The sequence below is a fragment of the Notolepis coatsorum genome (assembly GCF_963971535.1).
Source record: "Notolepis coatsorum genome assembly, chromosome: 1".
Taxonomy (NCBI): Eukaryota; Metazoa; Chordata; class Actinopteri; order Aulopiformes; family Paralepididae; genus Notolepis; species Notolepis coatsorum.
This window is the reverse complement of record NC_140165.1, coordinates 76,330,407-76,402,495: the sequence shown is the minus strand read 5'-3', so window position 1 is coordinate 76,402,495 and position 72,089 is coordinate 76,330,407.

Genomic DNA, 72,089 nt, shown 5'->3' with positions numbered 1-72,089 from the left:
ATTGTTAAGGGGATGCAGACCAGAGAGAGACTTTAGTCTTGTTTACATCAGGGTCCCCCATTTTCAATACCAGATTTGTTTACATCAGGGTCCCCCATTTTCAATTATCAGGACATATTATGACATACATGACATACAGATAGTCAGTACTGCTACATCTGTACATTTATGACATACCAGATTTGCAAATTCAGTACTGTTTGTGATACAAAAGGAGTCAAGAAAAGGGAGTCATTTGACGTAGAAACTGTACATATACACAACTATCATCTCAGTTACAGCAAATTACAACTATCTCAGATCACTTGAGTGTTTATGTTGCTTTAATTTACACATTATAAGTCACATAAAGCTAATTACAATGTCTGTTTCAGAATTATAATACATCTGTGGGCGTACCTTGTAGTCCACATAAACAGCGTTAGATTAGGCTTTATAAGCTTTTAATGTTAAAAAAACTTGGGCACAAACAACATAGATCATGTTTAAAAGTAAGATGTTAGGTTATATTCACTTGAGTTAATGTGTTTATCTAAAGAACCAATGAAAGATAACTAGCCCTTTCCATTGTAAGAAATTTTTAAACATGATTCAAAATGTGTGGTTCCACATTCATATGATGCTTGTGTACATATGCGATATGATTGATAAATGATAACACTATCATTACATCCTAGAACGGGATGGATGAGAAATAGCTGATGTTTTGTTAAGCTCACAGACAATCAAGGAGAACCCACTCAGATGGTCTTAGAAAAGAGTGGAAAATTAACATGTGTTTGTATTTACAGACAACCAAGAGATCTGGCTCTGGGTCAAGATGCAGAATGGGTGTAAACACATTGTATCACAAAAGCTGAAACTCCAGTGATTTGCATCTGAACACAGACAAAGCACAAAGTGAGACCAGCTACAATCATTTAAATTGAGACCCCAAAATAATCTACATTTGAACACGAAAATCAGCTGAGGACGATGTGGAGCTGAAAGACAATGCAAATGCCTAGAGAGGACTCTGACCACACCTAGAGACTCAACTTAGTATAGTATAAACACAGGTGATGATGTTGCAGTCATGAAAATCTACCTAATTCCCATACTAACAATAACTAACCAGTCGTTTTCATCATCACATGAATTAGAGAAGTGCCCGAGATGAAAGATTAATGATGAAAACAACTTTACTTACAATCTCCTCCTTCTATTCTCTGTTTATAACCAATAACATGCATGACTATTCTTTTAACAACTAATACATTTCCATGACTGCAAAATATCAACCACAAATTGAAGCACAATTATCTAAATGTACAAGGTATACACATACATTGATCATTTAGCTGACACTTTTATCCAAAAGCGACTCACAGGTTCTGTATGACAGGACATCAAAAAGAGCACAACTCTATCAGCTGAGTAACAATGGTCATCAAAGTGTTGAGTGCTACAGTGTAGGTTAGTTTATTAGGACAAATGCATGACAGTAAGGTTAGTTAGGGTTAGACGACAAAAAGAATGATTGTTTTTCATGCAAAATTAACTGGCTACCTAGATTTTATGTTTTTTCCCCATGCTAAATTATGACGAGCCACACTGAGACGTGAATAACGCCAGAGAAGTCGTGGCGAGGTAAGTATCCTGAGGCACACCCAACGCATCCTGAGGTAAGATCAACTTCAATTTAACACCACAGACTATTTTATCTGATTCAAGACTTTGGCCATTCATTTACTAATTTTATTTAAATGCCTAATGCTGTAAGATCTAGTTAGATACAAGATATGATAAGATTGTAGTGAATGTGACCTTCTTGACACAAGGAATCACTGCTAATGCAATTGGCTTGCATTTCCTATTTTCAATTAAGTGATTTTATTTACAATAAATTGAATTAACCCTAAATGATTTTCCTCTGTAGCAGAAAGGCGTTGAATCATTTATGTGAGGAATTTTCTAAGGCAGTTTTTATCATCCTCAGATCATGAATTGGTGAGAGGACAGGACGAGGAACACAACCCAGCGACCTGAGCGACCCACGACAGCATACTACCACCAGGGACGCCGCCAAGGAGCTGCGGACACAACCAGAACGACGACAACAACCGTGGGAGAACCGCCATCCAACCCAGCCCACAGACATCCCCAAGAAAGTGGAGCAGGGGACCACGAAGGAGACTGACCAAGGAGAGCAGAGACAGAAAGGACAACATGTAGCCTCACCCCGGCGACCCGCGGCAGACCCGATGACAAGATTGCCATCCGTGTGAGAGAGAGCGTCCTACTGACTAGCCACTACACCGGCGGGCCCTCGCCCTCCATCAAGTGGTACCGCAATGACGAGGAGAGGACAGCGAAACCAGCACAACACATTCAAAAACGCCCGCCCCCTCGCCCCTCTAGTACCGCGATGACGAGGAACGGGGGGGACCAACCACCACACAGCACGTTCAAGAACGCCCTGACCACCATGTCTCTAGGCCTGATAGGGGCCAAGCGTGAGCACAGTGGCAGACATGTGATGGTGGTGGAGAACAACATAGGCTGCAGGAAAAGAGTCTGCAAGTATAGTTAGTTGTATAGTATAGTATAGTTGACCGCCACACTGCTACAGGTGACCCTTGACAGGGAATGAACGGCGACCAGTGAATGTTCCCGACTGCATCGTCAAGAAGAGACATCATCAGAGACCTGTGAACCAAGAGACTTCTGAACACAGTGTCCACATTGTTATGTATTTATTAAATTTTTATGTGTTACTGTTTGGCCCTGCCACACGACCGACAGAGAACACCTTGTCAACAACGACGCAACATCAGTCAGATTAATACCTTCACAAGAAGGAAACTTTTCACACAATTGTATGTATCTGGAAAACGATGAACTAGGGATGTGATGAAAAGAAATCAATGAGAAAGCATTAACAATGGTTAGTAATAATGAGCTAAAATGTATTGCTGAAGGAAGAAGTGACCACATGATCACATTACATCACATTTGAATTACTTAGGTTACAAAATTGTATTGTCAGACAAGAAAGAATCAGTTGTTTTATTCTCTCATAGAAGAGGACATGTAACGTTGTTTTGCACCTGTATGGTGAACCATTGATAGTATATGCACTAGAATTACATACAGAAGCGATGCATAAGACGTTTTATCTCCTCATTTATAGAGAAGAAATGGAGAAAATTGCCTGATTCTAAGTAAAGACCAACAAAACTGAGGCAATCACAGATGAAAGTGACACTCAAACTCAGGTTAAATACAACTGGATCCTAAGTAATTTCATCAAGAATCATCATAAAAGGTGCAAACATATATATATATATATATATAATTGTGAACAGTTTCCCATAATCAATCATGTTAGTTTTATTAACCACCAGGTTAACGGTTGTTAAAATGTTTTTGTACACTTTAGCCACTAAGTTAATGCTTATGTGTAAATCCTATTCCTAATAATTATGCACACGATTTTGTGTTTTCACCCTGTGCACTCTGTCCACAACAGAGACAGTGCATGTATTTTATTGGTTTATTAAGATGCCTGTATGCACAACGATCACATTAGCTCCCCTGAGTCACGACATGAACGACTGAAGGTATGCCAAGATATTTGCACAGCTATAGCTTCTAATGATTATGTTAATTGTTGTTTGATATCAGAGTTGAGGACCACTCATTGATATAGGTATTTTGAGCGATTAATAAAAGAAAAGGGTGATATCTATTCCCACATCTCTGATATCAAAATAACACAGACCGCAGTCCAGTCGATCATGTCATGAATCATGTATATAAATAATACTAGTTTAAATTATTAGGCCAACCAACAGAACACATTGGCAAACATTTTCATTATTTTAATTATTTTCTATTTTTTTCATTATCTGATAACCGATGGATTACATCGGTCCCCACTTTTACCTGTTCCAAACAATCCTGGTATATTATACATTAATCTCACCCACATTATAAGAAAGAAAAGTGAGTATTGTGGTATAATATGTCCTCATGTAAATATGTTCCCCTTACCTGTGCCCCCCCCCCTCTCTGTGGAATCACCCCCCTCCCCTGTGTCCCCAAACCTGTACCCCCTCCCCCCCATCTGACCTATCAAATGGGACCACACCCCCTCCTGTTAACTATATAGATCTCCTCTTGAGATCTATCCAGGGTCTTTTACCTGGGTCATTTCAGCTGATCACCTGGGGCGAGAGCCTCAGCCATTCTCTCTATGTACTCTATCTGTTTGGTTAATAAACCCTTGTTATTATCCAAGCCTCGGTTGACTGAGCACATTCTTCATCAGGATATCTACAAATATCCCACACAGCCTTTGTACCTGACCAGAGAGACGGTTAAATGCTTGCACCTTGACCATAACCCTTTTTCCTTTTTCTTTTTATTGTTGCTGTTTAAATGACATCTGTTTGCACAATTTACCTGTGATCGGGTCCTGCCTTAGACTATCTTCTGGTATGCTTTAATTTTTAAAATGTTCCTTTATCCATTTGTGCTATAGCATTGCGACATTGATATGCAGATTCGGAAGTAGTTGGTTACAGGGATGATGTTGAGTTATTATATAATAATAGCTATTTGTTCCCTTATAGTTGTCTCATGTTAGGGCCAAGGCTCACGGTGGTTTTCGACCGATAACTTTATTGAATTTAAAATGTTTATTTTTATTTGTGTTTATTGGACTAGTGGGGGGTTTAATCAGGGGTTTATCTAGAGAGGGGGTCGGAGTGGAGAGCGTCTTATTGGATCCATGATTCCAGTGAGAAACGATAGGAAGATGACCATCCTTAGTGGATGGAGCATAGGGAGGGGATTGGAGAATGGGTATAGGAGGGTTAATATTAGGACGGGTGGGTTAGGGTATAGAGTAGAAGTAGGGGGGGTTGTAACTGGGGTGGTATTTTTCTGTGTTTTCTGTACTGTTGTCCTGTATGTGTGTAATTGTTCCTCCTCTGAACTCTTGGGATTGACCGTCTGGGCCCGCCTGGATCAGCGCCTCTGTCCTCAGCCTGGCTGCACTGGTATGTTCTCCACGCATTTAGACAAGTTCGACCATGGCTAAATTGAATATTTTAATTTGGAACGCAGGGGGTCTTAACGCCCCACACAAGCGTGCCAGTGTCCTTTGGTCCTATTGAAGAGAAGAAATATTGACATTGCTCTCCTTAGTGAGACGCATTTATTGGTGGGTGATGTGTCAAGGCTAGCAAACCGACAATATCACATTATTTCCTCATCCTCAGCCGACGATAAGACAAAAGGAGTCGTCATAGGTACAAGACATAACCTTGATATCAAAGTCCTGGATGTGTGGTCGGACACGGAGGGAAGGATTACTATAGCAAAAGTTGAGTTCTCTCATAGGAAGATGGCATTAATAGCATTGTATGCCCCTAACACATTTGATTCAGCGTTCTATAATACAATCACGAAGAATATGTTGGAACTTACTGGATACGCTCTCATTGTGGGTGGCGATTTTAATGCGTGCTGGGATGCGGAGATGGATAGGTCCGGGTCCTCTGAAACAAGCGACCAAAAACGGTCCTCTAAGGCCCTCAGGATGTGGGCCCAGGACACGGGGCTCGCAGACCTATGGCGCATATCCAATCCCACCCTCAAGGATTACTCTCACCTGTCAGCCAGACACAAAACCTTCTCTCGAATAGACTATGCATTCGCGTCCCCTAATATGTTTGATAGTTTCGCCGTCTCATTGGTTCCCCTGGCTCTCTCGGACCACAAGGGGATTTTCCTTGTGGCAACCTTTGGCAGGCTCTCCACGAGAGCTCCCAGGTGGCGTTTTAACTCAACCTTATTAAAGAACGATGATTTCTGCACTGAGTTCAGGAGTAAACTAACTGAATTCTTGCAGATCAATGTCGGCACGGTCGAAGACCCTAGGGTCCTGTGGAACGCATTGAAAGGATTTATCAGGGGTCATGTCACACTTTTTGCCTCCAATTTGCGTAAATCCCGGTCAAAAAAACTAGAAGGACTGGAAACATTATATGCGGACCTATACGCATCTTTGCAAACTAACTATAGTGAACGACTAAACACACAACGTAAGATAGTCAAGAAAGAAATAAACTCCATACTTAAACAACAGTCTGAGTTCTTTATACATAGGACAAGGCAAAATTACTACTTTCACGGTTCCAGGCCTAGCCATCTGTTGGCAATGAAGATACGCTTGAATGATCATTTCTCGGATATCCCTTCGATCAAGACGCGACAGGGAACAGTCACTACTGATTCAAAAAAGATCAACAACACTTTTAAAAAATTTTACTCACAGTTATATAGCTCAGAGGTTAATTTCGATAACTCTAAATTTGAATCGTTCATTGGCGGGCTTGAGATACCCCACATTTCTGAGGAAGAGGCTAAGGAACTGGGGAAACCAATCACTCTTATGGAACTTAGGGAGACGATTGCTGAAATGCAGAGGGGTAAGGCACCAGGCTGGGATGGGATTCCACCCAAGGTATATTTAGCTTTCTGGGACCAACTGGGTCCATTGATGCTCGATATGATCAATTACGCTATCGAACAAGGGGAGTTCTCAAGGGATGTCAACATGGCATTAATTTCTTTACTTCTCAAGAAGGATAAAGATCCCAATGATTGTGGTAGCTATAGGCCCTTGAGTCTTCTCGGGGCCGATCTAAAAGTGTTTGCCAAGGTGCTGGCCCGCCGTCTGCAGAGATTTATGACGGTATTGGTACACTGCGATCAGACTGGTTTTATCCCGGGGCGCCTGGCTGCAGATAATCTTAGGAGGCTGTTGCATGTAGTCGATAACAGTAAAGACAATACAGCTCCGTCCACAGTTCTGTCTTTGGATGCCATGAAGGCGTTTGATAGACTAGAATGGTCATACCTATGGAAGGTACTTGAGGTTATGGGTCTTGGAAAGAATTTTATTCATATGATTAAAGTCCTGTATGCCTCGCCGTCGGCAATGATACTGACAGGCAAAAACTGTTCCACACTTTTTTCAGTCTCCAGATCTTCTAGACAGGGTTGTCCTCTGAGCCCAGGACTATTCGCGCTTTCCCTCGAACCATTGGCCCAATTTATTAGGCAATCGGAGGACATCGTCCCCATAATGGTCAATAATACACCACACAAAATTGCTCTCTATGCGGATGACCTACTGATTTTTATGGATGACCCCTCCCGGTCAGCCACAAAATTACTGGGAATAATCGAGGACTTTGGTAAATTGTCAGGCTTTAAGATTAACTGGAACAAATCAACAAGCCTACCTCTTAATGAGCTGGCCAAGGCGGTGCGACTACCAGCTGATATCCCCATAGTGGAACATTTTAAATACTTAGGCATAGAGATATTCCCCACGCTGAGTCAAACTACTAAGTACAACTTCACGGGTACTTATGATAAAATACGCCAGGATCTAGACAGATGGTCGTCCCTTCCTAACTCCTTACAAGCCCGGGCTTCCATAATCAAAATGAACGTCCTGCCTAGGATACATTTTGTTAGCTCAATGCTCCCCCTGCCCCCTCCAATACACCACTGGCGCAAGGTACAATCGATGGTATCTAAGTTTATCTGGAATAACAAACGCCCGAGAATCAAAAGAGCTACTACTCAACGTAGGAAACAAGATGGGGGCCTCGCAATCCCTGATTTTAAGCTTTATTTCTGGTCCTTTTCACTGAGACCTCTGATGTGCTGGCTAGACCCTGTAGAGGGTGTATATTGGCGCTCCTTAGAAGCGGCGGCGGTCTCACCGCTAAGATTGCAGGATGTAGTGTACTCCACTGTCCCTATTTCGAAATGCTGACTGAGATATGGACCGATCATAACTCACGTGATCCAAACATGGCGTAATGTACAGAAGTCATGTGGGGTTAAATGCCCATGGCACCTGGACTCTCCAATTTTTAATAACCAGCAACTACTTGTTGGGCACAAGCCGGTTAGTATTCCTCAATGGCAAAGGAGGGGAGTTCATACTCTGGAGGATATTTATGATAAGAACGGCCTTCGTGCGTTTCAGGACTTAAAAGAATTTTATGATCTTCCCGGCGAGTCCTTCTTTCTTTACCTTCAACTAAGGTCAGCGCTGAGGGCGCATGGCGTGCCGTGGGCTCAAGCTTTGCAACCACACCCCTTCATCAGGCTCATAGTGGACAGGACGACCTCCAGAGGGTTTGTCTCAGACTTTTATACGCTCTTAATTCAATCCACGTATAAAAATGTATCATTGGATACAATCTGGCGTGTGGATATCCCGGAGTTGGACCCCGAGTTTGACTGGGATGATGTTTGGGCAAATGTGGCATTGTCTTCCCGCAACCCCAATCACCAGCAAATTAATTTTAATTATATTCATAGGACCTATCTTACACCTAGGAAGCTATTTGCTATGGGACTGATAACCGACTCTCGGTGCACTTTGTGCTCTCAAAAGGCCACTGGCACTTATATGCATATGTATTGGGATTGCCCACCAGTGGCCCGCTTCTGGAGGTCAATAACAGACAAACTTTCAGATCTGTGTGGCTTAACTATCCCATTCACAGCTGTTACGCTACTCCTGAACGATATAACAACACTACCCGCGTCCGTACAACTAAAAAGGGTTGTCCTAGCGGGCGTCACAGCAGCGAAGAAGCTAATAGCATTGAGATGGAAGGAGCCTGAGAAGCTCACAGTGATTAACTGGTCCCTAACACTGTTGGATGTGATTTATCTTGAGATATCCACGGCGCGGGTGATTGGGGTGGGGCAGGCTGGGATTGACCTGTGGTTCGCAGCAGCTGAGAAGGTCAGGACCACCGTGTGCGGCTGAGCGGGGTTGGGGTGCTTGTTCGGGGGAGTCCGGCGGTCTCGTGGGAGGGGGAGGAGGTCTGTCTTGTCTTTTGTGTTGTCCTCTTGAATTTAACTGGGGATTTTATTGGGGGGCAGCTATTTAGCTATTTCTTCACTATTTGGTCACTTTTACACGGTTCCTGTGAGTGTATGGAACACCTCTGTAGGTTTTTGTTTTTCATGAAGGTTCATTGCTCTGTTTTCGAGTCGTGTTCTCAAAAGTGGCGTTTTTCTACCTCAGGACCTTAGGCCGTTTTGAGGCGGGGCTCCAACCACTGTGTGACCCGGTGGCATCTGCCACATTGTTGTGCAGCTGGGAGATCTCTGACATCACTGATATGCACATTTTGTGATAACTCAGCTCGTGAGGGTGAATGCTGTGAGGTGAATTGGAAGAGTGGGCCTTGTTGTGAATTAGAGATGTACGTTTTATTAATATAGGGCCACACGGCCGGGAATCGGGGCTGGATACTGGGAAAGGCCATTTATTAGATAGTACCCCTTGAATTTAAAATTTTAAAAGGTTGAACTCTGTTTTCTTTTCTTTTTGTCTTTATAATTTATAAATTGTTATTTCTGTATTATTATTGTTTTTGTTATTTTCCTGTGAAATTCTGTGTACATTTACATTTACATTTAGTCATTTAGCTGACGCTTTCATCCAAAGCGACTTACAAGTTCTGTACGACAAGACAGCAAGAAGGGTACAACTCTATCGGCTGAGTAACAATGTTCATCAAGTGTTGCGTGTTACAGTGTAGGTTAGTTTATTAGGACAAGTGCATGACAGTAAGGTTAGTCAGGGTTAGATTTTTTTTCTTCTTTTTTTTTTATCATTTCAGATAATCATTTCGGGTACTCCCGGGTTTCTTCCCACACCGTGAAGAGACCGACTAGGCGATGCTAGGCATATCCTGCCTTTGCCCCTGACCAAGATACTGCCGTTACAACTGGAGTTGGTCCCCGGGCGCTGCACTGTGTGGCTGCCCACTGCTCCTAAAATAGTTAGGATGTGTCAAACGCAGAGGATGAATTTCCCCCAAGGGGATTACCGTAAATCCTCTAATAGTGGAGGGTACTCGAATAGAGGACGGGCCTCTTATATGAGCCGGGGGTTTGATACATGCAGACAAATACAGGCCGGCTTCCAATACAAGGTCACAAAAAAAGATATATATTTTTTTTTGTGCCGTGATATAGAATGAGATAAACTCTTGCCAATGCAAATTTCCCTCGCGTTAGCATTAGCGTTAGCATTGGCGTTAGCTAACATTGTCATAGCATAGCATCTGTGGTGTCGGCTGGATGACCTTGGCTAAGTTTGCAAACGTCGGTGTACGTTCGCTATCTATATGGTGTTGGCAGGGCGGGCTGGCGTTGTCCGGTTGACATTACAGATCATGATGGCTATGATAGCGTTAGCTAAAGATACTGCATGTTATCAATGCAACTCAATTCGACTGAGGTAGAGTCGAATAGGTACTACACGCTAAATCGTCCCCGGACCCTGCAACCTATAGACAGTTCCAACTTCAGTGTGTGAGTTACGTTAATCCACCACAGTTTCACCCTGACAAAGCAAATACTCATGTGATCTGTATACGTTTCTGTCTAAATAAAATCAATCAATCACAATTACAATTGGCCAGTTTGTGAAATTAAGGCCTGCCTCTTATATAAGCCTCTCTCTAATAAAGGCCTAGGTGCTCTTTGCAGCTGAGGTAAATACAAGACCCGTCCAATATTAGAGGATTTACGGTAATAAAGAAAAGGCAGTTTAGTTGCGCCTGCTGCTCTGGCACCTCTGTGGAGGTGCATGTACTGTGCTGTTCTGCACCTGAGAGGGTATCGCGTACTCCACCCGTAGACCGTCCAGGGGGTCCACGTAGACCACCATGGTGGTGACGGAGGCGTCTTCTATGAATCTGTCCAACGCCCGCTTGTTCTCCACAGACCAAGACTGCTCCGTCACGCCGGACAGGGCCACGCGGTTGATGAACAGCTTCCGCTGGAGGGAGGGAGGGAGGGAGGGAGGGAGGGAGGGAGGGAGGGAGGGAGGGAGGGAGGGAGGGAGGGAGGGTCAGTGAAACTGAAAATGACACTTAAAAACTAGAGCAATTACATCCCAATCACCCATATCCCCCGATTGACCTATCCCAAGCTCCGCCCTCGTTTCTTGATCCTCCAATCAAAGCCGTTGCTTAAAGGAACACACCAACATTTGTGGAAATTAGCTTACCGTCTTCTCCAGAGAGAGACAAGAAGATAGATACCAGTTTCCTCTCTGTGCGTTCAGTAGAAAGCTATCTGGCTGCATGTTAGCCTAGCTTAGCACAATGAATGGAAGCGGACAGTGCCGGTTAGCCTAGGCATTGTCCAAATAACACCTCTCCCAAAGGCCAACCGGCACTGTCCGCTTCCATTCATTGTGCTAAGCTAGGCTAACATGCAGCCAGATAGCTTTCTACTGGACGCACAGAGAGGAAACTGGTATCTATCTTCTTGTCTCTCTCTGGAGAAGACGGTAAGATAATTTCCCCAAATGTCGGCGCGTTCCTTTAAGTGTGTCAGAGGAAAGCAACAGCTGTGATCGTAGGATCGAGAAAAGAGGGCGGGGTTTGAGATAGGACCATTATACATTCATAACCACGTATGTATCATAATTGTGTGTCAGCGGCTGCCCCCCGGGGCTCTCTGGCCCCCCTCCCTGCAAGACCCAGTGACTTCACCCTCCCAGCAACATTACCCAAATGATATCACTATGCAGATTATACAGGATGCTGTCCTTTCACCTAATGCTAACAGGCAGGTAGGGAGCGATGTTGCGTGAGGGTGTATGTGTGTGTGTGTGTGTGTATGTGTGTGTGTCCCGAAATGCCTCCCCATGGAAAACAAATAACAGCTGCTGAGTGTGGGCGGTGGGCAGACACACACACACACACACACACACACACACACACACACACACACACACACACACACACACACACACACACACACATGCACGTGCAGCCGCGCACGCTGCCCAGGAGGGGGTATGGGTCACTGCATGTAAATGCCAGTGCTGTTCTCCCTGGCAGCAAGTGGTAATTAATTCTATTAATTCAATTGATGAGAGGACAGTAGCTGTGCAGGTTCGCTGACCACGCGCCAGCGATCACAACCTGATCTCCATATTCCCTGAATCAGCTCGGGCTAAACAGGCTTTACTCTCTCTCTACATAGATTTAGAAGGGGAAAAAGTCATCTCCATTCATGAATAGGAAATTACTCTTTTTTTAGGTGGTGGACGAGTTGGTCAAGAGGGCTTCCCTTCTCTAGTGAGATGAGATGAGACACGTGAACATTATTGAACATATTTACACGCCGGCTATTTTTGTTTTTAACGTCACGCTCAGGTTGGGATTCCTTTTCCACCCTCAGGGCACTAACCAGACTCTCTCACGGGAAAAGGTGTCAAGGGAGTTTCTCTGACGTATAGCTAATAGAAGGGGTCTGGTGAGTTACATTCATGCAACAGATGGTTCCCGCTTTTGCAAAAAGGTTTTTTCCTGCCCCCTTCCTGTCAAGTCATCCTGAAAAGTCCAAATTATGTATGGTACATCTTTAGTATTGAATACATAAAGTGTTACAAGAGAGAAACTGAATCCCTGGAGCACTGTGTGAAACTAGAAATGATGTGATTGGCTGTGGTGCCCCTACCCTCCCACCACCTTTGCCATACAAATGATGTGATTGGCTGTGGTGGTGCACCGACCCTCCCACCACCTTTACCATACAAATTATGTGATTGGCTGAGGTGGTCCACCGACCTTCCCACCACCTTTACCATACAAATGATGTGATTGGATGAGGTGGTCCACCGACCCTCCCACCACCTTTACCATACAAATGATGTGATTGGCTGAGGTGGTCCACCGACCCTCCCACCACCTTTACCATACAAATGATGTGATTGGATGAGGTGGTGCACCGACCCTCCCACCGCCTTTAACATACAAATGATGTGATTGGCTGAGGTGGTCCACCGACCCTCCCACCACCTTTACCATACAAAGAAGCATTCTCTAAGAAGCCCAATGTTGGTTCACTTTGTTTAAAAGGGTGATGTTTTAGATTTCTGTAGAGATTATGAACAATATTCAAGCATTTGCAACTAGTTCTTGTAGAGGTAATTATTTCTGCTCTAAACCACCCGTGGCGCTTTAAGCAATACCCGAGAGGAGGTCCTACATCGTGACTATTGGTGCCAGAGTGTGTTGTAGTTGTAGACACAAGGCCGTAGTAGAGTATACAGCACTGTTAGCGTGTTAGTGCTTTTATATAAAAGAAAATGTAATATATAATCATTTCGAATGGTTAACAAAGACAGAAGCTCTGGGTTTTGAACATTTCAGCTTTGGTCCGCCACAAAGAAAAACAGTCCACTGAATCTAGCTGGCAGGACATGTGCAGCGGTAACAATGCAACAGGTGACTGTGATAGAGTGATTAACCCTTTCACTGCCACACGACAGCCGGTTAACCCTTTCACTGTGACAATACAGAAGGGATGCGGAGCTAATGACGCTAACGATGGAGCATCGCCGTCGGTTGTGTGTGATACTAAAGGGTTAACCTTCTGTCGTGTGACAGGGTTAAATGGAAACAAGGCAGAGTGCTACAAGTGCCCCGTTCCAATATTGCAGCTGTAAGCACTCGTGAAAATGCCTTTGTTTAGTCGAATCCCAATGTGCAGTCAGAAATAAATGCTGTGCAACGCTCCATAGAGTCGATTAGACATTTATTTATAAAGACTAAGAAAGAAGAGGTATTTTGGAGAACTTCCAGGTTCAGAACTGACACCACAACTATAGAATAAAGCTTGTTTGGTCGTAAAAAAAAAAAAAGCTTAAACAAACTTTCTGCGGCTCCTCAAAATCAGTCTCCTGTTCAGTGTTTACGGAAGGGCTCCAGGCCGTACATCTTCATGACATAACGGCTCTTTAAGTCTGGCCTCTCTGGTTTCTGGCTCTGGGAGCCACTTGTATACGTTGGCTAATTTTTTGACTGGCCTGTTCCAGACCTATGGAAATAACATGTGTTGAATTCTTTTGAGTTCAACAGTGTTCCGCTTTTCTGCAATGTAGATTTAATGGAACTCGACCCCCTAATTTGTAAACTTGACGATCAATTCTTCAGTGTTGACAAGGGCTCCATTAGCTGCAGCAGGTACAGTAGATGGTTTTACCAGGCTGGCGGCGTACAGGCTCTCCTCTCCTCCCTCCACTGCGGTCCCTGCTACTCCAGCCTCCTCTGTACACACACACACACACACACACACACACACACACACACACACACACACACACACACACACACACACACACACACGCACACACACACACAAGCACGCACGCACGCACGCACGCACGCACGCACACACGCACACACGCACGCACACACGCACACACACACACACACACACACGCACACACCCACACACGCGCGCGCGCACACACGCACAAAAGAGACAAGACATTTCAATAAAGCCTGTGAAAATGCAGCAACACAGAGTTAGAGAGACTCTAATTTTTTTAAATTACATCTGGTTCATATTGTCAGAATCATCTAGCCAGGCAATTTTTCTTCTTTCTTTCTTTCTTTCTTTCTTTCATTTTTTCCCCTTTTCTTTTGTTGTTTCTTCGGGGCGCCGTCATTACAGTTGACAGTAGTCAGGAGTTCAGGGTTGATATAATTGTGCTCCACTATTGTATGAATGGAAATGGGAAAGCTAGACTAGACTCCTGAAGGGAAAAACGACACAATTATTTGTCAAACTTCCACTAGTAATTACGTAATTACGTAATTAGGCGTTTCGGGAGAGCATTGTGCGGGATAATTATGTTATGCCTAGTCATGTGAATGACCTTCTGGGGACCGTATCAAAGAAAGGCAGTTCTCGTATCAAGCCGCTTCTTGGCAAGACAAGGCCATGGTAATGCTCAAGGCTGGCATGGAAGCCAAAATCCATATATGGCACTTATCCCAGATAGTGTAAAATATCACAAATGCCGTATAAAAATTTAAAAAAAACATTTGGATGTAGAATGCTCATCTATGGTAAATGAACATTCAATAGATCTTTTCTGACTTGGGTATTTGGTCTCCACATGTAGCCTACCCTTCAGGATGTTAATAACAGGGGTAGAGTTCATTTGGAGGGCTTGAAATTCAATATGGCACTTGCATGATTCACTGCAGAAAATTTGCAATATTCAGAATATGTGAACACACTCAATGTGCGCACACTAAGCAAACGTGTGTGTGTGTGTGTGTGTGTGTCTGTGTGTGTGTGTGTGTGTGTGTGTGTGCGTGCGTGCGTGCGTGCGTGCGTGCGTGCGTGCGTGCGTGCGTGCGTGCGTGCGTGCGTGCGTGCGTGCGTGCATGCGTGCGTGCGTGCGTGCGTGCGTGCGTGCGTGCATGTGTGTGTGTGTGTAGCCGTCATGGTCTACCTCCAGGCTGCATCTGCATCAGTGCCTCGTCCTGAGAGGCACCAGGTTCCGGGGTGGGGCTGGTGTTCTTGGCACCAGGTTCCGGGGTGGTGCTGGTGTTCTTGGCACCAGGTTCCGGGGTGGTGCTGGTGTCCTTGGCACCAGGTTCCGGGGTGGCGCTGGTGTTCTTGGCACCAGGTGCCGGGGTAGCGCTGACTTTGCGGCTCTTGCCGATCCTGGACCTGACTCCGCTAGGTGAGCCGTGCGGCTCCCGTGGGGGACGAGGCAACATGGCTATAGCAGGCGCTCCTAGTCTGCTTCTGAAGAGAAGGGCAAAGACACGCGTCTGCTAGAGGGAACACTTAAGAGAGGAGTGGAAAGCACACCGATTGGAGTTCACACATTAAAGGGAAACGCCAACATTTTGGGAAATTTGCTTACCGTCGTCTCCAGAGAGAGACAAGAGGATAGATACCAGTTTCCTCTTTGTGCGTTCAGTAGAAAGCTATCTGGCTGCACGTCACTGTCCGCTTCCATTCATTGTGCTAAGCTACAGTAGGCTAACGTGCAGCCAGATAGCTTTCTACTGAACGCACAGAGAGGAGACTGGTATCCATAGCTGTCAACATAGGCAGGAGACAAAACGTGTACATTTTAGCCCCGCCCCTTCCGCCGGCCCCGCCCCCTCGGCCCCGCCCCCTCCCAATGGAGCTGCCTCGTCGCTTGCCATCTGCTGGTCAAAACCTGTATGTACCCAGCCATTCGTTTAAGGGTAAACTGTAAATGTTTTTTCACAGGAAATGCACTGTATTATTTTACAGATTACTTTTGTGTTCCTACTTTAAGTGTAAATGCTATAAAAATACAGTATATTACCTTTTATCAAAATATTAACCATTAAATAAAGGTTGTAATCTGTAAATGTATTTAATTTTACTGTAAATGTTATGATGAATTGAAAATGGGGGAAGAAGTCCTTCTCTGCTAAAAACAAGCCATTGTAATTGATTTGCTCCCACCTTGTGGTGAAAACGGAATTCCCTCATTTATACATCTATTGCACTCTTCCACAGCCAGACACTCTCACATCACATCTTAACTGTAAACAATCATTCTTCACATACCACGAGAGATAAACACATTTCATCATTCATATCAACATTCAACAGTCACAAAACATTCATCCAAACTTTATCTGACTTGCTTTCACGCAAACCAGTGCAGCACGTCACTATTCTGCTGACATCATTCATTCATCTAAGCCAATGGGAGGTCACATTGTTCAGTCATACCACACAGACCAATGAGAGACGTCGATATTCAACCAAACTCCCCAGTGATCCAAAACAGGAAGTAAAAAACGCTCATTCTTATCGGCAACCTTCCTCATTATATGCCAAACCAGCTTGATTCTTTTTAAATCTGCTTTCACAGTTACATTCACACCTCTCACCCAACCTTAGTTCATGTCATTAATCCTTACGAAAACCACTTACCCGCACGTAAATTGAATCTAACGTCACACGTTAAGCCAAAACCAAAGATTTTGGTCCGCCATCCCGTTTTAAACAGCGTAAATATGACATTTCTCTTCGTTTTTAAAGCAATCAATTCATATTCGCCAACTCCTACACATCATAGCTAGTATCCCTCCGTTTTTAATAACAATCCAACCGTCGCAACATATTCTAAACACATAATATTCGCTGACGTCGTGTTTTCTACCGTGTGAGACATTGAAATCAGCTCGGCATACTTTACACTGCTGCCACCTGTCGTCACAGAGGGGAATTGCAGCCATTTTGTAAAAATTAATAAGTACAAAATACGTGCCAATTCCGTGAACCGTGAACAGGGCATGAAGAAGGTTGAAAAAACAGTCCCGGGAAAAACGGTAGGGTTGACAGCTATGCATCTATCTTCTTGTCTCTCTCTGGACGGTAAGCTGATTTCCCAAAATGTTGGTGTGTTCCTTTAAATATAGATAAATGGTAAATTTATATAGTGCTTTTGTCCAAAGAGCTTTACAAATTGTTCCTTACATTTTACTCATACACTCACACATTCACACACCGACGGCAGAGGCAACCATGCAAGGTGCCAACCTGCTCATTGCAGTTAGGATTTTAACTGTTTTGCTCAAGGACACTTCGACACGTTGCCCGGGAGGAACGGGAATCAAACCGGGAACCTTCCGATTACCAGACAACTGCTCTACCTCCTAAGCCACTGTCGCCCCTATATATAATATAGCAAGGCTTCATAGCGTACTACTACCACTGTCATTAAAATAAGGACAAAGAATAGGTGTCGCATATCTGGCTGATGCCAGGCTAAAACAAGGCATTGATAACAGAGGATTTCCTTAAAACTACAATATGATGCAGAGAGCCATGTTCCCTGAAGCAACAGTTGTGATTGGAGGATCAAGAAAAGAGAGCAGGGTTTGAGATCAGGGTCAATTAGCCTATTACATTATGTATGCTTACGCAGGCCATTAAGGTATGCATAATATGGCTTAAAGGTAGAATCTATACTGCAGTCAAACCGTCAAGGCAATAGAGCCCCGCTTGGTATTGCACTTTGTTTACAAACTTTACATCTTTTATTTTGGTCTGAGGTGTGGATTGAAGTTGAGTGGGGATGTGGGGAGGAGTTGAGTGGGGATGTGGGGAGGAGTTGAGTGAGGATGTGGGGAGGAGTTGAGTGAGGATGTGGGGAGGAGTTGAGTGAGGATGTGGGGAGGAGTTGAGTGGGGATGTGGGGAGGAGTTGAGTGGGGATGTGGGGAGGAGTTGAGTGAGGATGTGGGGAGGAGTTGAGTGGGGATGTGGGGAGGAGTTGAGTGGGGATGTGGGGAGGAGTTGAGTGGGGATGTGGGGAGGAGTTGAGTGGGGATGTGGGGAGGAGTTGAGTGAGGATGTGGGGAGGAGTTGAGTGGGGATGTGGGGAGGAGTTGAGTGGGGATGTGGGGAGGAGTTGAGTGAGGATGTGGGGAGGAGTTGAGTGAGGATGTGGGGAGGAGTTGAGTGAGGATGTGGGGAGGAGTTGAGTGGGGATGTGGGGAGGAGTTGAGTGAGGATGTGGGGAGGAGTTGAGTGGGGATGTGGGGAGGAGTTGAGTGAGGATGTGGGGAGGAGTTGAGTGAGGATGTGGGGAGGAGTTGAGTGGGGATGTGGGGAGGAGTTGGCTCCCCAGCCCACACACATCACACAAAGTGCAATACCAGGCAGGGCTCTTTTGCCTAGAGGTCGCTGTTGTTCTACCTTCAACTTTAAGACCGACTCCTGATACTGAGATTGACAGGTTGCCTGCAGGGGGGAGAGTACAGAACAATCTGTGAGCAAACAAGCCTGGAGGCGGGCAGAAAATGCTGAGACAAAAGTAATAAAATGGTAAAGTCAATAGCTTCATGAACTATTTATCTTTGTGGAACTGATGTGTCCTCGCCCTCTACCCCCCCCCCCCCCCCCCCCTCTCTCTCTCTCTGGCCTGCACAGTTCCACTCCAGCCACATCGCACATCAAAGCCCACAGCGGCCCAGGTTGTTTTTATTGAAACTTTGATTCAGTTTTCCCAAGTTGTCACTTTCTAAGGACTGTGTGCAATAAAGGAGACAGGTTATTGGGGGGAGGGGGAGGGGGGAGAGAGATAAAGGGAGTAATGAAAAAAGAAAAGAAAAGCGCTCAGAGACTTCATACTGCCCTCGGATCAGAAGATGGAGGCGACAGGTAAGTTGACAATGATCAATATCATTAATATGTGCAGCTGGAGAGATTGTTCTGCTTCGGGCAAATAAATAAATGTTGCTGGGGAGAGAAACTGGACTGTAGACGGTTTGAAAGTGACAGTTAGCGTTCTAAAAAGGACCCAAGTTTATTTCCTGTTGCGATGTTATAGCTAATGCAATAGTTGACAGGAAATAAATGTGTCTCCCAACTGTTCCCTAGCAACAGAGTTCCAGTGAAACCGTCTATATTGACAGTGGAGAAATAAAAGCGTTTATTGTTTCACTGGTAAGGTAACACTTTTTTAACACCAAATATTATTTTTCATATATTGATTTATTTGTGGTGTTCCGCTCGTGGTCCTGGTGGATCTAAGATATGAGGACACACACACACACGCACGCACGCGCACGCCCGCGCGCGCACGCACGCACACACACACACAGCAAAGAAAGTCATATTATAACACACAGAAACATATAGCAGAGTTCTATTATAACACACAAACAGCTAAGAAAGTCATATTATAACACACACACACGAACATATATCAGTTATATTAACACAGTGACACACATCAGAGTTATATTAGAACACACACATATCAAAGGGTTAACTTATATGACAACACACACACACACACACACACAGCATGGGTGATGATTGGACATGGGAAGACTTGTGAAAGACCGAAAATTGTCCGGTGCTTACTCTGTCTGACGTTGACTGAAAACACGTTCAAGTAAAATATCACGTCAATGTCGTTGGAGTTCGTACTTACTAGTTAGTAGTAAAGTTAGTTACTTCGTAGTTACTGTTCACTTCACTGTATTCTCTGACCACAGCGTCTCGTCTCGTGCCTACAAGTGCTTGTGTAGACCCGTCGCTATGGAAACGCGGCTCAGGGGGGGGACGGCGTGTGTGTGTCTTGTGTGCGCGCGCATATAAGAGAGAGAGAGAGGAGAGGCTGCAGGCAGGGCGCGCGGCCGCGGAGTGCTTGTGTTGATGTGCTTCCAGAGTAGAGCGCGCTCTCTTCAAATAAAAAGTCAATTGAATGCATTTTCGTTTGAAAGGTTAATTGTAGTGTAGTGCTACAAGTGTAGTGCTAGAAGAACAGGATGGTGGGGGAAATGGGGGACCCTGATGTAAACAAGACAAACGTCTTTCTCTGGTCTGCATGACTGCATCCCCGTAACAATTGTGTGTATTGAGCTGTACTGTATACTCACTGGCGGACTCAGGGGGGGGGGCAGGTGCCCCCAAGGTCGGCAAACGCGCGCTTAAGTGCCCTTTTGAGTTTTGAGTGAAAGAAATTAGAGGATGTGCCCTATTGGTGCCCCCACGGTTGAAAAACGCGCGCTAAAGTGCCCTTTTGAGTGAAAGAAATTAGAGGATGTGCCCTATTGGTGCCCCCACGGTTGAAAAACGCATGCTTAAGTGCCCTTTTGAGTGAAAGAAATTAGAGGATGTGCCCTATTGGTGCCCCCACGGTTGAAAAACGCGTGCTTAAGTGCCCTTTTGAGTGAAAGAAATTAGAGGACCTGCCCTATTTGTGCCCCACGGTTGAAAAACGCGCGCTAAAGTGCCCTTTTGAGTGGCGAAGAATTAGAATATGGTGCTAACATGGTCAATAATGCTTATTTTGGACAGAAAAATGTGTCTTAAACATTTAAATTGACCAACCATAGACCGTTTTTATTCCAATCAAGGCAAGAAGGCTAGTGGTATGTGCTATATGACATATTATTTTATAATACAATTATAACATTGTAGGCTACAGTACAAATATTATACAGTACAATTATATTACTATTATAAAACTAATATTATTTGCTCCACCTTAGATAAAGACAGTACAGACAATGAAGATGGAGATATTCACAAGGGAAATGGTGAGTGGAGGAAGGAGAAAATGCAGATGATTGTATGGAGAGAAACGATGAAGAAGTGGAGGAAAGAGAGAATGCAGATAATGCTATGGAGAGAGATGGTGAAGAAGTGGAGGAAGGAGAAAATGCAGATGATTGTATGGAGAGAAACGATGAAGAAGTGGAGGAAAGAGAGAATGCAGATAATGCTACACTGTAAAAATGTTCACCCTAAAGTTACAATAAATTACTGGCAATATTTTGCATGACTTTTACAGTAAGATTCACAATAATTTACTGTGAATGGCTTCACAGCAATGTGTTGTAATTTCACAGTAATGGTAGTACAATACATTGTTGTAATTTCACAACTTCATACTGTAAGAAATTACTGTGATATTACAATAAATTACTGGCAATATTTTGCATGACTTTTACAGTAAGATTCACAATAATTTACTGTGAATGGCGTCACAGCAATGTGTTGTAATTTCACAGTAATGGTAGTACAATACATTGTTGTAATTTCACAACTTCTAACAGTAAGAAATTACTGTGATATCACATTATTCTGTTGTATATATATTACAACAATGTATTGTGACTTCACAACATCAAATTGTAAGAAATTACTGTAATATCACATTATTTTGTTGTATATATATTACAACAATGTATTGTGACTTCACAACATCAAATTGTAAGAAATTACTGTAATATCACATTATTTTGTTGTATATATATTACAACAATGTATTGTGACTTCACAACATCAAATTGTAAGAAATTACTGTAATATCACATTATTTTGTTGTATATATATTACAACAATGTATTGTGACTTCACAACATCAAATTGTAAGAAATTACTGTAATATCACATTGTTTTGTTGTATATATATTACAACAATGTATTGTGTATTTACAATAGCCTACATGTATTTTTGTAGTCCAGCTCCAGTACACTTCCTGAAGGTCACACTTTGGTTTCCTGTTGTGTTTAATCACGTCATCCTATTGTATCTTGACATGAAACTATTGTATGAGCTTCCTCCAGAAGTATACTGGAGCTGGGGACTATAGAGTTATGCATGTCTATCATTGTAAATTGACTGTTATTTTGCCAAATTATATAATATAATAATTATTATTTTTCAATTATTTTGTTGGCAAGTCTTTTGCATTACTTTTCAGACTTGCCAACAAAATAATTGAATAATAATAATTATTATATTATATAATTTGGCAAAATAACAGTCAATTTACAATGGTATGCATAACTGTATAGTCCCCAGCTCCAGTATACTTCTGGAGGAAGCTCATACAATAGTTTCCTGTCAAATACTATTGGATGACGTGATTAATCATGACAGAAAACCAAAGTGTGAGCTTCTGCCAGGAAGTATACTGCGCTGGACTTCAAAAATGCACGTAGGCTATTGTACATTAAAAACAACAGTCCAAACGCACAAATGAGGTAAGCCAGCATTTATTGTCAAAAGACATAGAATTATTACAAATAATTACACGAGGTAAGCCGGCATTTATTGTCAAAAGACAGAATTATTACAAATAATTACATGAGGTAAGCCAGCATTTATTGTCAAAAGACAGAATTATTACAAATAATTACACGAGGTAAGCCGGCATTTATTGTCAAAAGACAGAATTATTACAAGTAATTATATACAAAGAATTATATTCTTATTCTTGAAATGGTAAATGGCTGTTTTCTTTTTGACAATTTGTGCACATTTTACCCATAGGAAAATCCTGCTCGTTGTACAAGTATCGCAGAGAAAATTCAAAGGTACTCAGTTGCACAAGAGTTTCGGACAGAGAAACGCAATGGTTTGAAAGCTCGGCGTTGCTAATAAACATTTTAAATATTATTTTATAAACTGTTGGTCAACACTGCTCAAAACGGCTTTAGCTGACTGATGCGCCTTGCACATCGAGCGTTTCGCCAGTTCTTCAGAGTTAATTATGGGATTTTATTGTCAAAAGACAGAATTATATTACAAAGAATTATATTCTTATTCTTGAAATGTTAAATGGCTGTTTTCTTTCTTCTTTTATATACAATTTGTGCACATTTTACCCATAGGTAAATCCCATATTAACTCTGAAGAACTGGTCCTCTGCGAAACGCTCGTTGTACAAGTATTGCAGAGAAAATTCAAAGGTACTCACAGTTGCACGAGAGTTTCGAACAGAGAAATGCAATGGTTTGAAAGCTCGGCGTTGCTAATAAACATTTTAAATATTATTTTATAAACTGCTGGTCAACACTGCTCAAAACGGCAAAACTAAGACAAAGTAATCATATTCGTAAGTAAAATGGTAAATGGCTGCTTTTTTTTCTTCTTTTTTTACATATTTGTGCACATTTTACCCATAGGAAAATCCCATATTAACTGTGAAGAACTGGTCCTCTGCGAAACGCTTGTTGTACAAGTATTGCAGAGAAAATTCAAAGGTACTCACAGTTGCATGAGGGTTTTGGACAGAGAAACGCAATGGTTTGAAAGCTCGGCATTGCTAATAAACATTTTAAATATTATTTTATAAACTTCTGGTCAACACTGCTCAAAACGGCTTTAGCTGACTGATGCACCTTGTACGACGAGCATTTCGCCAGTTCTTCAGAGTTAATTATGGGATTTTATTGTCAAAAGACAGAATTATTACAAAGAATTATATTCTTATTCTTGAAATGGTAAATGGCTGTTTTCTTTTTTACAATTTGTGCACATTTTACCCATAGGAAAATCCCGCTCGTTGTACAAGTATCGCAGAGAAAATTCAAAGGTACTCACAGTTGCATGAGGGTTTCAGACAGAGAAACGCAATGGTTTGAAAGCTCGGCATTGCTAATAAACATTTTAAATATTATTTTATAAACTTCTGGTCAACACTGCTCAAAACGGCTTTAGCTGACTGATGCACCTTGTACGACGAGCGTTTCGCCAGTTCTTCAGAGTTAATTATGGGATTTTATTGTCAAAAGACAGAATTATTACAAAGAATTATATTCTTATTCTTGAAATGGTAAATGGCTGTTTTCTTTTTTACAATTTGTGCACATTTTACCCATAGGAAAATCCCGCTCGTTGTACAAGTATCGCAGAGAAAATTCAAAGGTACTCACAGTTGCATGAGGGTTTCAGACAGAGAAACGCAATGGTTTGAAAGCTCGGCATTGCTAATAAACATTTTAAATATTATTTTATAAACTTCTGGTCAACACTGCTCAAAACGGCTTTAGCTGACTGATGCACCTTGTACGACGAGCGTTTCGCCAGTTCTTCAGAGTTAATTATGGGATTTTATTGTCAAAAGACAGAATTATTACAAAGAATTATATTACAAAGAATTATATTCTTATTCTTGAAATGGTAAATGCTGTTTTTTTTTTTACAATTTGTGCACATTTGACCCATAGGAAAATCCCATATTAACTCTGAAGAACTGGTCCTCTGCGAAACGCTCGTTGTACAAGTATCACAGAGAAAATTCAAAGGTACACAGTTGCACGAGAGTTTCGTACAGAGAAACGCAATGGTTTGAAAGCTCGGCGTTGCTAATAAACATTTTAAATATTATTTTATAAACTGCTGGTCAACACTGCTCAAAACGGCAAAACTAAGACAAAGTAATAATATTCGTAAGTAAAATGGTAAATGGCTGTTTTTTTTCTTTTTTTTACAATTTGTGCACATTTTACCCATTCACACACCGACGGGAGCATGTAGGGGTTAAGTGTCTTGCTCAAGGACACATCGACACGCTGCCCGGGGAGGAGCGGGAATCTCCGGATTGCCAGACGACTGCTCTACCTCCCGAGCCACTGTCGCCATGAAACTAGTACTTCCAGGTCTTACCCGAAAATGGAACTAATGAATACACTTTATGCACTCACTCAAAAGAACAAAAGAGGCACTCAAAATAACAAAAGAGGCGCAGGGACGACAGGAGCATGACAATTGTCTTTGCAAACCATTCAAAGTCTATGAGCTTCCGAAGAAGGGTGTTCACGTCAGGGGACGACAGGAGAAGGACGATTGTCTATACAGATGCAGACCATTCAAAGTCTATGAGCTTCCGAAGAAGGGTGTTCACGTCAGGGGACGACAGGAGAAGGACAATTGTCTTTGCAAACCATTCAAAGTCTATGAGCTTCCGAAGAAGGGTGTTCACGTCAGGGGACGACAGGAGAAGGACAATTGTCTTTGCAGACCAAAGTTTATGAGCTTACTTACGAAGAAGGGTGTTCACGTCAGGGGACGACAGGAGAAGGACGATTGTCTATGCAGATGCAGACCATTCAAAGTCTATGAGCTTACGAAAAAGGGTGGTCACTTGAGGGTTGATGGCGCTTCGCTTCTTTGCCCTGGAGCCTTTCTCCGGGTTGATGCCCAAGAAGAACCTGTTAATAAGCAAAGATACGTTTCAGTTTTAAATAGACTCAGCATTTATCAAGGTGCTCACCTGTGTTTTTTCATGGTACCTCTAACATAATGTTTACTCATCCGAATTTTGAAGCCATACTATAATGTGAATTAAACCATTATGTCAATTTCTTAACAAGATAGCAGCAACATCAAGTGATGGTGTGGTCCCAATTCACATAGTTGGTTCCAGGCTTCATACTCAAAGCATTTAATCTACTTTATGGCCTCTGTAGAAAGGCATGGACTTAATAGCCAGATAGTCTTTGCATGATAAGTCTTACTGATGACATTGATCATGTGTTCAGAGTGTTAAAATACCTTTGGATGAACTCAAGTGTGGATGATCCAACGGAAGGATACTCCAGGTTGAAGACATAGTAGCTGGTGAATAAAGCAGCTACCCCATGCAAAAATAATGGGTGTGGGCCCATCACAACTTCTCCCTCGATGGATAGCATCCATCCAGAAGGCTGCATTGCGTCACCTGAAATGAACAGATACCCCGTCATGCGTTGTTGTGGATAGGTATACATTCCTGCAAGGACATGACACAGAACTAAGGCTGTCTTAAATACTTCAAAGCTTCGTTCGATGGGCATGGGATTTGAATATGAAAATAAAATTCGATTATTAAAAAGAAAAAGAAAAATGCATATATATATATATATTTTTGCCAAATCAACTCTGCCTCTCTTACAACAAGCAATGCTGTCTCTTATTTAAGATGAGGTCGCACTGACAGATTTGTGTTCATTGTGCTGCTTTTATAAAGCCTCAAATGACGGCTTACAATATTTCATGAAAGCAAAGTGTTTTGTTTGTCTAAGATTTAAAAAAGTTTCAACTTTACAGCACTGACAAAGTTGAACATGAGACATGCCAGCTCAGGATATTATTTATAAGCGTCATATGTGTGCCGTATCACAAACTGCCTTCGGTCAGATTTTCCCCCTCGATGCAAAGGAACACAAGCTCATCCCTGAACATTATTACCTTGAATTATCAAACAGGGGGTGCTTGGGAGTGCTGCAGTATTCACATCAGCAACAGTGGCACAGGTCTGCAACAAAGTAACACACAATAGCAGATTTAACATTATGAAAGGATGAAGATAAGCTAATCCACGCACTACAGCTCACCACACATCAGCTCGGCCCATTTGGAGCAACTTGGGGGTTAAGTGTCTTGCTCAAGGACACTTCCGACATGCGGACAGTCAGAGCCAGGATTCGAACCACCAACCCTACGGTCGATGAACGACCATCTCTACCAACTGAGCTTCAGTCGCCCCTAATGTAATCACTCGCATTTCAAATATTTTAATATTTAAATAAACGTACATCAACTTCGAGCAGTAGTTTCTCTGTAGGCTCCTTGAAGTACACCATAAGGAGCAGGACGATGCAGGCACTGATCTCCGAAACCTCTGGATGATATCTGGCCAGAACATCCCTGATCTTCGGGTTGTCCAATTTCTGGCAGAACTGCAGGATGGTCCGTCCTCGATGACACAGGGCATCTTTGATCTTTTGAAGGACATCGGTGTCTGTCAGGAGGCCAAAGTGGGAGAAAAGCCCCGTCTGAGAGAAGAGAAAAGGCCATTCTTCTTTGACCGCCACCATCGTTGGTGGAGGCATTTTATTCAAGTAACGCCGGAGGATGACGTAGGTCCTCTCCATCAGAAGTTCTGCTCTCGCTGTCCCACCCATCCCTTCCTCTGTGTACAGACATACAAACCAAGTAACAACAATTAGATTTGATGTTGCCACATCTGGGAAATTGAGTGGCAAACCTTTAATTGTATTACTCATTCTGAATATTAAAGTGGCCTTTTTGCTTAATGTGGGATATTTATTCATGGTGTCAATTCACCAAAAGTAAAGTAGATTGCATGCCTGAGTAGATGTTCCGCAGATCCCTTTTCAAAGCCGCCATGGTTTCCTCTGTCTCCCCGTCCGGTAAGCTTGCTGGGCCCCACCTCACACACCTAGGGATAGGAAGGAATCATAGGCAACCTCTTAGTGGAATACATAAAAAAAGAAAAATTATAATATATATATTTTTTTATCATTCTTTCCAAAAGAAAAAAGGCCTCTAACGCTAATGGCACGCATACCAGAGGCTAACTGCCTACGAAAACAGGCACAGAAGCACTGAAAGAGGATTTCACCCATCTAATGAACACACTAGACTAGACAAATATCAAGATGTATCCATCAGTGGACCAATTGCATGCTTTTGCAGAGGACAAGAAGCCTTCAGACATTAAGCACCCCCCACAGCCCAAATGGAATGATAAAAAAAAATATATATAAATATATATATATATTCTACTTTTTATTTTATTTTTGTCGACTAACTGCACATTTTGGCCAATCATAGTCGACTATCCAAATCCTTAGTCAGGGACAGCCCTAGAAATTATATTAAAAAAAAATCTACACATAATTTAAACATTCAATCCAAATAACCTAAGTTAGTCGAGCATTGGCAGTGCCACTTTAACCCCTAATTGCTGCGAGCGTGAATGGAGAGGACACTGGCGCCGTTTGTTTTGCCACCCCTACCCGTATTGGTCAACAGGACCTCTCGTCAGCCTGGACTCTCCTGCCACGCCAGTGGGCCGTCTTTCCTCTCTGCCTCTGCGGCGTCTAGCCAGAGTGTTGTTCCTGCTTTTATACTCCACTCTTGTTTTTACTTGTTGGAGAAGAGAGTGGCATCCGTCTCCAACCATTTCACCTCGCCTGCTAATGTCAGCAAAGGTGTCAGGATGGCTCCTGACAATTGTTCGGACGATACTGAGGCACGTGGTTCTGGTTGGGTTGTGCTCGTGCTCCATCATCTGATCCACCAAAGCGTTCACAAAGGCCCTTCTCTCATCTGGCTTTGGTCTCTGTTCTTTTTCCACTGCACGTTGAATGGCTGTTGACATCCGGTTCCAGTTGACACAAAAGTCTACATGCCATGCGCTGCCAGGCTGTGAAGAGTTTGGAGTGCTTGGGGGGCTGCACAACAGAGATTGCATAGAGGTGTTCGGAGAGGACAGAGTGTTCACAGAGCTCGTTGTTGGGGAACTTGAAGCAATTGGATGTGTTGGGGAACTTGAAGCAATTGGATGGGGAGGGAGCACCTCCATATTAAGGGTTACTAACCCTAGAAGGGACAAAAACAGTTATGCCAATGTTCCAAGGGCATAGTTCCAAGTGTCACGCAAGTCTAAATATGAATTTACCTTTCTTAAGACCATCCATCAGCTTCCGACACTGGATTGGTTTGAGGTGTCGGACCAGATCCACCCTCTCCATTAAGGCCAGATCTTCGACACTCTCCACTCCAAGATCCTCAAGTAGGGTGGTCAGTAAGTCATCAGGGAGGCCCGGTAAATATGACCAAACTGCTTCCTTTATATCTTCCATTACCTAGTCTCATTGATTAGGGTCAATCATGAATCAGTTTGTGCATATTCCCTACTTGTCTGTTTGCAGTGCACTATATGCGGTTAACTGCCAACATGTGCTCGCTATACAATCAACAATACAAAATCAACTATCTTAAGGTTACTTGATATCCTGCTCCACTTACGTCTGTCCTCACGTCTGTCATATCCTCCCTTTCCTGTTTAAACTGCTCCTGGAAAAGAATGGTGGAGCGCAATAAGCATCTGATCGTGCACGTTGTATGCTGGAAGAGGATAGTAGTCCAGTAAATCTTTGTGCTTAATGCACACGTAATCCTCTTGGGCCACTCCTAAGTCACAGTACACACCCATGTCAATCAACTTCACACAAATGTGTTTCTCTGAGACAAAGTGGACAGAGTTTTGGGCAACAATGACCAGCATAATCTTCCCCATGTGAAGTCCTTCATCACTGTTCCCAAACAAGATGAACATCCCCTTTCTGTAGTCTGTGCCTTTGACTGTAACATTGTTACAAGCCACTGCAGACTGAGACTCAAATTGACAACTGGCTACAGATGCCCTGATCTTGTTGTTGTAATCATCCAAATAAAAGGCAGTCCCCTTCTCTACCTGTATAACAGGAGGAAACAAGTTTCCCGCACTCAGGTAGGCCTGGAGGAGTTGGTGTCTCTCTGCTAGTGTTTTGCACAGATTTTTGAAATTGTGCAATTTTCTGGCACACTGTTTGAAAAAAGTGTGTTTGCTTTCAAACCGCAGAGTCCACAGGCGAATAAGTGGGCCAAAGTGGATGATTAGATCTGGATAATGGCCAATATAGTGATGCTTTGGCCTCAGGGGGGCATTGGGGAAGAGCCTTTTCCTGTTGCATATGTACTCCTCTGTGATGACTTTCAGATATGCTACCTGGCCTTCTGTAATGACTGGTGCACAGATAAGCTCAACCATCTCTCTCAGCTGCAAAATGAGCTGCCACACCTCATTGTCACAGGGATCTTTAATCCTGCCACCCACCAAGAGAGGGAGTAATCTAAGGAAACACCAGTTTTGAACTGCATGCCCACTTAGTTTGTCACTGCTGGGAGAGAGGTCTGCTGGTTTGTCCCTACCATCGTTCCCTTCATATCGGAACTTGTTTTTGCACCGATTTAACTGCAGGTAAGTAAAATGATTCTCCTGGACTAAATGGCGAATATATAAAGGAAGGTCATAAGCCATGACTCCCTCAAATAAATCATGGCCTAGACATGGTGGGAGGCCAGGCTGGCAAACATGGAAATGAGAAAGCTGGTTGAAAGGAGAGTCAAACTTGATACCGCATACAGAGTCTGTGGTACTAGTTTCCAGGTCTTGCAAATTACTTGTGTATGATTGGACCGTTCTTGTGGCACCACACAACACTGGATTCTTCACAAAATCCTCTCTCTGTACCTGACAGTAGCGACAAAAATATTTAGATCGACTGAAGTTTTCTAAAAATCCCCCAATAGAATGGGATCCTAAGTTGTCTCCTGCAATGGCAACCAAAGAGCCCTTTAGTACAGTGCCATCAGATATGACTACACCTCTCTCCTCCAGGATTTTGAGGTCCTCAATCAGATGTGCAAAAACCTTTTTTAGCCCAAAATACTTAAAGTCCTGCTCCCTACATAAGAGAACAAGTTGCATTTGATCTATAGAAGATCTATTGTGAGGCAAGATGTCAGTCAGGGTTAGGTAAACAGCTAAGACCTTGTGCTTTTTCTTCCCTGAGCCCAGTGGATTAACAACCTCGAAGGCATCTTGGTACAGTATCAAACCAAGTGAGGAAGGGTCAGCTTTCAACATTGGATTACTTTGAAATCCTTCTCCATCCTTGACATCCTGATAGACAGCATCAGTAGATTGCTGCAAACGTGTCATGTTATACTGTTCTCGTAGAGACTCGTTTTTGAACAGTGTCACCAATGTCTCATGTATAGGTACATACTGAGCAAAGCATTCTTTGTCATTTTCATCATTGCCCAAGAGCAAAGGCACGGGATGAACATGGTTGAAACACTCTTTAAAAGCAGACTTCCTCTTTGTATCTGTACTGAGTCTTCCCTTGTTAAAAATTGTGAGTAGATCATCTCTGTTCACTTCATCAACCATGCTGCTTATAGTGGCCTGAGGGATTCCAAGTTTCTTCAATTTCTCACTCAGAACGTTAAGTGTATGAGACAGGCCAAGTTCATGAGCAATTTGAAAGTCCTCAATAATGGTTTGTATGGTGCTTGCCGGTAAGAGTAGCTTAGATTGCAATTTCAAATAGAAAAGTGTAAGGTTATGTAAAAAAAGGGTTTCGTCCACAGCTAATGGCACTTCTGGTTCATCATGTTCACCAGCAGCTTCTGAATACGTCTGACTGGGTTCTGGCAATGACTCTGTAGACTTGTCTAGTACCAAGTCATCTAAAACTGAATCCTTGTGTTTCCTGGAAATATGTGAAGCAAAAGTCATTACGTTTGTGAACCTGCAATCACAACCTCTAAATGGACATGGCGATTCCATTCCTCCCTTTATGTGTGTCTTCAAATGCTTGATAAGAGAGGCTAAAGTGTCACACTTAAATGCACAAGCCTCAAGCACACATTTCAAGGATGTGTCAGGTGGTAGAGCTGATCTAGGAGGTCTAGGCGGCTGACCAGCTTGCAGGTAGCACCTATGCAGCCTATATATATGAGATCTCAGTGCTGCGTGTTTTCTGAACCTCTGTGAGCAGTCAGGTATCCCGCACTGATAAAGATAATTGGGGGCGTTACTGTGGAGCTGCGCGTGCTGGACAAAGGTATGCACACTCTCAGACACATGCTGACATCGAATATATTTACAGTGGAACATTGTTGTGCGTGCTATAGTTACCTACCCAATCATTACATCTGCCTCACACTGAACACTGGTTAGCCTGGCTGCCTCACTGAACAAGATGCCACTGAACAGGATACTGTATGTTAAAGACCTCTCTGATGACCTAGAAAAAAGGAAACCAGAGAAAGGAGAGATTACAGTTTGCATGCAGATTATGAACGTATACTATAGGCTAATCTCAGGTGTACTGCACAGGAAACAAATAGTCTATAAACTACGATCTGTGTTGCATATAGGCCTACCTATACAACCAAGAAACAATCCGTGCATGGATCTGGGGAGACGTCAGTGCAGATTACTGTCCTGTACGCCTTGTCGGCCGGAACGATTCAGGCAGGCAATCAGTTGGCAGGCCCTAGGACAAGGGAGGGAGGCAAGAGGAAAGAAAAAAAACACAGGGAACGACGCATAAATTCATGTCAAACAGTACTGCATGAGGTGATTAATCTCAGGTGTACTGCACAGGAAACAAATATAGTCTATAAACTACGATCTGTGTTGCATATAGGCCTACCTATACAACCAAGAAGCAATCCGTGCATGGATCTGGGGAGACGTCAGTGCAGATTACTGTCCTGTACGCCTTGTCGGCCGGAAAGATTCAGGCATAGGCAATCAGTAGGCAGGCCCTAGGACAGAAAAAAAACACAGGGAACGACGCATAAATTCATGTCAAACAGTACTGCATGAGGTGATTAATCTCAGGTGTACTGCACAGGAAACAAATATAGTCTATAAACTACGATCTGTGTTGCATATAGGCCTACCTATACAACCAAGAAGCAATCCGTGCATGGATCTGGGGAGACGTCAGTGCAGATTACTGTCCTGTACGCCTTGTCGGCCGGAAAGATTCAGGCATAGGCAATCAGTAGGCAGGCCCTAGGACAGAAAAAAAACACAGGGAACGACGCATAAATTCATGTCAAACAGTACTGCATGAGGTGATTAATCTCAGGTGTACTGCACAGGAAACAAATATAGTCTATAAACTACGATCTGTGTTGCATATAGGCCTACCTATACAACCAAGAAGCAATCCGTGCATGGATCTGGGGAGACGTCAGTGCAGATTACTGTCCTGTACGCCTTGTCGGCCGGAAAGATTCAGGCATAGGCAATCAGTAGGCAGGCCCTAGGACAAGGGAGGGAGGCAAGAGGAAAGAAAAAAAACACAGGGAACGACGCATAAATTCATGTCAAACAGTACTGCATGAGGTGATTAATCTCAGGTGTACTGCACAGGAAACAAATAGTCTATAAATTAGTATTGTTTGTCTAGCAGTGTCGAGCTTGAGTGTTATACTCCGAGTACATACTGTAGTATAGACAGCATAGTTGGTGGTAGTATAGACATGGTAGCATAATAGTAAAATTCAGTAAGACAGTTATTATTAGTTAAAATTCTGATATTGAAGAAGTTTTGGTTGATAAAGTGGGCAGTTTATCCTGTGCTGAAAAGTCTCCATTCCAATAGAGAGAGTATATATTTTAGTGTTTATTTGATTGATTTGGCCTTTTATTTATTACGTTTCCACAGTTATTTCCTCATACTTTATTAACATTTTGTACATAATACAAGTTCATGTTAAAATGATGACACAAAAAGCCAGACCGAGGGCTTGTTTCATAAACAAACTGAACTTTCTTTTGCCTGCCTACTGTATTTGTTTGGTGGAAACCTGATCATAAAGTAAAGTAAAAAAAAAAAAAAAAAAGTAGTGTGCTATTTTTGTAGTGTAGCTTGCTACATTTATCTGGGGATAGCTTCCATTGTAGTTGAGCTATATTTAATCGAGAGTAACTAGTTTAGCTTACTACATTTTCCAAGTAGCTTGCCCATCACTGGCTAAATGCTGCATGTAGCTAGTTAGCTGAACTGAAGCTATATAGGTAGCCAGGTAGCTAAATGGCTGGCTATACTATAGCTCCAGTTCAGAACAACACTTTTTCACTGGTAGTTTGTGGAAATGAACCAACTTTCCCCTCTTTCACACGGTAAAATTAGTTTGAACAGCCAGGAGCAATATAAAAAAAAAACACAGTGGTCCCGTTGTTTGGTAGGCAACGTTGCATTACCCAACAGAGGTCAGACATAGCTAACAGCTAACATTAGCAGCAGGCACACATAACGTGTAAAAACGCATAACCATGTAAAAAACGAACACAGCACTACTCCGCTGGCGTTTGCAATCGAAATCATAGATACAGAATAATATCCACCATCGACTTTATCATGCACTATATACTCACGTTTTATTGTCGATTAACGATGCAGAGATACAGCACACGCTGATACAACAATGGAGGAAGGTGCAGGTATTCTGGGAGGCAAGGTACAGGTGTAGTGCATTCTGGGAGGCGCCCGCCCAGGAAGCTGGTGTGTGTGCAGGCAGCCTAGACAAGTCTCAACATGTCTCCTAATCATGCATTATATAGTGGCCCCCAATACGCAGGTGCAGAACGGGTACTGATTGATTGATTGATTGATTGATTGATTGATTGATTGATTGATTGATTGATTGAAAACTTTATTAACAGATTGCAGAATGGGTACAATACAGTACAGCTCAATACACACAATTGTTAAGGGGATGCAGACCAGAGAAAGACTTTCGTCTTGTTTACATCAGGGTCCCCCATAACCTTTCAATTCATCAGGACATACATCGTCATCATCATTTATTTATTCGTACATGGAATTACCACAGTCCAACAGTACATATAATTCACCAAATACCATGGCCGAAAGGAACAGGAAGAAGAAAAAATCTTCTACACCTGCCCTTACACACACACAACACACCAATAGACTTATTGTGTAAAACAAACAGAATATGCATTTTGCAAAAATGGAAACATCAACACAACCAAATTAAATCAACATAAATAAACCCATTTTGTGTATCTATCAGCAAACTACATATTTCGGTTCATTCATTTACACACACACACACACACACACATACATGACATACAGACAGTACTGCTACATCTATACATTTATGAAACCGTACATTAGGTGGGGTGGGGTGGGGGGGGGCTGTACATTGGAGATGGTTGGGTGGGTGGGGTGGGGGGGTTGGGTAGGTTGGGTATAGGAGGGGTGGGTGGACACTGTACAACTGTATACAAGCACATTGGAATATTGACAAAACCATGTTTGGTAATTTACTGTACATTGGAGGGGGTTGGGTTAGGACATTTACAGGGGCCAGTTTCGAATTGCAGTCTCCCGTATAGGTGTTCTTTGAGAGTGGTTTTGAAAGTGGGTAGTGATTCACATTCCTTTACAGCTTTGGGTAGGGCGTTCCACATTGATCTGGCATAATTGCGAAACATGTTTAGTCCCTGATTGAGCCGAATCTGGGTACCAGTTCTACACTGCCATCATCCAGTCCATCCTCACCCTCTCCATCATCACCTGGTTCCCTGCAGCCACGGTCAGGGACAAGGCTGCAGCGGGTGATACGATCAGCGGAGAGTGTGATCGGCTGCCCCCTTCCCTCCCTCAAGTCCCTACATTCCTCCAGGGCCTTGAGGAGGGCGAGGAAGATCATGGCAGACCCCGCCCACCCGGGTCACGACCTCTTCACCATGCTTTTCACCCTAGCAACCACCTAGAAACACCCTAGCAACCACATATAACACCCTAGCAACCACCTAGAAACACCCTAGCAACCACTTATAACACCCTAGCAACCACCTAGAAACACCCTAGCAACCACATATAACACCCTAGCAACCACCTAGAAACACCCTAGCACCCCCCACAGCCCAAATGGAATGATAAAAAAAATATATATATAAATATATATATATATTCTACTTTTTATTTTATTTTTGTCGACTAACTGCACATTTTGGCCAATCATAGTCGACTATCCAAATCCTTAGTCAGGGACAGCCCTAGAAATTATATTAAAAAAAAATCTACACATAATTTAAACATTCAATCCAAATAACCTAAGTTAGTCGAGCATTGGCAGTGCCACTTTAACCCCTAATTGCTGCGAGCGTGAATGGAGAGGACACTGGCGCCGTTTGTTTTGCCACCCCTACCCGTATTGGTCAACAGGACCTCTCGTCAGCCTGGACTCTCCTGCCACGCCAGTGGGCCGTCTTTCCTCTCTGCCTCTGCGGCGTCTAGCCAGAGTGTTGTTCCTGCTTTTATACTCCACTCTTGTTTTTACTTGTTGGAGAAGAGAGTGGCATCCGTCTCCAACCATTTCACCTCGCCTGCTAATGTCAGCAAAGGTGTCAGGATGGCTCCTGACAATTGTTCGGACGATACTGAGGCACGTGGTTCTGGTTGGGTTGTGCTCGTGCTCCATCATCTGATCCACCAAAGCGTTCACAAAGGCCCTTCTCTCATCTGGCTTTGGTCTCTGTTCTTTTTCCACTGCACGTTGAATGGCTGTTGACATCCGGTTCCAGTTGACACAAAAGTCTACATGCCATGCGCTGCCAGGCTGTGAAGAGTTTGGAGTGCTTGGGGGGCTGCACAACAGAGATTGCATAGAGGTGTTCGGAGAGGACAGAGTGTTCACAGAGCTCGTTGTTGGGGAACTTGAAGCAATTGGATGTGTTGGGGAACTTGAAGCAATTGGATGGGGAGGGAGCACCTCCATATTAAGGGTTACTAACCCTAGAAGGGACAAAAACAGTTATGCCAATGTTCCAAGGGCATAGTTCCAAGTGTCACGCAAGTCTAAATATGAATTTACCTTTCTTAAGACCATCCATCAGCTTCCGACACTGGATTGGTTTGAGGTGTCGGACCAGATCCACCCTCTCCATTAAGGCCAGATCTTCGACACTCTCCACTCCAAGATCCTCAAGTAGGGTGGTCAGTAAGTCATCAGGGAGGCCCGGTAAATATGACCAAACTGCTTCCTTTATATCTTCCATTACCTAGTCTCATTGATTAGGGTCAATCATGAATCAGTTTGTGCATATTCCCTACTTGTCTGTTTGCAGTGCACTATATGCGGTTAACTGCCAACATGTGCTCGCTATACAATCAACAATACAAAATCAACTATCTTAAGGTTACTTGATATCCTGCTCCACTTACGTCTGTCCTCACGTCTGTCATATCCTCCCTTTCCTGTTTAAACTGCTCCTGGAAAAGAATGGTGGAGCGCAATAAGCATCTGATCGTGCACGTTGTATGCTGGAAGAGGATAGTAGTCCAGTAAATCTTTGTGCTTAATGCACACGTAATCCTCTTGGGCCACTCCTAAGTCACAGTACACACCCATGTCAATCAACTTCACACAAATGTGTTTCTCTGAGACAAAGTGGACAGAGTTTTGGGCAACAATGACCAGCATAATCTTCCCCATGTGAAGTCCTTCATCACTGTTCCCAAACAAGATGAACATCCCCTTTCTGTAGTCTGTGCCTTTGACTGTAACATTGTTACAAGCCACTGCAGACTGAGACTCAAATTGACAACTGGCTACAGATGCCCTGATCTTGTTGTTGTAATCATCCAAATAAAAGGCAGTCCCCTTCTCTACCTGTATAACAGGAGGAAACAAGTTTCCCGCACTCAGGTAGGCCTGGAGGAGTTGGTGTCTCTCTGCTAGTGTTTTGCACAGATTTTTGAAATTGTGCAATTTTCTGGCACACTGTTTGAAAAAAGTGTGTTTGCTTTCAAACCGCAGAGTCCACAGGCGAATAAGTGGGCCAAAGTGGATGATTAGATCTGGATAATGGCCAATATAGTGATGCTTTGGCCTCAGGGGGGCATTGGGGAAGAGCCTTTTCCTGTTGCATATGTACTCCTCTGTGATGACTTTCAGATATGCTACCTGGCCTTCTGTAATGACTGGTGCACAGATAAGCTCAACCATCTCTCTCAGCTGCAAAATGAGCTGCCACACCTCATTGTCACAGGGATCTTTAATCCTGCCACCCACCAAGAGAGGGAGTAATCTAAGGAAACACCAGTTTTGAACTGCATGCCCACTTAGTTTGTCACTGCTGGGAGACAGGTCTGCTGGTTTGTCCCTACCATCGTTCCCTTCATATCGGAACTTGTTTTTGCACCTATTTAACTGCAGGTAAGTAAAATGATTCTCCTGGACTAAATGGCGAATATATAAAGGAAGGTCATAAGCCATGACTCCCTCAAATAAATCATGGCCTAGACATGGTGGGAGGCCAGGCTGGCAAACATGGAAATGAGAAAGCTGGTTGAAAGGAGAGTCAAACTTGATACCGCATACAGAGTCTGTGGTACTAGTTTCCAGGTCTTGCAAATTACTTGTGTATGATTGGACCGTTCTTGTGGCACCACACAACACTGGATTCTTCACAAAATCCTCTCTCTGTACCTGACAGTAGCGACAAAAATATTTAGATCGACTGAAGTTTTCTAAAAATCCCCCAATAGAATGGGATCCTAAGTTGTCTCCTGCAATGGCAACCAAAGAGCCCTTTAGTACAGTGCCATCAGATATGACTACACCTCTCTCCTCCAGGATTTTGAGGTCCTCAATCAGATGTGCAAAAACCTTTTTTAGCCCAAAATACTTAAAGTCCTGCTCCCTACATAAGAGAACAAGTTGCATTTGATCTATAGAAGATCTATTGTGAGGCAATATGTCAGTCAGGGTTAGGTAAACAGCTAAGACCTTGTGCTTTTTCTTCCCTGAGCCCAGTGGATTAACAACCTCGAAGGCATCTTGGTACAGTATCAAACCAAGTGAGGAAGGGTCAGCTTTCAACATTGGATTACTTTGAAATCCTTCTCCATCCTTGACATCCTGATAGACAGCATCAGTAGATTGCTGCAAACGTGTCATGTTATACTGTTCTCGTAGAGACTCGTTTTTGAACAGTGTCACCAATGTCTCATGTATAGGTACATACTGAGCAAAGCATTCTTTGTCATTTTCATCATTGCCCAAGAGCAAAGGCACGGGATGAACATGGTTGAAACACTCTTTAAAAGCAGACTTCCTCTTTGTTTCTGTACTGAGTCTTCCCTTGTTAAAAAGTGTGAGTAGATCATCTCTGTTCACTTCATCAACCATGCTGCTTATAGTGGCCTGAGGGATTCCAAGTTTCTTCAATTTCTCACTCAGAACGTTAAGTGTATGAGACAGGCCAAGTTCATGAGCAATTTGAAAGTCCTCAATAATGGTTTGTATGGTGCTTGCCGGTAAGAGTAGCTTAGATTGCAATTTCAAATAGAAAAGTGTAAGGTTATGTAAAAAAAGGGTTTCGTCCACAGCTAATGGCACTTCTGGTTCATCATGTTCACCAGCAGCTTCTGAATACGTCTGACTGGGTTCTGGCAATGACTCTGTAGACTTGTCTAGTACCAAGTCATCTAAAACTGAATCCTTGTGTTTCCTGGAAATATGTGAAGCAAAAGTCATTACGTTTGTGAACCTGCAATCACAACCTCTAAATGGACATGGCGATTCCATTCCTCCCTTTATGTGTGTCTTCAAATGCTTGATAAGAGAGGCTAAAGTGTCACACTTAAATGCACAAGCCTCAAGCACACATTTCAAGGATGTGTCAGGTGGTAGAGCTGATCTAGGAGGTCTAGGCGGCTGACCAGCTTGCAGGTAGCACCTATGCAGCCTATATATATGAGATCTCAGTGCTGCGTGTTTTCTGAACCTCTGTGAGCAGTCAGGTATCCCGCACTGATAAAGATAATTGGGGGCGTTACTGTGGAGCTGCGCGTGCTGGACAAAGGTATGCACACTCTCAGACACATGCTGACATCGAATATATTTACAGTGGAACATTGTTGTGCGTGCTATAGTTACCTACCCAATCATTACATCTGCCTCACACTGAACACTGGTTAGCCTGGCTGCCTCACTGAACAAGATGCCACTGAACAGGATACTGTATGTTAAAGACCTCTCTGATGACCTAGAAAAAAGGAAACCAGAGAAAGGAGAGATTACAGTTTGCATGCAGATTATGAACGTATACTATAGGCTAATCTCAGGTGTACTGCACAGGAAACAAATAGTCTATAAACTACGATCTGTGTTGCATATAGGCCTACCTATACAACCAAGAAACAATCCGTGCATGGATCTGGGGAGACGTCAGTGCAGATTACTGTCCTGTACGCCTTGTCGGCCGGAACGATTCAGGCAGGCAATCAGTTGGCAGGCCCTAGGACAAGGGAGGGAGGCAAGAGGAAAGAAAAAAAACACAGGGAACGACGCATAAATTCATGTCAAACAGTACTGCATGAGGTGATTAATCTCAGGTGTACTGCACAGGAAACAAATATAGTCTATAAACTACGATCTGTGTTGCATATAGGCCTACCTATACAACCAAGAAGCAATCCGTGCATGGATCTGGGGAGACGTCAGTGCAGATTACTGTCCTGTACGCCTTGTCGGCCGGAAAGATTCAGGCATAGGCAATCAGTAGGCAGGCCCTAGGACAGAAAAAAAACACAGGGAACGACGCATAAATTCATGTCAAACAGTACTGCATGAGGTGATTAATCTCAGGTGTACTGCACAGGAAACAAATATAGTCTATAAACTACGATCTGTGTTGCATATAGGCCTACCTATACAACCAAGAAGCAATCCGTGCATGGATCTGGGGAGACGTCAGTGCAGATTACTGTCCTGTACGCCTTGTCGGCCAGAAAGATTCAGGCATAGGCAATCAGTAGGCAGGCCCTAGGACAGAAAAAAAACACAGGGAACGACGCATAAATTCATGTCAAACAGTACTGCATGAGGTGATTAATCTCAGGTGTACTGCACAGGAAACAAATATAGTCTATAAACTACGATCTGTGTTGCATATAGGCCTACCTATACAACCAAGAAGCAATCCGTGCATGGATCTGGGGAGACGTCAGTGCAGATTACTGTCCTGTACGCCTTGTCGGCCGGAAAGATTCAGGCATAGGCAATCAGTAGGCAGGCCCTAGGACAAGGGAGGGAGGCAAGAGGAAAGAAAAAAAACACAGGGAACGACGCATAAATTCATGTCAAACAGTACTGCATGAGGTGATTAATCTCAGGTGTACTGCACAGGAAACAAATAGTCTATAAATTAGTATTGTTTGTCTAGCAGTGTCGAGCTTGAGTGTTATACTCCGAGTACATACTGTAGTATAGACAGCATAGTTGGTGGTAGTATAGACATGGTAGCATAATAGTAAAATTCAGTAAGACAGTTATTATTAGTTAAAATTCTGATATTGAAGAAGTTTTGGTTGATAAAGTGGGCAGTTTATCCTGTGCTGAAAAGTCTCCATTCCAATAGAGAGAGTATATATTTTAGTGTTTATTTGATTGATTTGGCCTTTTATTTATTACGTTTCCACAGTTATTTCCTCATACTTTATTAACATTTTGTACATAATACAAGTTCATGTTAAAATGATGACACAAAAAGCCAGACCGAGGGCTTGTTTCATAAACAAACTGAACTTTCTTTTGCCTGCCTACTGTATTTGTTTGGTGGAAACCTGATCATAAAGTAAAGTAAAAAAAAAAAAAAAAAAGTAGTGTGCTATTTTTGTAGTGTAGCTTGCTACATTTATCTGGGGATAGCTTCCATTGTAGTTGAGCTATATTTAATCGAGAGTAACTAGTGTAGCTTACTACATTTTCCAAGTAGCTTGCCCATCACTGGCTAAATGCTGCATGTAGCTAGTTAGCTGAACTGAAGCTATATAGGTAGCCAGGTAGCTAAATGGCTGGCTATACTATAGCTCCAGTTCAGAACAACACTTTTTCACTGGTAGTTTGTGGAAATGAACCAACTTTCCCCTCTTTCACACGGTAAAATTAGTTTGAACAGCCAGGAGCAATATAAAAAAAAAACACAGTGGTCCCGTTGTTTGGTAGGCAACGTTGCATTACCCAACAGAGGTCAGACATAGCTAACAGCTAACATTAGCAGCAGGCACACATAACGTGTAAAAACGCATAACCATGTAAAAAACGAACACAGCACTACTCCGCTGGCGTTTGCAATCGAAATCATAGATACAGAATAATATCCACCATCGACTTTATCATGCACTATATACTCACGTTTTATTGTCGATTAACGATGCAGAGATACAGCACACGCTGATACAACAATGGAGGAAGGTGCAGGTATTCTGGGAGGCAAGGTACAGGTGTAGTGCATTCTGGGAGGCGCCCGCCCAGGAAGCTGGTGTGTGTGCAGGCAGCCTAGACAAGTCTCAACATGTCTCCTAATCATGCATTATATAGTGGCCCCCAATACGCAGGTGCAGAACGGGTACTGATTGATTGATTGATTGATTGATTGATTGATTGATTGATTGAAAACTTTATTAACAGATTGCAGAATGGGTACAATACAGTACAGCTCAATACACACAATTGTTAAGGGGATGCAGACCAGAGAAAGACTTTCGTCTTGTTTACATCAGGGTCCCCCATAACCTTTCAATTCATCAGGACATACATCGTCATCATCATTTATTTATTCGTACATGGAATTACCACAGTCCAACAGTACATATAATTCACCAAATACCATGGCCGAAAGGAACAGGAAGAAGAAAAAATCTTCTACACCTGCCCTTACACACACACAACACACCAATAGACTTATTGTGTAAAACAAACAGAATATGCATTTTGCAAAAATGGAAACATCAACACAACCAAATTAAATCAACATAAATAAACCCATTTTGTGTATCTATCAGCAAACTACATATTTCGGTTCATTCATTTACACACACACACACACACACATACATGACATACAGACAGTACTGCTACATCTATACATTTATGAAACCGTACATTAGGTGGGGTGGGGTGGGGGGGGGCTGTACATTGGAGATGGTTGGGTGGGTGGGGTGGGGGGGTTGGGTAGGTTGGGTATAGGAGGGGTGGGTGGACACTGTACAACTGTATACAAGCACATTGGAATATTGACAAAACCATGTTTGGTAATTTACTGTACATTGGAGGGGGTTGGGTTAGGACATTTACAGGGGCCAGTTTCGAATTGCAGTCTCCCGTATAGGTGTTCTTTGAGAGTGGTTTTGAAAGTGGGTAGTGATTCACATTCCTTTACAGCTTTGGGTAGGGCGTTCCACATTGATCTGGCATAATTGCGAAACATGTTTAGTCCCTGATTGAGCCGAATCTGGGTACCAGTTCTACACTGCCATCATCCAGTCCATCCTCACCCTCTCCATCATCACCTGGTTCCCTGCAGCCACGGTCAGGGACAAGGCTGCAGCGGGTGATACGATCAGCGGAGAGTGTGATCGGCTGCCCCCTTCCCTCCCTCAAGTCCCTACATTCCTCCAGGGCCTTGAGGAGGGCGAGGAAGATCATGGCAGACCCCGCCCACCCGGGTCACGACCTCTTCACCATGCTTTTCACCCTAGCAACCACCTAGAAACACCCTAGCAACCACATATAACACCCTAGCAACCACCTAGAAACACCCTAGCAACCACTTATAACACCCTAGCAACCACCTAGAAACACCCTAGCAACCACATATAACACCCTAGCAACCACCTAGAAACACCCTAGCACCCCCCACAGCCCAAATGGAATGATAAAAAAAATATATATATAAATATATATATATATTCTACTTTTTATTTTATTTTTGTCGACTAACTGCACATTTTGGCCAATCATAGTCGACTATCCAAATCCTTAGTCAGGGACAGCCCTAGAAATTATATTAAAAAAAAATCTACACATAATTTAAACATTCAATCCAAATAACCTAAGTTAGTCGAGCATTGGCAGTGCCACTTTAACCCCTAATTGCTGCGAGCGTGAATGGAGAGGACACTGGCGCCGTTTGTTTTGCCACCCCTACCCGTATTGGTCAACAGGACCTCTCGTCAGCCTGGACTCTCCTGCCACGCCAGTGGGCCGTCTTTCCTCTCTGCCTCTGCGGCGTCTAGCCAGAGTGTTGTTCCTGCTTTTATACTCCACTCTTGTTTTTACTTGTTGGAGAAGAGAGTGGCATCCGTCTCCAACCATTTCACCTCGCCTGCTAATGTCAGCAAAGGTGTCAGGATGGCTCCTGACAATTGTTCGGACGATACTGAGGCACGTGGTTCTGGTTGGGTTGTGCTCGTGCTCCATCATCTGATCCACCAAAGCGTTCACAAAGGCCCTTCTCTCATCTGGCTTTGGTCTCTGTTCTTTTTCCACTGCACGTTGAATGGCTGTTGACATCCGGTTCCAGTTGACACAAAAGTCTACATGCCATGCGCTGCCAGGCTGTGAAGAGTTTGGAGTGCTTGGGGGGCTGCACAACAGAGATTGCATAGAGGTGTTCGGAGAGGACAGAGTGTTCACAGAGCTCGTTGTTGGGGAACTTGAAGCAATTGGATGTGTTGGGGAACTTGAAGCAATTGGATGGGGAGGGAGCACCTCCATATTAAGGGTTACTAACCCTAGAAGGGACAAAAACAGTTATGCCAATGTTCCAAGGGCATAGTTCCAAGTGTCACGCAAGTCTAAATATGAATTTACCTTTCTTAAGACCATCCATCAGCTTCCGACACTGGATTGGTTTGAGGTGTCGGACCAGATCCACCCTCTCCATTAAGGCCAGATCTTCGACACTCTCCACTCCAAGATCCTCAAGTAGGGTGGTCAGTAAGTCATCAGGGAGGCCCGGTAAATATGACCAAACTGCTTCCTTTATATCTTCCATTACCTAGTCTCATTGATTAGGGTCAATCATGAATCAGTTTGTGCATATTCCCTACTTGTCTGTTTGCAGTGCACTATATGCGGTTAACTGCCAACATGTGCTCGCTATACAATCAACAATACAAAATCAACTATCTTAAGGTTACTTGATATCCTGCTCCACTTACGTCTGTCCTCACGTCTGTCATATCCTCCCTTTCCTGTTTAAACTGCTCCTGGAAAAGAATGGTGGAGCGCAATAAGCATATGCTGGAAGAGGATAGTAGTCCAGTAAATCTTTGTGCTTAATGCACACGTAATCCTCTTGGGCCACTCCTAAGTCACAGTACACACCCATGTCAATCAACTTCACACAAATGTGTTTCTCTGAGACAAAGTGGACAGAGTTTTGGGCAACAATGACCAGCATAATCTTCCCCATGTGAAGTCCTTCATCACTGTTCCCAAACAAGATGAACATCCCCTTTCTGTAGTCTGTGCCTTTGACTGTAACATTGTTACAAGCCACTGCAGACTGAGACTCAAATTGACAACTGGCTACAGATGCCCTGATCTTGTTGTTGTAATCATCCAAATAAAAGGCAGTCCCCTTCTCTACCTGTATAACAGGAGGAAACAAGTTTCCCGCACTCAGGTAGGCCTGGAGGAGTTGGTGTCTCTCTGCTAGTGTTTTGCACAGATTTTTGAAATTGTGCAATTTTCTGGCACACTGTTTGAAAAAAGTGTGTTTGCTTTCAAACCGCAGAGTCCACAGGCGAATAAGTGGGCCAAAGTGGATGATTAGATCTGGATAATGGCCAATATAGTGATGCTTTGGCCTCAGGGGGGCATTGGGGAAGAGCCTTTTCCTGTTGCATATGTACTCCTCTGTGATGACTTTCAGATATGCTACCTGGCCTTCTGTAATGACTGGTGCACAGATAAGCTCAACCATCTCTCTCAGCTGCAAAATGAGCTGCCACACCTCATTGTCACAGGGATCTTTAATCCTGCCACCCACCAAGAGAGGGAGTAATCTAAGGAAACACCAGTTTTGAACTGCATGCCCACTTAGTTTGTCACTGCTGGGAGAGAGGTCTGCTGGTTTGTCCCTACCATCGTTCCCTTCATATCGGAACTTGTTTTTGCACCGATTTAACTGCAGGTAAGTAAAATGATTCTCCTGGACTAAATGGCGAATATATAAAGGAAGGTCATAAGCCATGACTCCCTCAAATAAATCATGGCCTAGACATGGTGGGAGGCCAGGCTGGCAAACATGGAAATGAGAAAGCTGGTTGAAAGGAGAGTCAAACTTGATACCGCATACAGAGTCTGTGGTACTAGTTTCCAGGTCTTGCAAATTACTTGTGTATGATTGGACCGTTCTTGTGGCACCACACAACACTGGATTCTTCACAAAATCCTCTCTCTGTACCTGACAGTAGCGACAAAAATATTTAGATCGACTGAAGTTTTCTAAAAATCCCCCAATAGAATGGGATCCTAAGTTGTCTCCTGCAATGGCAACCAAAGAGCCCTTTAGTACAGTGCCATCAGATATGACTACACCTCTCTCCTCCAGGATTTTGAGGTCCTCAATCAGATGTGCAAAAACCTTTTTTAGCCCAAAATACTTAAAGTCCTGCTCCCTACATAAGAGAACAAGTTGCATTTGATCTATAGAAGATCTATTGTGAGGCAAGATGTCAGTCAGGGTTAGGTAAACAGCTAAGACCTTGTGCTTTTTCTTCCCTGAGCCCAGTGGATTAACAACCTCGAAGGCATCTTGGTACAGTATCAAACCAAGTGAGGAAGGGTCAGCTTTCAACATTGGATTACTTTGAAATCCTTCTCCATCCTTGACATCCTGATAGACAGCATCAGTAGATTGCTGCAAACGTGTCATGTTATACTGTTCTCGTAGAGACTCGTTTTTGAACAGTGTCACCAATGTCTCATGTATAGGTACATACTGAGCAAAGCATTCTTTGTCATTTTCATCATTGCCCAAGAGCAAAGGCACGGGATGAACATGGTTGAAACACTCTTTAAAAGCAGACTTCCTCTTTGTATCTGTACTGAGTCTTCCCTTGTTAAAAAGTGTGAGTAGATCATCTCTGTTCACTTCATCAACCATGCTGCTTATAGTGGCCTGAGGGATTCCAAGTTTCTTCAATTTCTCACTCAGAACGTTAAGTGTATGAGACAGGCCAAGTTCATGAGCAATTTGAAAGTCCTCAATAATGGTTTGTATGGTGCTTGCCGGTAAGAGTAGCTTAGATTGCAATTTCAAATAGAAAAGTGTAAGGTTATGTAAAAAAAGGGTTTCGTCCACAGCTAATGGCACTTCTGGTTCATCATGTTCACCAGCAGCTTCTGAATACGTCTGACTGGGTTCTGGCAATGACTCTGTAGACTTGTCTAGTACCAAGTCATCTAAAACTGAATCCTTGTGTTTCCTGGAAATATGTGAAGCAAAAGTCATTACGTTTGTGAACCTGCAATCACAACCTCTAAATGGACATGGCGATTCCATTCCTCCCTTTATGTGTGTCTTCAAATGCTTGATAAGAGAGGCTAAAGTGTCACACTTAAATGCACAAGCCTCAAGCACACATTTCAAGGATGTGTCAGGTGGTAGAGCTGATCTAGGAGGTCTAGGCGGCTGACCAGCTTGCAGGTAGCACCTATGCAGCCTATATATATGAGATCTCAGTGCTGCGTGTTTTCTGAACCTCTGTGAGCAGTCAGGTATCCCGCACTGATAAAGATAATTGGGGGCGTTACTGTGGAGCTGCGCGTGCTGGACAAAGGTATGCACACTCTCAGACACATGCTGACATCGAATATATTTACAGTGGAACATTGTTGTGCGTGCTATAGTTACCTACCCAATCATTACATCTGCCTCACACTGAACACTGGTTAGCCTGGCTGCCTCACTGAACAAGATGCCACTGAACAGGATACTGTATGTTAAAGACCTCTCTGATGACCTAGAAAAAAGGAAACCAGAGAAAGGAGAGATTACAGTTTGCATGCAGATTATGAACGTATACTATAGGCTAATCTCAGGTGTACTGCACAGGAAACAAATAGTCTATAAACTACGATCTGTGTTGCATATAGGCCTACCTATACAACCAAGAAACAATCCGTGCATGGATCTGGGGAGACGTCAGTGCAGATTACTGTCCTGTACGCCTTGTCGGCCGGAACGATTCAGGCAGGCAATCAGTTGGCAGGCCCTAGGACAAGGGAGGGAGGCAAGAGGAAAGAAAAAAAACACAGGGAACGACGCATAAATTCATGTCAAACAGTACTGCATGAGGTGATTAATCTCAGGTGTACTGCACAGGAAACAAATATAGTCTATAAACTACGATCTGTGTTGCATATAGGCCTACCTATACAACCAAGAAGCAATCCGTGCATGGATCTGGGGAGACGTCAGTGCAGATTACTGTCCTGTACGCCTTGTCGGCCGGAAAGATTCAGGCATAGGCAATCAGTAGGCAGGCCCTAGGACAGAAAAAAAACACAGGGAACGACGCATAAATTCATGTCAAACAGTACTGCATGAGGTGATTAATCTCAGGTGTACTGTACAGGAAACAAATATAGTCTATAAACTACGATCTGTGTTGCATATAGGCCTACCTATACAACCAAGAAGCAATCCGTGCATGGATCTGGGGAGACGTCAGTGCAGATTACTGTCCTGTACGCCTTGTCGGCCGGAAAGATTCAGGCATAGGCAATCAGTAGGCAGGCCCTAGGACAGAAAAAAAACACAGGGAACGACGCATAAATTCATGTCAAACAGTACTGCATGAGGTGATTAATCTCAGGTGTACTGCACAGGAAACAAATATAGTCTATAAACTACGATCTGTGTTGCATATAGGCCTACCTATACAACCAAGAAGCAATCCGTGCATGGATCTGGGGAGACGTCAGTGCAGATTACTGTCCTGTACGCCTTGTCGGCCGGAAAGATTCAGGCATATGCAATCAGTAGGCAGGCCCTAGGACAAGGGAGGGAGGCAAGAGGAAAGAAAAAAAACACAGGGAACGACGCATAAATTCATGTCAAACAGTACTGCATGAGGTGATTAATCTCAGGTGTACTGCACAGGAAACAAATAGTCTATAAATTAGTATTGTTTGTCTAGCAGTGTCGAGCTTGAGTGTTATACTCCGAGTACATACTGTAGTATAGACAGCATAGTTGGTGGTAGTATAGACATGGTAGCATAATAGTAAAATTCAGTAAGACAGTTATTATTAGTTAAAATTCTGATATTGAAGACGTTTTGGTTGATAAAGTGGGCAGTTTATCCTGTGCTGAAAAGTCTCCATTCCAATAGAGAGAGTATATATTTTAGTGTTTATTTGATTGATTTGGCCTTTTATTTATTACGTTTCCACAGTTATTTCCTCATACTTTATTAACATTTTGTACATAATACAAGTTCATGTTAAAATGATGACACAAAAAGCCAGACCGAGGGCTTGTTTCATAAACAAACTGAACTTTCTTTTGCCTGCCTACTGTATTTGTTTGGTGGAAACCTGATCATAAAGTAAAGTAAAAAAAAAAAAAAAAAAGTAGTGTGCTATTTTTGTAGTGTAGCTTGCTACATTTATCTGGGGATAGCTTCCATTGTAGTTGAGCTATATTTAATCGAGAGTAACTAGTGTAGCTTACTACATTTTCCAAGTAGCTTGCCCATCACTGGCTAAATGCTGCATGTAGCTAGTTAGCTGAACTGAAGCTATATAGGTAGCCAGGTAGCTAAATGGCTGGCTATACTATAGCTCCAGTTCAGAACAACACTTTTTCACTGGTAGTTTGTGGAAATGAACCAACTTTCCCCTCTTTCACACGGTAAAATTTGTTTGAACAGCCAGGAGCAATATAAAAAAAAAACACAGTGGTCCCGTTGTTTGGTAGGCAACGTTGCATTACCCAACAGAGGTCAGACATAGCTAACAGCTAACATTAGCAGCAGGCACACATAACGTGTAAAAACGCATAACCATGTAAAAAACGAACACAGCACTACTCCGCTGGCGTTTGCAATCGAAATCATAGATACAGAATAATATCCACCATCGACTTTATCATGCACTATATACTCACGTTTTATTGTCGATTAACGATGCAGAGATACAGCACACGCTGATACAACAATGGAGGAAGGTGCAGGTATTCTGGGAGGCAAGGTACAGGTGTAGTGCACTCTGGGAGGCGCCCGCCCAGGAAGCTGGTGTGTGTGCAGGCAGCCTAGACAAGTCTCAACATGTCTCCTAATCATGCATTATATAGTGGCCCCCAATACGCAGGTGCAGAACGGGTACTGATTGATTGATTGATTGATTGATTGATTGATTGATTGATTGAAAACTTTATTAACAGATTGCAGAATGGGTACAATACAGTACAGCTCAATACACACAATTGTTAAGGGGATGCAGACCAGAGAAAGACTTTCGTCTTGTTTACATCAGGGTCCCCCATAACCTTTCAATTCATCAGGACATACATCGTCATCATCATTTATTTATTCGTACATGGAATTACCACAGTCCAACAGTACATATAATTCACCAAATACCATGGCCGAAAGGAACAGGAAGAAGAAAAAATCTTCTACACCTGCCCTTACACACACACAACACACCAATAGACTTATTGTGTAAAACAAACAGAATATGCATTTTGCAAAAATGGAAACATCAACACAACCAAATTAAATCAACATAAATAAACCCATTTTGTGTATCTATCAGCAAACTACATATTTCGGTTCATTCATTTACACACACACACACACACACATACATGACATACAGACAGTACTGCTACATCTATACATTTATGAAACCGTACATTAGGTGGGGTGGGGTGGGGGGGGGCTGTACATTGGAGATGGTTGGGTGGGTGGGGTGGGGGGGTTGGGTAGGTTGGGTATAGGAGGGGTGGGTGGACACTGTACAACTGTATACAAGCACATTGGAATATTGACAAAACCATGTTTGGTAATTTACTGTACATTGGAGGGGGTTGGGTTAGGACATTTACAGGGGCCAGTTTCGAATTGCAGTCTCCCGTATAGGTGTTCTTTGAGAGTGGTTTTGAAAGTGGGTAGTGATTCACATTCCTTTACAGCTTTGGGTAGGGCGTTCCACATTGATCTGGCATAATTGCGAAACATGTTTAGTCCCTGATTGAGCCGAATCTGGGTACCAGTTCTACACTGCCATCATCCAGTCCATCCTCACCCTCTCCATCATCACCTGGTTCCCTGCAGCCACGGTCAGGGACAAGGCTGCAGCGGGTGATACGATCAGCGGAGAGTGTGATCGGCTGCCCCCTTCCCTCCCTCAAGTCCCTACATTCCTCCAGGGCCTTGAGGAGGGCGAGGAAGATCATGGCAGACCCCGCCCACCCGGGTCACGACCTCTTCACCATGCTTTTCACCCTAGCAACCACCTAGAAACACCCTAGCAACCACATATAACACCCTAGCAACCACCTAGAAACACCCTAGCAACCACTTATAACACCCTAGCAACCACCTAGAAACACCCTAGCAACCACATATAACACCCTAGCAACCACCTAGAAACACCCTAGCAACCACTTATAACACCCTAGCAACCACCTAGAAACACCCTAGCAACCACATATAACACCCTAGCAACCACCTAGAAACAACCTAGCAACCATATATAACACCCTAGCAACCACCTAGAAACACCCTAGCAACCACTTATAACACCCTAGCAACCACCTAGAAACACCCTAGCAACCACTTATAACACCATAGCAACCACCTAGAAACACCCTAGCAACCACTTATAACACCCTAGCAACCACCTAGAAACACCCTAGCAACCACTTATAACACCCTAGCAACCACCTAGAAACACCCTAGCAACCACCCATAACACCCTAGCAACCACCTAGAAACACCCTAGCAACCACCTAGAAACACCCTAGCAACCACTTATAACACCCTAGCAACCACCTAGAAACACCCTAGCAACCACCCATAACACCCTAGCAACCACCTAGAAACACCCTAGCAACCACTTATAACACCCTAGCAACCATAGAAACACCCTAGCAACCACTTATAACACCCTAGCAACCACCTAGAAACAACCTAGCAACCATATATAACACCCTAGCAACCACCTAGAAACACCCTAGCAACCACTTATAACACCCTAGCAACCACCTAGAAACACCCTAGCAACCACTTATAACACCATAGCAACCACCTAGAAACACCCTAGCAACCACTTATAACACCCTAGCAACCACCTAGAAACACCCTAGCAACCACTTATAACACCCTAGCAACCACCTAGAAACACCCTAGCAACCACCCATAACACCCTAGCAACCACCTAGAAACACCCTAGCAACCACTTATAACACCCTAGCAACCATAGAAACACTCTAGCAACCACTTATAACACCCTAGCAACCACCTAGAAACAACCTAGCAACCATATATAACACCCTAGCAACCACCTAGAAACACCCTAGCAACCACTTATAACACCCTAGCAACCACCTAGAAACACCCTAGCAACCACTTATAACACCATAGCAACCACCTAGAAACACCCTAGCAACCACTTATAACACCCTAGCAACCACCTAGAAACACCCTAGCAACCACTTATAACACCCTAGCAACCACCTAGAAACACCCTAGCAACCACCCATAACACCCTAGCAACCACCTAGAAACACCCTAGCAACCACCTAGAAACACCCTAGCAACCACCCATAACACCCTAGCAACCACCTAGAAACACCCTAGCAACCACTTATAACACCCTAGCAACCATAGAAACACCCTAGCAACCACTTATAACACCCTAGCAACCACCTAGAAACAACCTAGCAACCATATATAACACCCTAGCAACCACCTAGAAACACCCTAGCAACCACTTATAACACCCTAGCAACCACCTAGAAACACCCTAGCAACCACTTATAACACCATAGCAACCACCTAGAAACACCCTAGCAACCACTTATAACACCCTAGCAACCACCTAGAAACACCCTAGCAACCACTTATAACACCCTAGCAACCACCTAGAAACACCCTAGCAACCACCCATAACACCCTAGCAACCACCTAGAAACACCCTAGCAACCACCTAGAAACACCCTAGCAACCACTTATAACACCTTAGCAACCATAGAAACACCCTAGCAACCACCTAGAAACAACCTAGCAACCAGCTATAACACCCTAGCAACCACCTAGAAACACCCTAGCAACCACTTATAACACCCTAGCAACCATAGAAACACCCTAGCAACCACTTATAACACCCTAGCAACCACCTAGAAACACCCTAGCAACCACCCATAACAGCAACCACCTAGAAACACCCTAGCAACCACTTATAACACCTTATTGTGAAATAAGAATAATATAATGTGATATGTTGATATGCTATTGTGAGATTACAACATCTGATGTGATATGACAGAGAAAGACTTTTGTCTTGTTTTTTTTAATAAAATTACAATATATTATTGTGAAATAATAAATAAATTATGTGAAATATTCATATGCTACTGTGAGATAAAAAAATGTGATGTGATATTACAGAGGATTTTGATTGCAATATTTTATTGTGAAATAATAAATAAATTATGTGAAATATTCATATGCTACTGTGAGATTACAACATCTGATGTGATATTACAGAGGATTTTGATTGCGGCATCTTATTGTGAAATAAGAATAATATAATGTGATATGTTGATATGCTATTGTGAGATTACAACATCTGATGTGATATTACAGAGAAAGACTTTTGTCTTGTTTTGTATAAAATTACAATATTCTATTGTGAAATAAGAATAATATAATGTGATATGTTGATATGCTACTGTGAGATTACAACATCTGATGTGATATTACAGAGAAACACTTTCATCTTGTTTTGTATAAAATTACAATATTTTATTGTGAAATAAGAATAATATAATGTGATAAATTGATATGCTATTGTGAGATTACAACATCTGATGTGATATTACAGAGAAAGACTTTCGTCTTGTTTTGTATAAAATTACAATATTTGATTGTGAAATAAGAATAATATAATGTGATAAATTGATATGCTATTGTGAGATTACAACATCTGATGTGATATTACAGAGAAACACTTTCGTCTTGTTTTGTATAAAATTGCAATATCTTATTGTGAAATAAGAATAATATAATGTGATATGTTGATATGCTACTGTGAGATTACAACATCTGATGTGATATTACAGAGGATTTTGATTGCAATATTTTATTGTGAAATAATAAATAAATTATGTGAAATATTCATATGCTACTGTGATATTACAACATCTGATGTGATATTACAGAGGATTTTGATTGCGGTATCTTATTGTGAAATAAGAATAATATAATGTGAAATCAAAAGATACTGTCTTTTTTACATGCATTTGTTGGGATATTACAGGAGGCCTTAATTACAATATGTTACTGTAAGATAATACTGTTAAATGTTGTGAAATGCTGGTTACTTTTTACAGTGTATGGAGAGAAATGATGGTGACACACCAACAAATAACTTGAATGCAGTGGCGAATCCTTATGGAAGCCAACGGAAGCCAGGCCTCCCTATCAAAATATGAATTAATATCAAATATGAAATATGAAAAGAAAAAAAGAAAAAATATATATATAATTTTTTTTTAATATAGTTTACATTCTTTTTCATCTGTGCATTTTTAATGTCTCCCTCTTCTCCTTCTCACTCTCTCTAACACACTGTCAGACTCAGCTCACTGCAGCTAGAGGAGAGGCAGGGGGTAGGTGTCTTTCTCCAGCCTCAACCATGTGATTCATGTATGTAGAGTCCAAAACCCATACTAGCCAATCAGATTCGAGCTGACTGCCACACCTTAAAAGTTTAAAACGGGGCTGTGAGCAGAATAATTAGTCTGGCATCCCCTCTGCACACCTCCCCTCTGCACTCTGAAATTTGTATTAAACCGTGACTGCTTCCACGGGCCGAATATTGCCCCGATCCTCGCGAGATTAAATCCACGGGTACCTCTTGGCGTGCCGAAGCTTTTCCTAAATCACTTCCATCATCGAAAACGAGGGGAAAAGGTCGGCTCGCGACCCTGAAAATGTCGCGTGATTTTAAAAACGCTATATTAAGTGAGCCTATTATGGGATCCACGCGAGCTTTCTATCGTGGAAACATCTGGGCGTCCCGCAACTTTTACTCATTCACATGTAGCCCCGAAAATGCTTAGAAAAGGAAATCCGAAAGCGTGGAATAAACTCGCCGAAACGGAAAAGTGTCCCACGGGCGCGCCGTGATTCCGATCCGCGTGAAAATATTCACGGCCATAGAGGAGACAGTGGCACACCTTTTTGCAACCGAATATGTGTCTCGAATTTGCAAAATCGTGCAAGGAAAAATCGGACCAAAAATGAACCAATGCTCCAGCAGTATAATGACCCTGATGTAAACAAGACAAACGTCTTTCTCTGGTCTGCATCCCCTTATACAATTATGTGTATTGAGCCGTACTGTATTGTACCCATTCTGCAATCTGTTAAATAAATAAAAAGAAAGTTTGACTGGCTGCCGAGCCATACTGTAGTGTACATGGTGACTGCTTGACAAAAAAAAATATATATATATATTAATAAAAATATTTAATAATTTTTTTTTTAATAATTTTTTTTTGGCTTCCCCTCTTATTTTACCCACGCGACGCCACTGCTTGAATGCTCTCCTGTTGCCATTAAAATATCCCACTGATCCAGCCCATGTTCAGAAGCACAGCATAGACCACCACTCTGATAGATTTGTTGAGTTTTGTTGCTCTATTGGACCTTGTCAACCAGTTCTAACTTATCCAAAGACAGAGGGGCGTTCATTCCACAGGGAGTGGTATCAAGATAATCACTGGCTAGAATATTCTATGGAAAGTGATTCTATGTTTTGTTTTGGTTGCCGACTTTTCTTGAAAGAGAGAAAATATGATAAGCAGCTTGGAGAACAGGGGGAGTTAACAATTGGAGAAAAGGCTCAGAGAAAATTAAGGAACATAAACAAACAGAAGCACATATGGTAAGCATGGTAAGATGGAGCAACTTCAAACAGAGACCACTGAAAGAGGCTTTCAGGAGGGCAGACATAGAAGGCCAAGCCAAAAGAGAACAGGAACGACAAAGAAACGGGGAGCTAATGAGAAGACTGGTAGACATCACATTGTATCTTGCACGGCAAGATGGGGCGTTCAGGGGTCATGATGAAAGTGGTACATCTTTGAACAAAGGGAATTTCCGTGAACTTGTACAGCTACTTGCAAAATATGACTCCACCATCAAAATGCACCTTGATAACATCAATCACAACCAGTCTCAACAGAAAAAACCACAGACATCACTGTTGTCCTACAAGACACAGAATGACATAATCAGTGCCCTTGCCACCTATGTCAGCAGAGTAATTCTCAAAGAAATGGAAGATTCCAAAATATTCTCCATTCCCTTGGATGAGACAACTGTCGCTTTGTCCATCAGATGGAAATCAAGGAGAGATTTTTACAAGTTTGTGATGTGAGTGGAACAACAGCAAAATAATTGGAGAATGTTGTGATGACATTCCTTGAGGAGAATGGATTAAAAGTGGAAGACATCAGGGGCCAAGGCTACGATGGAGCCGCAAATATGAGCAGAAGCTACAACGATCTGCAGTTGCAAATTCAGAGCCACAATGAGAAAGCTTTATACGTGCACTGCCATGCCCACTGTCTCAACCTGGTCTTGGTGGAGAGTGCCAAATCAAGCCAGCATTTTGTTTGGTTGAAAATATCTACACTTTCATATCCAGATCTCCAAAACGCCACGCTGCGTTTGTGAAAATGCAAAAGACCATGGCCAAAGACTCTGTGAACTGAAAAGGCTGTCTGACACACGGTGGGTGTGTAGAGAAGATGCTCTGAGATCCCTGAAGAATGTCCTTTCTGCTGTGGTGAAGCTGCTTCAGAACATGGCTGATAGTGATCCACCAGCAGCAGGTGATGCCCGGATGCTCTTGCGTAGCATAGATTTTGAATTTATGCTATGCATGGAGATTGCCACACCTGTCTTCAATGAGACTGCCATCGCATCTGCTTCACTTCAGAGAAAATACCTTGACTTGTCAGCATCATATACCATTGTGGAGGGAGTCATACAAAGAGTGAAAGCAATGAGGAAGGATGAGGAGTTCAAGGTCCTTTTCTCAAAAGCAAAAGGGCAAGCAGAGGCAGCAGGCATTGAGGTGCCAGAAGAAATACCTGGACAAACAAGATGCAGGAAGGTACCTCAAAGGTAAAGGTATAGCTCTCAATCTGCTACAGAGGACTACCAAGTCCAAGACTTGGAGGAGCACTACAGAGGAAAGGTGTTCTTTACCTTTCTTGACATACTCTCCCATGAGCTACACCGAAGATTCAAAGGGAAGGATGACACGCCTACTGGGTCAATCCTATCAGGTCTTCACTGCCTTACCATCTCAAGTCACTGGAAGGGCATGACAAACGACACAGCTGCTGTATCTGTCAGAGATGTGTGCCAGTTTTATGATGTAGAACTGAAGCTGATCAAAACCCAGCTCAGAAACCGATGTGGGGGAAAAAGGCTCTCTGATCTTATGCTGCTTTCAATTGAGAGGGATATCCCAATTGATCATAATGAGGTCATTGACATAACAGAGGACCAAAAGACGAATTCTGCTATGACTCCCCCACCCCCATCTCCCTTCCATTGCAGCAATGGAGAGCCAGCACATACAAATCTGTCCATGAAAATAACCAACATATTTTCATTAGAGGTGATAGAGGAGAGGACAGAGGATGGCAGGAGGGAGGAGTCAGGTGGTACATAGTACGTTTAATGGAGAGAATGGGGAAGATAGGGAGGGGGAGGGAGAGAAAGAGAAGGAGAGGACAGGAGGAGAGGACAGGATGAGAGAAGGAGAGTAAAGGACAGGAGGAGAGAAGGAGAGGAGAGGACAGGAGGAGAGAAGGCGTGGACAGGAGGAGAGAAGGGGAGTACAGGAGGAGAGAAGGGGAGTATAGGAGGAGAGAAGGGGAGTACAGGAGGAGAGTAGGGGAGTATAGGAGGAGAGAAGGGGAGGAGAGGACAGGAGGAGAGAATGAGAGGAGAGGGAGTACAAGAGGAGAGGACATGAGGAGAGAAGGGGAGGAGAGAGAAAGGAAGAAGCTCAACGGCACTTGAATTAACTTTAACTGTTAAACTGTTTTATGAAATAAAAATGTTAAAGGTGTATTGTTCCCTGTGTGTTTTTATCATAGAGGTGTGGTTATACTATTAATCTGGATTGTCTGTTATTCTAATGTTAATCTTAATCAAGGATGAAGACTATTTCATCATACATGACGCATCATAGCTTTTTGCTCACTGGATGGGGTCCCATGTTGTGCAGTAGGTGCCCTTTTTTTATTTTCGCTCCTGCCCTTCAAACAGCCTGAGTCCGCCACTGTGTATACTGTACCCATTCTGCCATCTGTTAATACAGTTTTCATTCATTCATGGTAGGCTACATGCCATATCCCCCAAGGAGATCAATCAAATAATATATTATCTTATCTTACTGTATCTTGTGTTGTGCAGAAAAAGTCAGACAATCTTGTTTCCACTGTGGAAACAGCAGGACGTGTATAAGTGTTCACAAACGTTAGATATAAAAATAAAATACAGTGTAAAAATATATATAGGCTATACTTTCAACTATTAGTATAGCCTAATGCAATTTAACGTGTTGATTGTATTTCTTTGATGAGAGCTCATTACTTATAATATTCTTTAGGAAAAGGTCTATTATTGAATAATTGCAAGCTTTTCAAATATGATTTCATAATAAGCCTAATAATTGTATATTACTCTTGCCAAGTCCATGTGCGCACCTGGGTGGCATGGCAATAGAGCTTTGAGAGATTACAGCCACCTGTAATGTAAGATTACATTTCTTACACAAGATGAATTAAATGCTAAATATAAATGGGCTATATCACAAAAATAATAGGGTATAATTGTAAGGGCTATACCACCAGGTATCCTCACATTATTAAATTCAGATATAGTGTAAGCCCCCCTAAATATCTCTAAATGTTCAATGATTTTTATTGGAAAACAAATAATAACCAATTTATGAGGGATATATTGTAATATATATATTGGAAGCTTATCCCAGCTGCCATATCATCATCATCATCATCATCATCATCATCATCATCATCATCATCATCATCATCATCATCATCATCATCATCATCATAAACGTACGCACTACCATGAGAAAACACTGCATCTCAATATGTGGAGTGAAACTGTGGAACAGTCTTAATGTGGTGTTAAAGCAATGTCCAAACATGAGACAATTCAAACTGATGTATAAGGAAATTATGTTCACAAGGTACAGGGATGAAGAAGGGACTTGATATTCACAGGTGTTTACATTTTTATTTTGTTTCTATTTTATTTTATTTTATACATATATAGTTTTTGTTTTTTTGTTTTTGCATATATATATATATTTTTTTTTTTTTCTTTTCTTTTCTTTTCTTTTTTATGTTTAAAATAGTACACTCATTTGAGTAGTGGAAAAGGGGTAGGATTAAATAAGTGTATACTTCTTCCTACTCCTTTTCGAACATGCAGATTGAGTTGTTTTTCTTTTTTGTTATTGTTTGTTGTATTCATTGCATGTTCGAAATAAAGACTTCAAATCAAATCAAATCATCATCATCATCATCATCATCATCATCATCATCATCATCATCATCATCATCATCTTCTTCTTCGTTCCAAAGGTTGCCTATCACTCTCCAACCCATTCTGTCCCCACTTCTTCTCTCCAACTCCGTGACTCCGCTCCAATCACAGACATCGTCTACCCAGCCTCTTCTTGGTCTTCCACTTCCTCTCTTTCCATCCACCTTCCCCATCACCACCTTCTTTTTTTTATCTACTTTTTCTCCCCCTTTTTTCCCGTATTTATTTCCCATCCCAATTTAGTCGTTATGCCAATTCCCTTCCTGGTCGTTGAGCGCTTTTGCCCCCTACTGTCGGTCTGGGGAGGGAGAAGACTACCACATGTCTTCCTCCGATACATGTGGAGTCAGCCAGCCGCTTCTTTTCATCCCCCAGATCCTTTCCCTGCTGAACAGGCGCCCCGATTGACCAGTAGGAGTACAATGACCAGGACACATACCCCACCGGCTTCCCACCCGCTAACACTGCCAATTGTGTTAGTAGGGACGACTGACCAAGCCGGAGGTACCGCTGACAGCTGGATTCGATCCCAGAGTCTCTGCGGTGGTAGGAGAGTGCGTAGTCCACTGCGCTACCCAGCCGCACCCATCACCACCTTCTTGAACATCTCCCCACTGGATCCTCTCAGAACATGCCTCCAACAGAACAACTCCATCTTTCTCTTTTTCAACCTCTCCAGCAGCTGTCCTCCTTGCATACCCGCTCTTCTCAGTACCTCCTCATTCTTGATCTTATCCTTCCATGTTATCTTCAGCATATTCCTCAGTGTCCACATTTCAAAAGAGTCTATCATCCATATTAATGGGCTTCAACTTATAATGTCACTTGGCAGCACTGTGTGTGGTCTACCCATCACAAATATATGATTACAAACAAGGTAAAAGAAGTATCATACATACATCTCATATACATAGATGTTACCCCTGTTACCAGGGGCGTAGCTGGGGGGGGGGGGGTAGCTTAGTATGATTCCAAGGGCCCAGCACTGGGGGGGGGGGCCCAATTTTTTTTATTTTTTTTTACTAGACATGTGTGTGTGTGTGTGTGTGTGTGTGTGTGTGTGTGTGTGTGTGTGTGTGTGTGTGTGTGTGTGTGTGTGTGTGAGATATATAGAGAGAGAGGGGGGGCTTTGGTATATATTTGGCTATTGCATTGGTCCATTCATTGAAGTTGAACGCAATGCGACATCCTTTACTAGGCTCACCCACCAACAGTGCAGGTGCTGAACTGCTGATCCGAATGTATAGGTAAAAACCATATTATGCGTTTTCATCAATAAAAAAATGGCAAAAAAAGATTCCGCTTGCGCGCTTACACGCGCTCGCATTCACTGGGGGCCTACAAATACATTCTTTCATGGGGCCCAGAATCTGGAGCTACACCCCTGCCTGTTACCCCTGAAATAACTTGATTTCAATATTTACAAGTAATTACGAGTAATATTAATATTAATATTTGGAGAGCCACTTACCGTCAAGGTTTACACTGGGAATAAATGAGAAAGAGAAGGTAGAAAGAGAGGAGTATTTGAAGGGGAGATTGGGACAAATGGCGAGCCGCCAGCAGTAGCCTATGGCCAGAGTACCAGATCTGTTTGGCTTGGCAGATCGGCTGTTTTTCAGTTGAGTCGCATAGCATAACCTTTATCATGCTATACCAAAGACCACTGGCTGTAGCTACATGGCTTCACTGTGATAGCATCAAATATGTCAAGTGACTGAACTAGCTGATGTTAACGAGTGGAATTATATGAGAAACAAACACTGTTTGTTCTAACACTTGAGTTTGTGTTAAACTACGTACAGTAGCACAAGGTTAAGTTCACAAGCTCAAATAAACTGCTAGATTTTAGTCAATGGCCCCACCATGATGCTTTTCTGCTACCTTGCTAACATTATCCTGCTAATGTGATGAATTAATTGACTTAGTTTCATTTGTACCGAGTTACTAAGAAAACAAGCAGATATCAAATACATAGTCATTCTAAAAGTCCATGTTTAACAGCCTTTTAGGTGCATGAAGCTAGCAAGTGTTTTGTCTATTGTTTGCTAGGAAGCTATCTAGTTAGCTAACCTAGCTAACATAATAAACTGACATTCACCAGCTACACATTTGCTTTCCGTTTTCACTGCACTGTCACAGTCGTTGAACGTAAAATCAACACAGTCTCTTTTCTGTTCACCAACGTTAACTTTAGCCATTTAGGATCCGTAGGAAGGCAAGAGCTAGCCAGATTAGTTTACATTCATGTTAACTAATGTCTGTCAAACTCTGCAACAACATGCCAGAAATCAAACTAAAACATGTTGTGCCTTACAGAGGCAAGGATTATGTAAATTACTGTGCTATTACTAGTAGGGGTGGGACGATACATCGATCCAGATCGATACATCGATGTAATTATCAACAATCGAATCGGATCGATGCGATGTAATAAGATCGATTCATATCGATACTCTTATTTTGAAAATCCTGTGGCGAGTCTCATATCCGCCCAAGAACAACAGCAGTAGCTCCGTGTGTGTAGATGTTACAGCATAGCATTCTCCCTTTCTGTGTGTGTGTGTGCGCGCATCTTTGGAAAGACCAGATGAGGTCAGAGGAGTTTGATGTTTAAATGTTATTTAAACATAAACAATATAATACATAATAAATGTAGGCCTATACATGATCATGCAACATCAACAAATTGTTGTAGGAACGGTTTGGGAGAGGGAGGTTGTGAGTTTTGAGTTCCAAAAAATTTTGCTTAAAGTTTAAAGCTCAATATATAAAAACGTGGCACTTTACAGTGAACAGGAGGTCTATTTGTATTAAAAACAATAGATTGATTTTCCTTTAAATGTCTGGAAGAGCTCAAAAATACAAATGTCAAATGATATTTTCATTACCTTTTTTTTGTTGATCTAAATGTTACTGATTGTGTTAAATGGGCATATGATATCATCTCATATCGATTGCAGGCACCTGAATCTAATCGTATCGTATTGTATCGTGAGAGACTTTGTGATATCGGCAAATATCGTATCGTTGTCCAAAGAATCGATATCGTATCGTATCATGATGAAACTGGTGATTCCCACCCCTAATTACTAGCATTGCAATCTTCAATTTAAGCTATTACCGTCCTTATTGTCAAAGAAATGAGCAACTATACTTGTGACTCTTAACTCTTATGAACCACATGTTAGAAGTCCACCTGTCATAGAACCTTATCCTATTGCACACCCACAAGGCCTGCTAAGCTCTGATACCTACAGGAAATGGAAGGCAGCAAGTGCTCTTGTGTCATGCTCTGGTTGGGATCCCTTAACACCCTGTTCCCAAGCAGCAAAATGGCCACGGTGTGAATAGGGTCAGTAGGTTACATCCTCCTTCATGTCCCCTATATGACACTAGGCTGGTAAAGATATGCCTCCTAAAATGTCTAAACGGAAGTACAGGAAGTAACAGGCTACAGGCGTTCCGGTTTCGACAAAACAATTATAGAAACGGTGTGAAGTGCACAATATTTCCTCACTTAAGCCACTGCAACGGCTTTGCCTGAAGAATTTACTACATCTAGCTTGTTTTGCCGACAGGATTCCGGGAAAAGTTTGGTCCGTTCGGAGGCAGCTTCCAGGGGAAGTACATACACCGGAAATTCTACCCCATAGACACTTTCGGCAGTAGTTCTTTACCAGGCTTTATCTCACGGAGATAAAACTGGGAACGAGGTTAACATGACACTGACACTAAACCCGTGTGCCGACCAGCTGCAGAAGAGGAGAAGCCAACCATACAGCAAGAATATAGAATATGGAGGGGCCTTTGTGAAGTTACACTCGCCATCAGACAAAAAAAAACTATCCATCGGCAACATCACACATTTACCAAGCAGGGTGAGTTTAGGGTGAAGGAGGAGTGGCCGGCGGCAGGGCCGAGTCTTTAGTTTAGTTTAGTTTATTTGACAATTATTAAAATACATTACATGTTACAACAAGTCATGCATCCTAAAATGATCAAGGATAGCCATTGTGGTCCTTGGTCTCAGCAGCACATGGTATTTACATAAACATGTATTACACATATTACCATCAGCCTACAGTATATTGCTAAAAATAGAATTAAAAAGTAAAATACAACATTATTAATAATAATAACAATATACAAAATTTACAGACACACTAAAACTACACTACATTAAAAACTAGAACCTTAGTTCTATTTCATTATGGCTTTCGCTCAGCATCATCTGCCCTGTACTTCACTTCGTGCACGTGCACTGAATAAAAAATTACACCATGTACCTTTACATCCCAACATTCGTCTGGCCACACCCCCATCCGCTTACCTTCATAAGCAGGTGTGTGGTCAACTACTCGCCTCCTTCTTCACTTTCACCACAAGGAAGTGCCTTCGGTAGATCCCCACTTGACGAGGTTGTTAGTAGAAGAAAGTTGAAAAACAAAAGAACGGGAAGATAAGTTGACATCATATCTTTATTTTCTCTCTCACTATTTTCGAGAAAATACGGCGATATTGTCTTCCTTACTGGAGTGTCTGGAAGATGATGATCATTCTGACCTTCAACGGCTTTTTCGTATTAGGAGCTCACGCCCCGTTTTTCCAGGGGATCCAGTCCCTTCAGTGGGTCTGGGTCTTCCTTCGTGCTCCACTGCTACAGCCTTGCCACGGGGTTGGGTTTGCTCTTGACCCCGTGTTTTTGGGGGCAGTAACGAGGTTGTTCCTTCCGTTCGTTCCCTGGTGGCATGCGGGTTAAGATAAGATAAGATATTCCTTTATTGATCCCCTTGGGGAAATTCAGGCATCATAGCAGCATGGGGGGAGGGGGGGGGGTACAGGTAGTAAAACAACAACACAGTGTACAGGTAGTAAAAACAACACAGGCAGTGTAAACAATTTGGTCAATATGGTCAATATAATTTACTATCTGACTAGCTGAATAAATATTCACATTATTCACAGTGTCACATAAGGTGCAGTATGCATAAGGTAGTGTTATAATTTACTATCTACTGAGTATACATTATTCACAGTATCACGGTATCCACTGAAATATACATTATTCACAGTATCACAGTATCCACATAAGGTGCAGTAAGCCTAAGGTAGTGTAGGTTGTCCTCCTTGGGTTCCTATAAGTCCCAGGTCAATGTCTGCTAGCAGTCGCTGTCGCTGCCCCCTGTTATGGAGCCTGGAGGCTGCTAGTCGCTGCCCACTCTTGTGGAGCCTGATGGCCGCTGGTATAAAGGACTGTCCGAGGTGGTTAGTTGAGTGTCGTGGGGGAATGAGTCTGTGGCTGAACAAGCTTCTCATCTTGACTAGCTCGTCGTAGAGGGGGTGGTAGGGGTTCTCCATGATGGCAGCCAGCTTCCTTATCATCCCCCTCTCTGCCATCACCTCAAGTCTAGGTAGCTCGACTCCCACCATGGAGCTAGCCTTCCTCACCAGCTTGTTGAGCTTGTTGGTGTCCCTTGAGTTGATGTGGCCTCCCCAGCATGCCACAGCATAGAAGAGGATGCTGGCCACAACAGACTGGTAAAAAGACTGCAGCAGTCTGTTGCACACATTGAAGGACCTGAGTCTCCTCAGGAAGAACAGCCTGCTCTGTCCCTTCCTGTAGAGGGCCTCTGTGTATCCGACCAGTCCAGTTTATTGTTCAGGTGTACCCCAAGGAACTAGTATGAGTCCACCATCTCCACATCCACCCCTTGGATGGAGATGGGAATCGGGGGGGGCCTCTTCTTGCCCCTCCGGAAGTCCACCACCAGCTCCTTGGTCTTACTGGTGTTGAGTTGGAGGTGGTTGCTGTTGCTCCACCCCACGAGGCTCTCCACCAGGGCTCTGTACTCCTCCTCATCATCGTCGGTGATGTAGCTTACGATGGAGGAGTCGTCTGAGAACTTCTGCAGGTGACACCCGCTTGAGTTGCGGCAGAAGTCTGAGGTGTAGAGGGTGAAGAGGAAGGGTGACAGCACAGTTCCTTGGGGGGCGCCAGTGTTGCTCACCAGTACGTCAGACTGACTGTCCTTTAGTCTGACGTACTGTGGCCTCTCAGTGAGGTAATCCTTGATCCAGGCCACCAAGCCGTGCTCCAGCTGCATCGCGGAGAGCTTCTCCGCTAGCAGTGACGGCTGGATGGTGTTGAATGCGCTGGAGAAATCAAAGAACATAATCCTCACTGAGCTGCGCGGCTTCTCCAGGTGCGTGTACGCTCTGTGGAGCATGTAGATGATGGCATCCTCCACCCCGATGTTTGCCTGGTATGCAAACTGCAGGGGGTCGAGGGAGTCACGCACCAGGGGCTTGAGGTGTTGCAGGACCAGTCTCTCAAACGTCTTCATGACGTGTGACGTCAGAGCGACTGGCCTGTAGTTGACCTTGGCTGCCCTTAGCTCTTTTTTGAGCTCCCTTTGGACAGCCCTGGCCTGCTCAGTGTCCCCTGCCATGAAGGCCCTTTTTTTCCTTTTTAGCAGGTGTTTAATGTCCTTGCTAATCCAGGGTTTATTGTTTGAAAAGCAGCGTACCTTCTTTGTGGGTACGATGCTCTCCTCACAGAACCTGATGTAGTCTGTGATGCAGTGGGATAGTCCATCAATGTCATCACCATGGGCCCTCTCAAACATGTCCCAGTCTGTCGACCTGAAACACTCCTGTAGCTCCTCCTCGACGTCGTCAGACCACTGTGGGACAGACATGGTGGTCGGAGGCTGTCTCTTAATGAGAGGCGTGTATGTGGATACAAGCCTAACAAGGTTGTGGTCTGACTGGCCGAGGGGGGGCAGGGAAGTCGCACTGAAGGCCTCCTTCACGTTAGCATACAGGAGGTCCAGTGTTTTGTCTCCCCTAGTTTTGCAGGTGACATACTGGGTGAAGTTTGTCAGGGTCTTGTTCAGTCTGACATGATTGAAGTCCCCATTGATAAAAATAAATGCATCCGGGTGTTTTGTCTGAAGCGCCGCGACAGTGGAGTGTATGACGTCACTCGCCTGCGCCGCCGCCGCGCTGGGTGGGATGTAAACAGTCAGAGCCAGGATGTGTGTTATTTCTCGCGGTAAATAGTATGGCCACAGACTCAGTGCCAATAGTTCAATGTCGGGGGCACAGATACGTTCCTTAATGGTGATGTGCCCCGGGTGGCACCATTTGGAGTTAACAAAGACAACAAGCCCTCCGCCTCTCCGCTTGCCGCTCTGTTTCGTCCGGTCGGCGTGCACCAGCGTGAAGCCCTCCTGTTCGATTGCACTGTCCGGGATGTTATCGTTCAACCAGGATTCTGTAAAGCACAGTAGGCTTGCCTCTTTGTACTCACGCTGGTTGTTCATCAGGGCTGAGAGCTCGTCCGTCTTGTTGGCCAGCGATCGCACGTTCCCCATAACGACAGAGGGCAGGTAAGGCTTGAATCTCCTGCTATCCTTCCTCCTGCCTCTCATGATCGTGCCAGCTCTATTTCCCCATCTTCGTATCCTTATTTCGGCTGGAAGATCCCTCGGTGGCTCTGCAACTCTGTCTCGAAAGCAGAGGAGAGCCTCCCGCGGGTAAACCAGTCCGCCGGTGTTGTTGTTGTTGTTGTTGTTGTTGTTGTTGTTGTTGTTGTTGTTGTTGTTGTTGTTGTTGTCCTGCCGCGGGTAAACCAGCCCGCCGGTGTTCTTGTCCATTGTTCAGCTGTGCTCGACGGAACTTGCCTAACTCAGCTAACTTCACAGAAGTTGTTACAAATGCCTTAACTTGGTCTAAAGCAACGCACAGTCACTTAGACACCTATTAAGTAAGTATAATCACAAAAAGAAATAAGTAAGAAAGTAGTAAACGGGATAAGAAGTAAAGGGGGTGGGAGCTGCTATGAAAAGGCTGCCACTCTCCTCGGCGCCACTACTAAACAAAAGGGTTGTGCGTGTGTGTAGTCGTGCGTGTGTGTAGTCGTGGGGTCAAGCCACGGTCTGCTCACCCTGTGCGTTGAGTTGCTTGAGTTCCTCTTCGCACGGCCGGATCCGTCTCCCTCCCGTAAGCCTCCAATAGGGGGGGTATCCTCCATTAGGGAGGGTCGGGGGGCTCTGTCCTCCCCGGTCTGATGGTTGTGGGGGGCCTCAGCAGGGTACATTTGTCGGGCTATGGCTCCCGCTCAGCCTCTCTTGTGCAGATGATGCTGAGTGAAAGCCATACTGAAATAGAACGTAAGGTTATATATATAACCAAGTTCTATGAATTATGGCGACGCTCAGCATCAGACGCCGCTGCGGCCCTTGATCTCGCCTTGTGGTGAAAGTTTGGGAAGGAGGCGAGTAGGTGACCACACACCTGTTTATGAAGGTAAGCGGATGGGGGTGTGGCCAGACGAATGTTGGGATGTAAAGGTACATGGTGGAATTTTTTATTCAGTGCATGTGCACGAAGTGAAGTACAGTGCAGTATGATGCTGAGCGTCACCATAATTCATAGAACTTGGTTATATACATAACCTTACGTTACTCTGGGACATTTTCTAGGAGCCTTGAAACTATACAGGTTCACGATCTGTTTGGTGGTCAAAGGCAACTCATTCCACTCCTGTGCTCCTTTGTGAGCAAATGAGCACTGTCCCATCTTTGTTCTACACCTTGGAGGATGCAGGTTTGCTATGCTAGATCTCGTTCTGTGGCTGTGTGATTCACAAACACTAGGAAAATAGTTACAAAAATATTCTACCGTCTGGCGCTCTCTTTCTCGACAACCCGGGAGAAACACAACAAAACCCAGCCGTCCACCCAAGGTGTCTGCTCAGAACGAGAAGCCGATCAGCGATGCAGCCGTAGCCCTTCGAGTTCAAGTTCAACTTCACTTTATTGGCCATGTTCAGTAGGACTGAATTGGAATTATAATGTTCAGCTTAAAAAACAGAGCTTTAAAAAACCAGAGCTTAAAAACAAAGGAGGGAACATAAACAAACCATACAGACGTATTACAAGAAGCAGACACGTAAACAATACAGTAGACAATTTCAGACAAACAACAACAACAACAACAACAACAACAACAACAACAACAACAACAACAACAACAACAACAACAACAGCAGCAGCAGCAGCAACAACAACAACAGTCTGGCAGTGGCTCTCACTCCTCAACCCCGACCTCTGTCTCCAGCTCGGCCTCGCCACGGCCTCCAGCGACAAGAGCGCTTGAGTTCAGTACGGAGGAGTGCCAGTTTGCTCCAGCTCCATCGAAGAAAATCAGCCCAATGGCGTCACGTCACCTGATGGCAAAGCTGCCACCCCAAACCCAGCTCTGCCAGCAGCCCCGGGCCCTGCGGTGCCAGAGGACCCCTGAGAGGAGGAAGGAGAGCCGGACCAAACACCAGGCTGAGGCCAAACACCAGGCTGAGACCAAACACCAGAGTGCCGTGCCGGTCCCATTTAACCAAATCAACGGGGTGAGAACACTAGACGACACGAAAGCCGAGGAGGACCGCCCCGTCCCAGAGCGGCCAGACTTCCTGACGGGAAAGCTCTTTGTTCCCCCCAGCGATATATACAGCTGTGGTCCACAGTGCCGTTCACCTTGTCTGTGTAGAGGAGGAGGTGAGGCGGAAAGCCATACACTCGTTTTTTTTTTTTCCTTTCCTGAATTTTCAATTCCTTTACTCCTCCTCGCCGGTGAAGCAGTAACCACTTGGCGAACGCCTTACGCTGACTCAACACACGAAGTTTAAATAGAATCAGACTGACTAGACAGAATGGACGATATCCTCAGACAGCTGCAGTCACGCAAACTCTCACTCTCCCTCTCTCTCTCTCTCTCTCTCTCTCTCTCTCTCTCTCTCTCTCTCTCTCTCTCCCGCTCTCTCTCTCTCTTTCTCTCTCTCTCTCTCTCTCTCTCTCTCTCTCTCTCTCTCTCCCTCTCTCCTCTCTCTCTCTCTCTCTCTCTCTCTCTCTCTCTCTCTCTCTCTCTCTCTCACACACACTTTCACACTGCTCTCCGGTGCCACTCTTCCCTGCTACCTCGGGGTCTGTCTGGAGACTAGAGATATCAGTCCTTGTCCTGAATGCCACCGGCGTTGATAAGACTTTTTCTTTTTTGGTGCAGAAAGTCAAGTGAAAAGGTGTCTTTTTGTTTAAGGCTACAGGCCACTGTTGGCATTAAGAGAAAATCTAGAACATGAAAGAAGATATCAGGCCGTTTTGGGCCCAACCATGGCTTCTAGACGCTTTGTTGTCTAAAAGTACCGAAGTCTTTTTTTCCCCGTCCCAAAGCAACCGATCCCACTGGGATGAATTTGTTCACATTTGAACATGTATTATGATGCTAACTTGATATCTCCTTTCAATCAACAGGAGGCCACGCCCCCTCAACATACCGAGAGTTAAGGTGCTCCCATAGTCGAGCAGACTGTACACAGAGCAGACTCCGTGGATGTCCGCGCGGCTCTTTGAGCTTTCATAGTCGAGCAGATCTCAGCAGACGTCCGCGGTCTATTTCCTACATTTCTCGCACCAGTTTTACTACATTTCCCACAATTCTGTCTGTTCTACTGTACTGGCAATCAGAGGGAACATTATCAGCGGGAGAGCGGGAGAGCGAGAGAGCGAGCGAGAGCGAGAGAGCGAGCGAGAGCGAGAGAGAGAGAGAGAGAGAGAGAGAGAGAGAGAGAGAGAGAGAGCTTCACGGGCTCATCTCTCTCCTCGCGCCACCAATCGCTCGCGCAGTGTCACATTTAATGCAGTTCGATGTCAACCAAAACGCCGAGCAGCGTTTTGTGTGACACCAAGTCAGCGGCGCGAATGTCCGCGCCTCAGAAAATAGGAGCGTCGCACCTGTGGGTCTGCTGTCCGCTGAGATCAAAGCTCAAGAGTCCGCGGACATCCGCGGAGTCTGCTCTGTGTACAGTCTGCTGGACTATGGGAGCACCTTTAGCTGTGCTGAGAGGGTGCACAAAAACAATTGTTAACTAATCAAATGAAGCTGACTTAACCCTTTCACTACCACACTACCAAAGGGTTAACCCTTTCACTGCGACTATACAGAAGGTTAACCCGTTCACTGCCACACGACAAAGGGTTAACCCTTTCACTACCACCCTACAGTAGTGAAAGGGTTAACAACATTGTACTGGTTTTTTATGCTTTGGGAGCTCAGTTTTTGTCTCAGGGACCCACATCTGACTGAGACCTTTTTTGTACGATAAACTCCAGAATCCTGTAGCTGAGTAGTGTGGAGAAAGTGAAACCTATGATCAGAATAAGATAAGATAATGTAAGATAAGATATGCCTATATTGATCCCCTCGGGGGAAATTCGGGCATCATAGCAGCATGGGGGAGGGGAGGTACAGGTATGGGCAGGGTAATAATAGAAACACATAAATAATAGGCAATAAAATGTTACCTGAATATAAAAATATGAGACAAAATAAACAGTACCTATAAAAACAATATATGTATTTATTTACTCCGTTTATTTGTTCAGGGACAGTGCATATCAATCAACAGTTGTGCATTTATAAATTAATAAAAAATGTAAAACTGTAAATATGCGAACGTTAGCAGGGTTGCTAGTTTTCAGTTGTAGTCCCTGGGCTAGATGTTTAAGCCAGACAATAAATAATGAACTCTGAATATAAAAATATGAGAAAAATAAAGATGATGAGCTGAGGGTCTGTATGCCGGTTATATTTGTTACAATAAATATAGGCAATAAAGAGTCCCTTTGACATATTCTCTCTTTGGGCTGCTGGTCCCATCTTATGGGGAAGCCCATGGAGCCCCCTCAAGCATCCTTGGGGGGAGCCCTGGTTAACTACCAGCCTACTTAAGCAATAATACACGAGAAGCCGTGGTATGTCATGAATATTGCCACGGCTGTGATGCGGCCGCAGGCAGGAGAGTGAAGCTCGAGTGCTGTTGTGCCCTTTTTTATTCAACATGTATATTTATTTGAATGGGCTCAAGATGGGCTTTCGCTTCACACGCTAACCTACTTCCAGAGAATTGTTTGGGGAGCCGTTTTTTAATCTTCCTTAACCCTTTCACTACCACACTACAGACGGTTAACCCGTTCACTACCACACTACAGACGGTAAACCGTCTGTAGTGTGGTGGTTAAGGGTTAACCGTCTGTAGTGTGGTTGTGAAAGGGTTAACCCTTTGTTGTGTGGCAGTGGAAAGGTTAACCTTCTGTATTGTCGCAGTGAAAGGGTTAACCCTTTGGTAGTGTGGTAGGTAGTGAAAGGGCTAGACGCACATCGTGTGGGTTCCACCCTTTCAAAAAACACTGCACTACTAGAGCACTATAGGCTAACAGTTTGTGCCTCGAAAAGCTTTTCAAATGTCAACATGCCATCCCTAAGCGACTGCACATTTGAAACATCTTATTTTTTTTATTTTTTTGTTCTCACACATCACATGTCTCTCTCCTGCTTTTGACCCTCTCTCTCTCTAAAGAACAAGGCGAAAATGGAAGGCCACCTGTAGCACTTCCCATCAACCAGTTGACCTCAGAGGAGCGCCAGCGCTTGTGTCCTTTTCCTCTAAAGGGTAGGTAGTGTGACTCAGATGCCTCTCTATCTCTGTGTCTCTCTCTCTGTGTCTCTCTCTCTCTCTGTGTGTGTCTCTCTCTCTCTCTCTCTCTCTCTGTGTCTCTCTCTCTGTGTCTATCTCTCTGTGTCTCTCTCTCTCTCTCTCTCTCTCTCTCTCTCTCTCTCTCTCTCTCTCTCTCTCTCTCTCCTCTCTCTCTCTCTCTCTCTCTCTCTCCTCCCTCTCTCTCTCTCTCTCTCTCTCTCTCTCTCTCTCTCTCTCTCTCTCTCTCTCTCTCTCTCTCTCTCATCCAGTCTGTATAGTAGCTGTGTTAGGATTGGGTGCAAAAT